Source organism: Bos javanicus, chromosome X (assembly GCF_032452875.1).
Source record: "Bos javanicus breed banteng chromosome X, ARS-OSU_banteng_1.0, whole genome shotgun sequence".
Lineage (NCBI taxonomy): Eukaryota > Metazoa > Chordata > Mammalia > Artiodactyla > Bovidae > Bos > Bos javanicus.
The window spans coordinates 51,837,034-51,909,122 of NC_083897.1; the positions used below are offsets into that span (position 1 = coordinate 51,837,034).

General features: G+C 43.2%; 1 protein-coding gene across 1 annotated transcript; it reads left to right on the top strand.

Annotated features, from left to right (window-relative positions):
• Positions 1 to 30,633: 30,633 nt before the first annotated feature.
• On the top strand, positions 30,634 to 51,634 carry LOC133242939 (nuclear RNA export factor 2-like). Its single transcript, XM_061409179.1, has 22 exons — positions 30,634 to 30,767; positions 32,175 to 32,272; positions 39,375 to 39,558; positions 39,995 to 40,148; positions 40,755 to 40,838; positions 40,951 to 41,055; positions 41,167 to 41,247; positions 41,388 to 41,457; positions 41,605 to 41,693; positions 41,813 to 41,920; positions 42,106 to 42,215; positions 44,832 to 44,868; positions 45,246 to 45,314; positions 45,400 to 45,455; positions 45,580 to 45,687; positions 45,806 to 45,864; positions 45,970 to 46,085; positions 46,218 to 46,260; positions 46,861 to 46,933; positions 47,475 to 47,657; positions 51,185 to 51,245; positions 51,379 to 51,634. Exons 2-22 carry the CDS (start codon positions 32,203 to 32,205, stop codon positions 51,421 to 51,423), a joined length of 1,905 nt encoding a protein of 634 aa, XP_061265163.1. The 5' UTR covers positions 30,634 to 30,767; positions 32,175 to 32,202; the 3' UTR covers positions 51,424 to 51,634.
• Positions 51,635 to 72,089: the final 20,455 nt, after the last annotated feature.

Consider the following 72,089-nt stretch of genomic DNA (forward strand, 5'->3'; position numbering starts at 1 on the left):
CTGGGTTCGAGCCCTGGAGAGAACACCAAGTATATAATTAGACAGTTGCTCCATTAGACTATGGATATGATTCATGGTCTAATCAGCCGTCTCAGCAGAAGCCAGGAATAGAGATGGGGTTATACCATCAGAAACGTTGCCAGCTTTGACTGAAGAGAAGAGGGATGAGACAAAGTGAAGGAAGACTGTCAGATGTCTGGGATTCTATAGGACAGGATAATAGACATATCCAACTGTGAACACATGTTATCCTTCAAGAAAAAGTAGAAACAACCCCAAAGCTGGGACTATCTCCTCCTTGGCTTCAACGAGTCAGGCCTGGGACCTCAGGAGTGGGGCTGCTACCCCAAACAAATCCAGAAGGTAGAGCTTCCATCCCTGTGAGCCTGGAGGACAGAGCATTGAACCAAACAGAATTATTCTTAATCTTTGAAATCTAATGGAATTTTTTGTCTAGGTTTTAGACTTGCTTATGACCTTTGACAGCTCAGTGGTAAAGAATCTCTCTGCCAATGCAGGAGATGCCAGTTCGATCCCTGGGTCGGGGAGATCCTCTGGAGTAGGAAATGGCAGCCCACTCCAGTATTCTTACCTGGAGAATCCCATGGACAGAGGAGCCAGGTGGGCTACAGTCCACAGGGTCACAAAGAGTTGGACGTGACTGACCAACTGAACAACAACAATGACCCTCGGCACCTTTCCTCTTTCCAATTTCTTCCATCTGAACTAGGACTGTCTATGCTATGCCTGTCTTACTATTATATTTGGTAAGCAGATAACTTATCTTGTTTCACAGTTTGACCGCTGGAAAGGAATTTTGCCTCAAGATCAAGCATCTCTTGAGTCTTCCCTATACTTGATTTAGATACTATTTAGACATGGGACTTAGAGTTGAGCTGTGGTGGGTTAAGACTTTAGGCTGTTGAGATAGAGGTAAAAGTAATATGCATGTGAGATGGACATGAAATTTGGGTATCTCAAGGGTGGAGTGTTATGAACCGAGTCGTGGCACCTCAAAATTCAGATGTGGAAGTCCTAACATCCCCTGCTTTGGAATGTGACTGTACATGGACATATGGTCTTTAAAGAGGTGATTAAGTTAAAATGTGTTACTTAGGATGGGCCCTAAACCCATCTGACTGGTATCAGTATAAGACGATATTTGGACACACAAAGAGACACCAAGGATATGTTCACACAGAGGAAAGGCTATGTGAGGACAGTGTAAGGAGAGAACTATCTGCAGGCCGAGAAGACAGGCCTCAGGAGAAACCAAGCCTGCTGACACTTTGATTTTGGACTTCTAGCTTCCAAAACTGTGAAAAAATTAATTCCTGTTATATAAGCCACCCAGTCTGTGGTATTTTGCTATGAAAGTCCTAGTAAAACAATATAACATTCAAAGGTAAAAGTATCGACTGCTGTTGTTGTTTTTCAGCTGCTAAGTCATGTCCAACTCTTTGTGACTTCATGGACTGCAGCATGCCAGGCTCTGTCCTCCACTGTCTCCCAGAGTTTGCTCAAATTTATGTCCATTGAGTTGGTGATGCTATCTAACCATCTCAACCTCTGCCATCCCCTTCTCCTTTTGCCTTCAATCTTTCCTAGAATCAGTCTTTTCCAGTGAGTCAGCTCTTCACATTAGGTGTCCAAAGTATGGGAGCTTCAGAATTAATCCTTCCAATGGATATTCAGGATTGATTTCCTTTAGGGTTGAGTGGTTTGATCTCCTTGCTGTTCAAGGGACTCTCAAAAGTCTTCTCTAGCACCAGCATGTGAATGCATCAGTTCTTTGGTGCTCAGTCTTCACTCACATTCATACATGACTACAGGAAAAATCAGCTTTGATTACAGGAAAAATCAGCTTTGACTATATAGACCTTTGGTGGCAAGTGATGTCTCTGCTTTTTAATGCACTGTCTAGAGTTTGATGACTCTACACATGGACATCTCCACATGGTCAATACTGAAATCAGACCAATTATATTCTTTGCAGCCAAAGATGGAGAAGCTCCATACAGTCAGCAAAAATAAGACCTGGAGCTGACTGTGGCTCAGATCATGAGCTCCTTATTGCAAGATTCAGGCTTAAATTGAAGAAAATAGGGAAAAACACTGGGCCATTCAGGTATGACCTAAATCAAATACCTTATGACTATGCAGCAGAGTTCAAGAATAAATTAAAAGTATTAGATCTGGTAGACAGAGTGGCTAAAGAACTATGGATGGAAGTTCATAACATTGTACATGAGGTGATGGCCAAAACCACCCCACAGAAAAAGAAATGCAAGACAAAGTGGTTGTGTAAGGAAGGTTTACAAATAGCTAAGGAAAGAAGAGAAGTGGAAGGCAAGGGAGAAAGGGGAAGATATAACCGACTGAATACAGAGTTCGAGAGAACAGTGAGGAAAGAAGGCCTTCTTAAATAAGCAATGCAACAAAATAGAGGAAAACAATAGAATGGGAAAGACTAGAGAATTCTTCAAGAAAATTGCAGATGTCAAGGGAATAGTTCATGCAAGGATGGGCACAATGAAGGACAGAAAAGGTAAGGACTTAACAGAAGCAGAAAAGATTAAGAAGAAGTGACAAGAATACACAGAAGAACTAGACAAAAAAAAGGTCTTAATGACTGCATGACCACGATAGTGTAGCCACTCACCTAGAGCCAGACATCCTTGAGTGTGAAATCAAGTGGGCCTTAGGAAATATTTACTACAAACAAAGGTAGTGGAGGTGATGGAATTCCAGCTGAGATATTTCAAATCCTAAAAGATGATGCTCTTAAAGTGCTGTACTCAATATGTTAGCAAATTTAGAAAACTCAGCAGTGGCCACAGGACAGGAAAAGGTCATTTTTCATTCCAATCCCAAAGAAAGGCAATGCCAAAGAATGTTCAACCTACTGTACAGTTGCACTCATTTCACATGCTAGCAAGGTCACTTTCAAAATCCTTCAAGCTAGGCTTCAGCAGTATGGAAACTATGAACTTTCAGATGTACAAGCTGGATTTTGAAAAGGCAGAGGAATCAGAGATCAAATTGCCAACATTAATTGGACCATGGAGAAAGCAAGGGACTTCCAGAAAAACAGCTACTTCTACTTCATTGACTATGCTAAAGCTTTTGACTGTGTGGATTACAACAAACTGTAGAAAATCTTAAAGAGATGGGAATACCAGACTACTTTACCTGTCTCCTGAGAAACCTGTAAGCAGATCAAGAAGCAACAGTTAGGATAGGACATGGAACAACAGACTTGTTCAAAACTGGGAAAGGAGTGCCACATTTTGTTTAGCTGTTCCCCTGTTGAAGGATATCTGGGTTATTTCCACTTTTTAACTGTTAGGAGTAAAACTGTTATGAACATTCCTGTAAATGTTTTGGTGTGAACATAAATTTTCATTTCTCTGGGTAAATTGCCCAGAGTGTCATTGCTGTATCTATCATATGGTAATTGCATGTTTAGTTTTGAAAAACTGCCAAATTGTTTTCCAGACTGCCTGTACAATTTTGCATTCCCATTGGCAACGTATGAGTGACTCAGTTTATCTAGTCTTGCCTGAATTTGTTTTTTTAATTAATTTATTTATTTTAATTGGGAGATAATTACAATATTGTGATGGGTTTTGCCACACATCAATATGAATTGGCCACAGGCATACATGTGTCCCCCTCCTCTGCCACCGCCACCTCCCTCCTCTATTCCTCTGGGTGGTCCCAGAGCACTGGCTTTGGATGCCCTGCTCCATGCATCAAACTTGCACTGGCCATCTATTTTACATATGGTAATGTACATGGTTTTTCATTTATCTGGCTGCATTGGGTCTTAGTTGTGACATACGGGATCTTCACTGCATCATGTGGGTTCTTTCATTGAAGCCCGTGGACTATCTAGTTGTGCACTTGGACTCAGGAGTTGTGACACGCGGGCTCTCTAGTTGTGGCACACAGGCTCCAGAGCACATGGGCTCAGTAGTTGCAGCGCATGGACTTAGTTGCTCTGTGATATGTGAGATCTTAGTTCCCATACCAGGGATAGAACTCACATCCCCTCCATTGCAAGGCAGATTTTTAACCACTGGACCACACAGGAAGTCACTGCATTTGGTTTTGTCACTGTTTTCTTCAGCCATTCTGACAGGTGGAGTTAATATTTCATTGTGCTTTTAAATTTTAATTTGCATTTCCATGATGGCTGAAGATGTTGAATATCTTTTCCTGTGCCTATTTGTCCTCTGTTCATGCCTTTTATCCATTTTATAATTGGATTAAGAGGCATGAAGTTACCTCTAGAGAGCTGCCCTGGCTCAGGCTAACAGACAGAATAAGAGAACGTGAGGCTCCTTGAGACTCACTTTTCTTGACAGGGAGAGCAGAAATGGAGCTAAAGCTGTCAAATGTGCCTCAAATTAGAAGTGAACTTGGATATGGAACAGGATTAAGAAGTGGGGCAATCTCTGGGTCCATCTGTGGAGATCCGGATAAGGCAAAAAATGAAGGGAGATGCGGGGAAGAGAAAAATAATGGAAGGAGAGAAATACAGGGGGATGCCTTCTACATGATTCAACACTCTTAGCCTGCTCAATGGAATGCAAAAAACTATTCTCCTAGACCTGTGGTTTTCAACTCTGGATATCCACTAGAATCCTTTCTAATGTTTAGAATCAACCAACTGAATTAGAATCTCTAGGGGTAAGTCCAGTCATCAGTTTTCCTTAGTTGATTCTAATGAGCTATGAAAATTGAAAACTTTATCAGATGATGTATTAGTTTGTTATGGCTGCCATAACAAGATACCACAGACTGAGTAGCTTAAACAACAGAAATTTAATTTTAAAGGTTGGAAGTCCAAGATCCATGTGCCCACAGGTTTGGTTCCTTCTGAGGCCTCTATCCTTGGCTTGCAAATGGCTGTCTCCTTACTCCTTCTTCACATGGTTGTCCCACTGTACATAGACACCCTGGTATTTCTCTGTGCGTCCTAAACTCCTCTTATAAAGAAATAATATTGGGTTAGGGTCCACCCTAACAGCCTCATTTTAACTTAATCACCTCTTTAAAAGCCCTATCTTCAAACACAGTTGCAATCTGAGGTACCAAAGGTTAAAGCTTCAGTATATGAATTTGGGTAGGACATAGTTCAGTCCAAAACAGATGGTATGAGAAATACCATGGTCTGAGAAATTCATCTCCCTTTTAGCTACCTTCCTGGAACTATTACACAACACTTCTGCAATCACATCATTAGGTAGAAGTTGGTCATGTGGCCATGTTTGGCTGCAAAGGGAGCTATAAATGTGGTCTTTTCCTAGAAACATTACTGTACAAAATAAATTAGGGATTTGTTTATTAAGAAATAATTTGATATAAAAATTGATATAGATTATATGCTACCACTTTTATACCCAAAGCAGGAAGAAGCACGGCCTCAATTATCATGTCTTTCTACTCAATTTTCCAACCACAGTTTTCATGGGTTCAAACAAAAGTGCTGCTTCAAAGACACCTGAGCTTACTCTCCCATCTTCCAAAATCCCCTGCCCCAGACTATGCCTGAGTCATCATAATTTAGCACGTTTAATCTATGTCATGCATTCACTCATTCATTCATTCAATAAATATGTTTTGGTTACCAATGATATGAGAGGCTCTGTGAAAGGTACTAGAGATACATCAGAGAGCTTGACAGACATGGTCATGGTTTCCATGGAGTTTATGTTCTAGAGGGGTTGATACACTCAAGAATTAAGAGCTATTAAGAAAATAATACGGGGAAATGTGACAGAGAATGACTAAGGTTGGGAAGGCAAGGAAGGATTTTCTGAAGATGTGACTTTGGTCTAATCAAATAGCAAGATGTAGTCAGCAGTGGGAATATATAGGAGCTGAGCACTTGAGGCAGGGGAACAGCAAGAAGAAAGGCCCTTAGATGTAGGCAAGCTTGTCACTTTTAGGAAACAGCTTGTGTGCCAGTGTATATTGGGAGGACAGTGTCAGAAAATGAAGTTAGAATGATAGAAGGGGCCCAATAACAAAAGGTCTAGTGGGCCATGGTAAGGACTTTGAGTTTATTCTTATTATGATGGAGCCACTGGGTGCTTTTTAAAAGGAAGGGATAATATTATTAAAATCTACTTTATTAAAGCTTACTCTAAATGTTCTTTGGAGAAAAGACTGAAATAGAGCAACTGTATGATCAAGGAGACAAGTTTAGGAGGCTATTGCAGACAGAGTGAGAGGTTACAGTCTTGTAGACAAAGTCTTAGCAATGGAAGGGATGAGAAGGGGTTTGAAATGAGATATATCTTAGAAGTACGTGTTATTTGTGAAGCCTATGAAAAATCTGGTGGGGGTAGCATGTGGTTGGATGTATAAGCCAGGAGATCCTGAGAATATTCTTGCATGTGTGCGTGTTCCGTCACTCAGTCATGTCCGACTCTTTGTGACTTCATGGCCTAGAGCCCACCAGGCTCCTCCATCCATGGGATCTCCCAGACAAGAATAGTTGAGTGGCTTGCCATTTCCTTCTTCACTGGGTCTTCTCAACACAGAGATCGAACCTGCATCTCCTGTGTCTCCAGCATTGGCAGGTGGATTCTTTACCACTGAGCCACCTGGGAAGCCCCTGAGAATATTCTTGGCAATGACACAAAACAAAATAAATAAGCAAACACACAAAACCCAACTGTACAGCTTCACACTCTAATTCAATTGGAAAACACATGTCGATTCCATATATGAGCATGACACAACTCTAGATTCGGGAAGGGATACAAAGACATTAAAAACCAACATCACTATGGCTGATTCATGTTGCTATATGGCAGAAACCAACACAATATTGTAAAACAATTATGCTGCAATTAAAAAGAAATAAATTTAAAACAATCAACTTCACTGAGCTATAATTTATGTTCAGCATAATACATCCATTTGTTTTTGGTTGTGCTGCATGGCTCATAGAATCTTAGCTCCCTAACCAGGGATCAAACCCAGGCTCCTGGCAGTGAGATCACCGAGTCCTAACCACTTGGCCACTATGGAATTCCCAAATGCATCCACTTTAGGTATATAATTCAATAAATTTAGATATGTGCATTCACATATATAACCACTGCAATCAACATATAGAACATTGACATGAAGGCTTTTGAGAGCTCTATCACTTTCTTCATGAAGCTCATCATGTTTTTAGAGAGAAAGAAACACATACAAGTAAGTTGGAGAAAGGAAAAGGATAAATTTCAATTATTGAAACAGTTCTTAATGGTTGTGGCTTTGGAGAGAATATCCACTGGGAAATGCCTGGTTATAATGCAAATATATTTGGGGCAAGAGGCTTACCATCAACATAGAAGGTCAAGGGAGAAGTCAGGCTAAGGTACCACATGACTTTCTTGTCCCAAAATATCTCACGAAACTGAAATACCCATAATTATTCACTACTTTGGCTTAAAATATTTAGAATTATCTTTGGATTATGAGTAGTAAAATGCACATAAATTTCCCAAGAGAGATGTCTTTAGGATATGTAGAAAGCCAACACTCCACTAACATATGTATGTTAAGTCATTTATAGGATTTGCTGGCTACCACCTTATTAGAGGATAGTGATCTCTAGGACAAATAAGGAACTACAAAACAAGTACAATAGTCTCTCATCTTCTCTGTTTTTTTTTATCTTTCAAGAGAAAGCTTTCCTGCTTTTAGGATATCTTAAATCACTTTGTGGTGGCAAGCCCCATTAGGAAGCATATGACATTTGTTTTTAATCCAGAGACAATGAGAATTTTGGGGGCGAGCATGAGTTAGTTCATCTAGGTATTGGAGGAAGCCCTAGCAACTGGTGTGTGTGGGGAGCATATACACAAAGTCCAGGGCTAATTAAAGTCTAATAACTATGTTTATCCATATTGATGAGAACACGTCCAAAGTGGCCATGGTGGGAATGATGGAGGCTGTGCCTGGGCTTAACAGTCTGGGCCTTAACTTACCTAAGTGGATATAGCTTTGCTATTGTTTGACGTCCAACCTTTCTGCCTTATGACCCAGCAATCCCACTGCTGGGCATACACACTGAGGAAACCAGAATTGAAAGAGACACATGTACCCCAATATTCATCGCAGCACTGTTTATAATAGCCAGGACATGAAAGCAACCTAGATGTCCATCAGCAGATGAATGGATAAGAAAGCTGTGGTACATATACACAATGGAGTATTACTCAGCCATTAAAAAGAATACATTTGGATCAGTTCTAATGAGGTGGATGAAACTGGAGCCTATTATACAGAGTGAAGTAAGCCAGAAAGAAAAACACCAATACAGTATACTAACACATATATATGGAATTTAGAAAGATGGTAACAATAACCCTGTATATGAGACAGCAAAAGAGACACAGATGTATAGAACAGTCTTATGGACTCTGTGGGAGAGGGAGAGGGTGGGATGATTTGGGAGAATGGCATTGAAACATGTATAATATCATATATGAAACGAGTCACCAGTCCAGGTTCGATGCATGATACTGGATGCTTGGGGCTGGTGCACTGGGACGACCCAGAGGGATGGTACGGGGAGCGAGGAGGGAGGAGGGTTCAGGATGGGGAACACATGTATACCTGTGGCAGATTCATGTTGATATATGGCAAAACCAATACAATATTGTAAAGTTAAAAAATAAAATAAATAGAAACTAATGTTGAGCCTCAAATATGGGGACTGTTTGAATAAATTGGGCCTTTTCACCTTGAAAAGAATACTGAGTCTTTTGAAAGGAAAATATCTATACTCTAGATTGTTGTTTGCCTTCAAAGTTTCAGCCATCACCTCTGTCTGAGAGCATACAGAGTGTTAGATCCACTATCTGTCATGGGATTCCCAGAAAACATGATAACAGATGAGGAGACCCATTTTACAACAACAATGTGTGGAAATGAACCCGTGAATAGAGAATCCATTAGTCATACAGCATTCTATACCATTCAGAAGCTTCTGCCTAATAGAGGCCTGCTGAAGGCCCAAAGTTCTTTTTGGAGGCAATGGTTTAGTAGCATTGGGAATCATCCGCTAGGACTTGGTATACACCGTGAATAAATGACTTTTGTATGATTCTGGTCCTCAAAAGGAATAATGCATTGATCTGGGAAAAAAAGGGTATATACTGGAGTGACCTCACTTGCCATCATTCCAATCGATTCTCATTGGAGAAATTTGGGTGCTTGGTTCCTAGAACTCTGGGCTATTGAATTATACCCTACAAATGCCACTTGTGCACTTTATTCTCCTTGTGTCTATAAGCCATAATGCAGAAAAAGGAGTCATCATTCTGGCAGAGGTAATTGATTCTGATCACAGGATAAAGATATTATTACACATTGAGAGTAGGGAGAAATATTCTTGGCTCCCAAGTGATCTGTTGAGTGCTTCTTGGTACTCCCCTGCCAAATTTTGACAGTAAAAAAAAAAAAAGACAAAGGAGAAATTTAAGCAGCGAAAAGAGTTAAGTGACCAGGGATGAGGGTTTGGATAATGTCACTTGTAACCTATTAACATCATCAGAGGTAAGTTGAAGATGAAGGGAATCTAGAATGTATAGTGGAAGATGAATATTAGTTGTGGCCACAAGACTAGTTGCAGAGATATGGGCTGGCAGTTATTTTTTTTAATTTTTAAATTTTTATTTATTTATTCTTGGCTGTGCTGGGTCTTCATTACTGCACGAGGGCTTTCTCTAGTTGTGGCAAGTGGTGAATACTCTCTAGTTGCAATGCATGTGCTTCTTATTGTGCTGGCTTCTCTTGTTGTGGAGGATGGGCTCTAGGATTGTGTGCTTCAGCAGTTGCAGCAATGGGCTCAGTAGTTGCGGTGCGTGGATTTAGTTGCCCCATAGCATGTGGGATCTTCTCAGACCAGGGATCAAACCAGTGTCCCCTCCATTGCAAGATGAATTCTCAACCACTGGACCACCAAGGAAGCCCCTGGGCTGGTAATTATCTCCTAAGCTTCCCTCAGTAATACAGATCCAATGGGTCCCAGAGAAACTGCTCCCTGGACATAAATGAAGAAATAGATCCAATCAGAGCAAGGGGTAGATTGTGATGAACACAGAATCATGCTCCCTCTATTTCCCCTTAAAGGAGGGACTTGTTGCCCACTTTGTTGGCATTAACATCAGATAGCATTCGGCTGTCAGTGGTTTCAAGGATAACCTCTGCTGCAGAGAGCTATCTTGCCCATACGTGCACACAAGCTAAGTCGCTTCAGTCATGTCCAACTCTTTGCCCATAGTCATGCCCTTACTATGGCATTCCTCATTGATTGAGGAAGAATATAAAGGCCCAGCCATTTAGGCCTAATATTCGACAAATCTGGGAGGACATTTTAGCTCCATAACTCCATACAGGGTGGGCAAAAGCTATTAGTAGTCCTGCATCATAAGACTAATTTTTTCCTTGTCTCAGTCCTACTTCCTCCTCCATTCTAGAAGTGTTCATCCCTATAGGACTCTGTAATAAGCATCCAGAATACTAAATATAATCTCAGAGATTGCATTCTAGAGACCACCTTGGGACCACCTCCAGCTCTTCTAAATGAGAACCTACATATTTGTCTGCTTTGTTCAATGCTTTATTCCTAAGTATCTAGAATAAGGCTTAGAAGAGAGTAGAACCTCAATGATTACTGATTGAGTGGGAATATAAAATGGTACAAACACATTGAAGAACAGTTTGGACGTTTTTTAAAAGTTAAACTTAGACCTATCATTTAATCTATCCATTTTACCTCTAGATAATTACCCAAGATAAATGATAACATATGTCTATCCAAAGACTTGTACTCCAGTTTCATAACAGCTATATTCATAATATCTCAAAACTAAGAAACAGCTGAAACATATACCAATTAAAGTGAAAGTTGCTCAGTCGTGTCCAACTCTTTGCAACCCCATGGACTATACAGTCCATGGAATTCTCCATGTAGAATAGAGGCCAGAATACTGGAGTGGGTAACCTTTCCCTTCTCCAGGGGATCTTCCCAACCCAGGGATTGAACCCAGGTCTCCCACATTGCAGGCGGATGGATTCTTGACCAGCTGAGCCACAAGGGAAACTCAAGAATACTGGAGTGGTTACCCTATCCCTTCTCCAAGGGATCGTCCCAACCCTGGAATTGAACCAAGCTCTCCTGCACTGCAGGCAATTCTTCACCAACTGAGCTATTAAGAAAGCCCCATACCAATTAATGAATGGAAAAGTAAATTGTGGAGTGCTACTTATCAGCAAAAGGAACAAACTATTGATCCATTTAACAACATGAATGAATCTCAAAACAGTTATGCAAAATCAAAGAATCTGAGAGAAAGTTGGGATGAACTATATTCTTCCATTTATATAAAACTCTAGAATATACAAACTAGTTGTCTGGGCATGGGGGATGGTGATGGGGATGAAGGAGGGAGTGAAGAGGAGTTACAAAGAAGCATGAGAAATTGGGGGGTTAATTAATATGTTCATTATTTTATAGTGGTTATGATATCATAGGTGCATGCATATGTCAAAACTTAAGTTGTAAAATTTAAATATATACAGTTGATTACATGTCAATTATACATTAGAAAATCTGTTAAAATAATTATCAGTTGGATAAAATAATGAATATATAACCCAGGACTGTCATTCCCCAGAAATCTACCTCAAATGCACTTTCTCTGCTCCTTGTTTCACAATGCAGAAACTAGGCCTTTGACTCTCTGGGTCTTAGGAATGGGCTTAAGAAACATGGCTGCACCCTCTACCTTTATCTTTTTTGTGGAAAAACACAGCTCCACCCTAAACCTTAATAAAAATTGATGTGAAATAAAATGCTTTTTAGACAAGCAGCTCTTATTTTGCCAAGACCAGGCAGCAATGAACATCCTTGCTGTTTCATGGACAAAAAAAGAGGGACTTGCTAGAATTGTTGGCTCAAGGCAGGAACCACAGCTGTATAATCTGTTGAAAAGAGACACTGTGGTCCATGACTGAAAATTCTTGTGATGAGGAGGAGCTATATTGGGAGTTATTAGAAAGAAATACAAAAATCAATATGAGAGTGCAAAAAACATTTATTATATAAAACTCTCCCATGTTTAAGAGAGGAGGGATATAAAGAAGAATCCTCAGTATGCTGAACAGGATGATATATGTGAGGATTCCATTGTGAGAAACTGAGAGAGGTAAATGGCTCCACTTAGGACAGATTTGGAGAGAAGGAAATTATTCAAGAAGGGCAGGAGCTAATGCTTGTTCATCTCATTTGGCTGTAGGGAAAGGAGGCAGGGTTGTCTAATGAAAGAAGTTTGATGAGGTTTTGCTGCACAGTGTGCCAGGGTACCTCTTCTTTGTTTCCCTGAAGATGTCAATAAAAGGTACCTTGCATGGTTTCGTGGTTAGATTTATCATTGGTTGCAGGGTGGGCAATGGATTTCAGCATAGAGAAGAGAAAGGAAGGGACAGAGGCAGACCAGCTCATTGCCAATCCCTTCTCTTCCCTTCCCTTCCCCTCAATATAACTTAGAACCTGTGGAAATACACATGGACCTTTCTGTAGGTGGTTTATTTGATTTCTTACAGTCAGCTGTCTGAGTTTCTTTCTTATATATTTCAGAAATTTGAGGAGAACCAAGGCTTCCGTGTGTCTGCTATAGGATACTAGTCATCAACCACATGCTATTCTATGGCCTTGAGGAGATATTTGGAAAGCTGGAGCTGGAATCCTTCCAAGAGGTGAGCCTACATCACTGAATAAGGTTTCACTTCCAGTTCTTTACTTGAGTAGTGGAAATGAGCAACCAAGTTAACCTCATGATGACCCATATTCCCAGGACTTTCAATTTTGACTGCTTTGCCCTATTGAATAAGCTAGATCACCATCAGAAGTTTCATTTGATCTTTAGCTATCTCTCAAACCAACTACATAAGATGCTCAAGGAGTGTGTATAGAAGTTATCTGAAGATACAAATGCCAAGATTTCCAGAATGTCCCTGCAAAGGCTCATCAAGTTAGAGGTAAGTCTAGGCTTCCCTTTTCCAAATTTCTGATGAATCACTTAAAAGCACTGGCTGCGAGGCTAAGGTTCTGGTCTGCCAGGGGCTATTAACTGTTAGAGAAGAAAGATATATGTCTAGAATATAACTTTCATTCATTCATTTACTTATTCATTCATTCACGCACCTCTACATGTCAAGCTTAGTGCCAAAAAGGGAAGATAGGACAATGAAAAAATTCAGACAATGTTCCTTTCTCCCTGAAGGTTAGGAATCTATATAGAGAACTGCAAGGAGCTCTGGTTGCTAAATAGTAATGGAGGTATTTGGTGAGATACTTGGGCCCACAAAAGGTCTAACCCCAGTTCAAAGATTCTACTCTTCCCCTCCTGTATGTTTCATAGGCATGCAGAATGGCATGACCATTCTGTAAATACTAGCTGAGTAACCAACCTTCTAAACCTTGCAAACAGCCCTTATTATATACAAAAATATATGTAAATTTCATTTAATTCTTACAATTGGAGTTATATGACTAATGATCTTGTCTCTGTATCTAATTCAAGAAGCTGAGGTTAAGAAAGGTCAAGTATCTTGGAAAAAAATAGCAGACCTATTAATAATAGGAAAGTGTTAGATTCTAGGTGGTGTACTAGTAACCAGTATGGAATACTAGTTCCCATCCTTTAGGTACAGGCTAAGGTAGTAGCAATGCAAATTTCTCAGTCAGTCGTCTGGGATTCATTGGAAAATAGAGAATTTTATGAACTGAAGAAGCCATAGAATAATGAAAGCCTAACATACCATCTTCCTGCCTGCTCTGCATCATTGTTCCTGCCTCTGCTCTCTTGTCTTCTATGATAATGTCATCTTAACATTAGGTTTTGTTATTGACTGAACTGTGTTCTCCCAAAATTCATATACTGAAGCCTTGATTACATGGGCTTCCCTGATGGCTCACTGGTAAAGAATCTGTTTGCAATGCAGGAGAAGTGGGTTCGATCCCTGGATTGGGAAGATTTCCCTGGAGAAGGGAATGGCAACTGATTCCAGTATTCTTGCCTGGGAAATCCCTTGGACAGAGGAGCCTGGTGGGCTACTGTCCATAGGGTCTCGAAGAGTCAGACACAACTGAAGCAACTTAACACTACCACTCCATGGAAAAATTGAACAACAACAACAGAATGTGACTGGATTTGGAGACAGGGCCTTTAAAGGGTGATTAAGTTAAATTAAGGCTGTGAAGGTATACGTTAATCCAATCTGACCAGTGTCTTTATAAGAAGAGTTTAGAACACACAGAGAGACGGCAGAAGTGTATACACACAGAGAGACAACCATAGGAAAAGCAGCAAGGAGATGGTCATCTTCAAGCCAAGGAGAGAAGCCTTAGGCAAAAACAAACCTATTCCTACCTTGATCTTCTACTTCAAGCCTCCAGAACCGTGAGAAACAAATTTCTGTTGTTAAGCTACTTTGTCTGTGGCATTTTTGTTGTGGCAGTCTGAACAATCTAATATAGGCATTATGAACGTGTTTTAGCCGGCCATGAAACAGGTACAATCGACTGTCAGAAAGGATGAAAATAAAATGATGATTAAAAAAAAATAACCAGTAAACTGACCAATTAAACCTAAAGGTGGTTAATTTGTATTAATATTAGGCAAAATAGACATCAAGCAATTGCAATAAAGAAAGCTATTATCTAATCATAAAATGTATTAAAAAGATAAAAATCCTGAACTTATATTCACCTGATAACATACCTTCAAAAACATATATAGCAGTAATTAATGAAGTTATAAGTTGTTGTTATTATTCAGTCACTAAGTTGTGTCTAACTCTTCGTGACCTCCTGGACTGCAGCACATCAGGCTTCCCTGTCCTTCACTATCTTCCTGAGTTTGCTCAGATTCAAATTCATTAAGTTGGTGATGCTATCTAACAATCTCATCCTCTGCTGCCCTCTTCTTTTGCTTTCAATCTTTCCCAGCATCAGGGTCTTTTCCAATTAGTCCACTCTGCATCAGGTGGCCAAAGTATTGGAGTTTCAGCTTTAGCATCAGTCCTTCCAATGAATATTCAGGGTTGATTTCCTTTAGAATTGACTGGTTTGATCTCCTTGCAGTCCAAGGGACTCTAAAGAATTTTCTCCAAGACCACAGTTCGAAGGCATCAATTCTTTGATGCCCAGCCTTTATGTTCCAACTTTCATATCTGTACATGATTATTGGAAAAACCATAGCTTTGACTAGATGGACCTTTGTTGGCAAAGTGATGTCTTTGCTTTCTAATATGCTGTCTAGGTTTGTCATTGATAGGGCCCACATGGGGTCTCATTGATAAGATGGCTTGTTATGTCGTCGACTATCCTTTCAGAGAATTTTTCATTGGTGAGGTATAAGAAGGACTCCATTAGAAAGAGAGGACGCTAGTTCTCCTTAAGAGCCAGTCACCCTCTCTTTTCCCTCTAATAAATTTCCCTTTTCTTGCCTGACTGCCTGGCTTGATCTCTTTTTCTCTACACTCACCTTACATTCTGGTGCTGAAACCTGGGAGGGAAGATCCACCGCAAGTGGTGGGCTCCTCTCACAGGCCCACCTCTGGTGGTCCCCTCCCTTGGATCTTGCTGAGAAACTGACATGAGATCCAGGACGGGACTCTCCACTTGCCTTGCCGGACTGACATCTACACACCGGCCCACATTTCATTGGTGAGTTACAACGGTGAGTGAAATCCCATTCTCTTGGATCCCCTCTCTCTTGCCTCATTTCCAAGTCCTAGGCTCAAGGATCCCCACACTCCTCGGCCCCAGCCTTGTGCCCCATCTGACTTTGAAATAGGGGACGCCCATTTCAAAGCAGACTATTATTACTCTCTGAGAAAGACCTGAGAATGGGGAGGCCTTTTCTCTTGGACCTTTCTCCTCGCTTTCTCTCGCCCTTGTCTAACCTCCCTATTCAGCCACAATGGGAAATTCTCAATCCCAGCCCTCAAAATCTATCTCTCTAGGATGCCTTCTCCAAAACCTAAACGCTTTGGGCTTCCAAGGGGATATAAGACCAAAAAGACTTATTTACTCTTCTAACACTGTCTGGCCGCAATACAGACTTGATAACAGCTCCTGATGGCCTAAAACGGAACTCTTCTGTTTTTTTTGGAACTCTTGATTATAATACTCTACTGGACCTCGATAACTTCTGCCGCCAAATGGTAAGTGGTTAGAAATCCCTTAAGTTCAGGTTTTCTTCACTCTCTGCTCTTGACCCTCTCTCTGTGAATCCTGTTCTACTTCTCAAATACTCTTAGCCCACTCTGGGCCACAACCTCCTAATACAATGTCTCCTGATCCCTGTTCAGACTTTTCTTCTTCCTTCAACCCTTTCTACCGCAGCCCACCCCCTATCGCTTCCAATCCATTTGCAGCCACCCCAGATACAGTTCCAAAACTTCCACCTTATGTCCCCTCCTCTCTCCCTCCTTCTCAAGCACAGGATGACTCTGAAGCTCCCACCCGCCCCTCCCCAGCCAGTGTCTGAGAGAAGCTCTGAGACCTCAGCCCCACCCTATACCCTGAGGGTCCCAAGGCTTTATCCTGACCTCCCTAGATCCTCACCCCAAACCTGGTCCCAAACAAATTTAAAACAGGAAACTTCACCGCAGACCCCACTCCTTCCCCTGCTCCACTCCTCCCTTTAAGGGAAGTAGATGGAGCAGAAGACATTGTTTGGGTTCCTGTCCCATCCTCCTTCCCTCACCAATCTATCTCAGATTAAAAAGCATCTTGGCTCCTTCTCCTCAGACCTTGATAATTATCTAAAAGAATTCAAGTATATCACCCAGTCTTAGGACTTAACCTGGCATGATATTTACATCATCCTTTCCTCCACTCTTCTCCCAGAAGAGAAGGAACAAGTATGACAAGACTCTCAGGCGCATGCTGATGAGATACACAGGACAGACGAGACTAAGCCTGTAGGGGCTGTCCCCCGAGATGATCCCAACTGGGATTATCAGTCAGGGAGACCTGGATGAGCAGCCCGTAATCATACTATTGCTTGCCTCATTCTGGGCCTTCAAAAGGCAGGGCATAAAGCCATCACCTTTGATAAGCTCCAGGAAATAACTCAAAGACTAGATGAAAACCCCAGCACAATTTCTAGCCCTACAAAACAAAAGCCCTACAAAAATATACAAAAGGCCTAACAGAAGCCCTACAAAAATATATAAAATTAGACCCCACTTCAGCAGAGGGTACTCTTGTCCTTAAAATGCATTTTATCTCCCAGTCATTCCCAGATAGCCGAAAGAAACTAAAAAAGGCAGAAGAAGGCCCTCAAACCCCTCAATGAGACCTTTTAAATTTAACTTTTAAGATTTAAAAAAACCAGGAAGAACAGTCAAAACTAGAGAAGGCCCAATGAGATTAGGCCAAATACCAGCTTTTAGCCACTGACCTACATGGCTCCAAGCCTCTATCAACCAACAAAGAAAGGAAGCTACCTGGGCCCTGCTTCAAACACAGCAAAGAAGGCCACTGGGCCCACTCATGCCTAAAGCGAAGGCCCCCTCGAGGTCCATGTCCCAGCTGTGTTATAAAAGGGACATTGAAAGGTCAACTGACCAAATCCTGCTCTAGGGATCCGGACATCTCCTTCTGGTGTCAAGCAGGAGTCTGCCAACCCAGCTCTGCCCAGCCTTCTGGGACTCGCCACTGAAGACTGAAGGTGCCCAGGGCCCCAGGCCCCAACTCTCATCACCTGTACGGAGCCCAGGATAACTCTTACAGTGGCAGGTAAGCTGATCTCCTTTCTCATTGACACAGGGGCCGTTTACTCTGCTATGTCTGCCTACTCCAAAAAAACCAAGGTCTCTCAGAGAGAGGGTTGACGGTTTTATATCTACATCACGAATAACTGAGCCTCTACCTTGCACATTTCAAGATACCCCATTTTCCTATTCTTTTCTCATACAATTTCTCCCAAAATGCCCCACTCCTATTCTTGGGAGAGACCTTCTCTCAAAATTCAAAGCCTCTGTTACTATCCCAAGCCCAGCCTCTGATCTAGCCTGGCTACTGCTCCTCAACCCCACCTCCTCTTCCCCCACCGCATTGCCCTCCTTGTCCATAAACCCCATAGTTTGGGATACAGATAACCCATCTGTTGCCTCTTACCATGCTCCAATTCGTATCTGTCTCAAAGACCCCTCTAAATTCCCCAATCAACCACAATACCCCATCTCCCAAAAACATTAACAAGGGTTAAAGCCTATCGTCACTAAACTCCTACATCAGGGCCTCTTGTGCCCAACTCTGTCTCCCTATAACACCCCTATCCTACCTGTCAAAAAGCCAATGGTTCCTATCGCCTGGTCCAGGACCTGAGACTTATCATTGCAGCTGTTATCCTCATATACCCAGTAGTTCCAAATCCCTATACTTCTCTCTCTCATTCCCTCTTCCACTATGCACTTCACTGTTCTAGACCTCAGAAATGCCTTCTTTACTATTCCTTTACACCCAGACTCTCAAGACGTCTTTGCCTTTACCTGTACTGATCCAGACAATCATCACTCCCAATAGCTGACATGGACAGTCCTTCCACAAGGCTTTCATGATAGCCCTCATTTATTTGGCCCAGCTCTAGCATCAGACCTAACCTCTCTTGACCTTACTCCAAGTAGTGTCCTCCAATATGTGGATGATCTCCTCCTTTGTAGTCCTTCACTTACACATTCTTAACAACATACTTAGCTTCAGTCGTGTCCGACTCTGTGTGACCCCATAGACGGCAGCCCGCCAGGCTCCCCATCCCTGGGATTCTCCAGCAAGAACACTGGCGTGGGTTGCCATTTCCTTCTCCAATGCATGGAAGTGAAAAGTGAAAGTGAAATCGCTCAGTCATGTCCGACTCTTAGTGACCCCATGGACTGCAGCCCACCAGGCTCCTCCATCCATGGGATTTTCCAGGCAAGAGTACTGGAGTGGGGTGCCATTGCCTTCTCCAAACAACACACTATACAACTTCTCAATTTTCTAACTGATCGAGGCTATCAAGTATCTCCTACCAAGGTTCAGCTCTCTCTTCCTAGAGTGACCTATCTTGGAGTCCTTTTAACATCAACAAAGAGATATATTACTACCAATAGAAAGTTCCTTATATCCACCGTACCACTCCCTACATCAAAAACAGAGATCCAGTCCTTTTTGGGGTCAGCTGAATATCTACACCTCTGGATTCCTAATTTCATCCTCTTGGCACAACCCCTATATCAAGCTACCCAAGGAGATCTTTCAGAACCCCTAGAGCTAAAATCAAATTCCCTTTCAGCCTTTAACACCCTTAAGCCATTCTTAGCCCCATTCTCTCAGCCCCAGCTTTAACACTTCATGACCTTTCTCGCCCCTTTATACTCTACACTACTGAGAGACACAAAATTGCCCTAGGAGTTTTGAGACAAAATCAGGACCCCTCCTTCACCCTTGTCGTTTATCTATCAAAGCAATTAGATACCACAATTCAAGGATGGCCAGCCTGCCTACTTGCTCTGGCAGAAGTTGCCCTCCTCACTCAGAAAAGTAAAAAACTTACTTTTGGAGCACCCACTGTCATTCGTTCACCACATGACTTTATGGACTTTCTCACAGATCCATGGCCCTCTATCTCCTTCACGCATCCAACTAATTCATGTCACCCTTCTTGAATCTCCCAAGTTCTTTTGAACGCTGTCCTACTCTCAACCCTGCCACCCTTATCCCTAATTCTTCTGAGCCCCCCATCCATACTTGCAAAGAGGCTTTAGAAGACCTGATTCCCCATTTATCCCACATTTCCTCAACCCCTTTAAATAATCCTGACTTTACTTGGTATATTGATGGCAGCTCCTCTATAACATCAGAAGGAAAAAAAGTAGCTGGATGTGCAATTGTCTCTGACACCGAAATTATTGAATCCCAGCCTCTCCCCTCAGGAACCTCTTCCCAAAAGGCAGAATTTGTTGCACTAACTACAGCCCTTACCCTCACAGCTAACAAGAGAGCAAATATATACACTGATTCTAAACATACTTTCCACATCATACACTCACATGCTGCCATCTGGAAGGAACAAGGGCTCCTATCTACTAAAGGCTCTCCCATAACTAACGCCCTGCTTATACTCCACCTTTTAAAAGCAGCTAACATGCAAACTGAAGTAGGCATCATACATTGCCGAGGTCACCAGGTGGCCCTCAGACCCCATTTCATGGAGCAATGATGCCACAGACAGAGAAGCAAAACAAGCCTCACTCCAATCACCAGCTCAACAATTTATAGTAATCCCCAACATAAAGCCCCTTTACCTCCCTGAAGAAAAAACACGATTATTACAAGAGGAAGCACAACCACAAAGAAACTGGTTACAAAAACAGGGCCGCTATGTCCTTCACAAATCTCAGGCCACACAGATTCTTACAGGCATTCATCAGGTCCTACACTTAAGTACTAAACCTCTTTATCATCTCTTGGTGGTGGGTTTAGTTGCTAAGTCATGTCCGATTCTTGCGACCCCATGAACTGTAGCCTGCCGGCTCCTCTGTCCTTGGGATTTTCCAGGCAAGAATGCTGGAGTGGATTGTCATTTCCTTCGCCAGGGGATCTTCCTGACCCAGGAACTGAACCCGGGTCTCCTGCATTGCAGGCAGATGACTGAGCTATGAGGGAAGCTCAATCATCTCTTAAGACCTCTTATCACCTATCCTAACCTTCTTTCACTCCTACAACAAATCACTCACTCTTGCATTATCTGTTCCTCAGTCTCAACACAGGGATCCTTAAAGCCTATTCCCTCATTCCCAACACATCAGGCTTGAGGACATATCCCAGAAGAGGACTGGCAAATTGACTTCACTCACATGCTTCCAACACAAAAAATAAAACTCATGTTCACTCTAGTAGACACTTTTGCAGGGTGGATTGAGGCTCTTCCTATGAGATCAGAAACTGCCTCAGAGGTAACACAGTTTCTCATATGAGAAATCATCCCTCACTTTGGCCTCCCACTCTCTCTCCAATCCAATAATGGGCCAGCTTTGATCTCCCAAATCACTCAACAAGTAGCCCAATCCTGTTACAGAAACCAGTACTGGAGAAACCAAGCACCACACTTGGAGAGTAGGAGAACTCAGGTTTATATGTCAGTGGGCCCAGAGGCGTTAACACTCAAAGCTCTGAGCCCTGAACAAAGGGAATATAGAGTTTTTATAAACAGACTATAGTAGGCAGCACTAGCTGTTAATAAGCTGGTTTAAACTAAGCGGCTTCATGAGCATGGGAACAGCAGTCCAAGATGGGGAGGGGGATGCCTGGCCTGGACAGGCATGATTAAGCAGGTTTGCAGGGGCTGGACAATTGCAAAGAGCAGGACAAGGGTGAGTGAGATAAACTCCAGTTCCTAGTATTGCAAGTCCCCACGTTCTGCGAATACGTGACCTACATGATCTATACTTTGCAAGGGGCAAGCTGAGTTACAGAGGCAGAAGGAGAAGGAGATTATGTAAAATTTTAACTTTTCCTCTTCAATCCCTTGGCATAACCTGGAAACTACCCTTATTTCTAACCTTCTACTTACCCTTATTCTAACTTTTGGTCCATGTTTAATGCGTCTTTTTTCAAATTTCTTCAGGATGGTTTACAAGCCTTCACCAACCGAACTATCCAGGAGCTACTTCTAACTCACTCAGATTATCAAAAACTTCGACTCCACACAAATCCCCTTGACCCACATTCCAGCCTTCTCTTATCTCACCCCCACAACACCCTTGTCCTTCAGGAAGAAGTTACAGAAGATTGACCTTCGACCGTTATCCTAAATCAAAAAAGGCTGGAATGATAGGGCCTACATGGAGTCTCATTGATAAGATGGCTCATTATGTCAACCTCACAAACAAAGAATAAAATCACAGAGATCCTTGAGACTGACCAAATTGCCCAAATTGTATCCTGTTTTCTCACTGGTGCCTATCTTCTCAAAGCTGCGAGACCACCAGATTCAAGACCTCTGGCTACATGACCATCCCTTCAGAGAATTTTTCATTGGTGGGGTATAAGAAGGACTCCGTCAGAAAGAGAGGACGCTGGTTCTCCTTAAGAGCCAGTCACCCTCTCTTTTCCCTCTAATAAATTTCCCTTTTCTCGCCTGACTGCCTGGCTTGATCTCTTTTTCTCTGCACTCGCCTTGCAAGGTTCCTTTAAGGTTCCTGTCTGTTATGTATCTCTCCCAGGCTGTTCGGCCTGTCCTGATGCCTTTAAAATATTTTTCTGTCCTTCCTGGTTATAGAGAGATATTTCTTGCAGCTTTGGTTGTGTAGATCTTCCACGAGTTTCCAGTTTGTTTTCTGTGAGAACTGTCTCACTTGTAGGGGTATTTTTAATGTGTTTGTAGGGGAAATGAGTCCCATGTACTCCTACTCCACCATCTTGATTCTCCCTCTATTAAAGAGATTTTTAATTGTATAAAATTATCACATATAAAAACAGATACTCTAGACTAAATTAAAATTTCAGACTCCAGTTATAGTCAACTATTGCAAGTACCTGTTAGATTTTAGAAAGCACAGGATATGCCACATTTTTTTTTAGATTTTGTAGGGAAAAAAGGTAGAGCATCTTGCACATTTGCAATTATAATTGGACCAAAACAGGCTACATGAAGTAGATAATTAACAAATCATCTGGTGATGTTATGGAAATACAAAGTTCATTGACATAATTTAGTTTTCAATCCTAACTTCATTCTAAAGAAAGCTGGCAAAGGTCACTCTTTTACATCATATGTGAACATATCCACTACAGTAAATGAAAGTGTGACATTATAACAAGAAAACAATGTGGCTGTTTATGTAAAAACTTGTCTCATACTATTTCCAAAGACAATAGTTAGAATTATTTTGGGGGTGGGAAAAATAGTTACAATGAGTAGATAACAAGAGTCAAGCAAAGGCCACTTAAATTCTTAATTTCTAATAATTTTTAAAGTCTTGAACCACACATTTATTTTTTAATGGGCTTCATGGGGATGGGATTTTCAAACTGTGAATCATACCATCACAAATGGCATAGTTTATGAACAAAAACCCTGTAAGGAATCCCAGCCTTCTCACTTTTTCCTATCCACTGATCTCAAAAGACATTTTCACTGTGGATGTGATTTCCTATTTCCATAATGGGGAAGTCCCCAAGAATGAGATCATCACCTAGAGCTGTTAAACTTTACTTTGTGTAGGGAGAAGGGAGCATACGGAGTACTTTGACAGGGAGCACTATCTACAATTGATTCTCTTCTTTCCCATTGTTTGACAGTAAAGTCACTTCTAGTTAATTAATAAATTTCTTAAAGGAACAAACAAAAACATGTTTTGATTACAAATCCTATAAAGGTAGAGCCATATCTGATCAATTCTTTTGAATATTATTACCAGATTGTCAATTTTACTTTCTTAAAGTAAATTCACACAGGATTTCTTCTTTAGTTGTACATATTTGTGTTTGAACCAAAAGCATTTGAGTATTTGTGTGTAGTTTGGCAGTATCACAACTGTCTGTTATTCCCCTTTCCCATTTATCTGTGTTAAATAAAGCCACTAGTGTTAAGGAGTCCAAGCTTGCTCTGCTCGCTGCACGACTGGAGGTGTTGAGGCAAGGAAAATGACTTTATTCGAAAGCAGCTGATCAAGAAGATGGCAGGCTAGCACCTCAAAATAACCATCTTATCGGGGTCTGGATGCCAGATTCTTTTTTAGATCAGAGATGGGGGAGGTGAGGAAGCAAAGTAAAAAGGTCATTAATCTTGCAAACATTTCTAGAATGGCAAGCCTCAGGGAGGGGATGTGTTAATTTCTTCCTTCCTGCCATCTATAGGTGGACAAGGTTCTGAACAAAGGCACTTTAGTTTAACAGTCTGGCAGAGGGGCGGGGTCCTTCTAAGCAAGCCATTATGTATGATTATAATAACAAAAACAATGAAAAGCTTGTCAAAGAAATAGTTCCAACATGGAGTCAGAATTAATTTGCTGCTTCTTTGCAACACTAGCACTGACCTCCAAAATATCCACCTCAAAACAGAAATATAAAAGAAGTAAATATTTCCAGTAAATCTTGCCAAATAATATTTAAGAAGAATGGCTTACCAACCTGCCTCATCTAAATAGACACAACATCTGATAAATGCAATGTCTAAACAGCGTAACTCATATAAGCTGTGTTCATGTAGGTGTTTATCCATAGGCTTAGCCTCCCTTCCACAATGTATACTAGAAAGAGCTGATAGGCACCCATCAGTGTAACTAAATATATTTTCTAATCTCAAAAAAAAAAAAAAAAACCACCTGGTAATCATCTCAGAGAAAAAATAAATGGAATGACCATTAGTTTTGACAGGAGAATATCTGACCCTTCCCAAGAAAAGTTATAATTAGAACTCCAGGGTTTGTTTGTTTGTTTTTTTTAATTTAAATTTTATTTTATTTTTAAACTTTACAATATTGTATTAGTTTTGCCAAATATCAAAATGAATCCGCCACAGGTATACCTGTGTTCCCCATCCTGAACCCTCCTCCCTCCTCCCTCCCCATACCCTCCCTCTGGGTCGTCCCAGTGCACCAGCCCCAAGCATCCAGTATCGTGCATCGAACCTGGACTGGCGACTCGTCTCATACATGATATTATACATGTTTCAATGCTATTCTCCCAAATCTCCCCACCCTCTCCCTCTCCCACAGAGTCCATAAGACTGATCTATACATCAGTGTCTCTTTTGCTGACTCGTACACAGGGTTATTGTTACCATCTTTCTAAATTCCATATATATGCATTAGTATACTGTATTGGTGTTTTTCTTTCTGGCTTAGGTTTGTTTTTTGGTAAGAGAAGTTTACCTCAATAGCCATTAGTGGACTTGTCCATCCGTAGGTAATTACAGAAGGGGCTTCCCTGGTAGCTCAGTCAGTAAAGAATCCACTTGCAATGCAGGAGACCCGGATTTGATCCCTGGGTCGGGAAGATCCCCTGGAGAAGGAAATGGCAACCTCCTCCAGTATTCTTGCCTGGAAAATCCCATGGACAGAGGAACCTGACAGGCTACAGTCCATGTGGTCACAAGAGTTGGACATGACTTGGCAACTAAACCACCACACCACCAGTTAATTACAGAAACTAGAGTTGGGACCAACGTCAGGTTGTGATGTCAGATTCCATCCTGTGATTGTATACGGATGCTTCCTACATCCATCTCAAAGTTTCATAATAGGTTCTACTGTTAATATGTGGCTTCATTTTCATACTCTGCATTTACACGTGTTCCATAAATAATCCAAAATTATCTAAGAAACACCAAGTTGCCCATACATAGTCACTCCAAGAAATCATGACTTCCTTCAAAAAGCTTAGAACTACAAACACACAGTCTGCTGTCTTTACTAGTATATTCAGATTTAACCATGGTGCAAACTTTGGTCTGTAGTATTTTCTTCAGATTATTTATATAGCCATGCCACATTGCAGAGTGCTAGCAAAATAATCCCATTGCTTGTACAGCATTAAGTTTGCCTAAGCCAGCAAGCCAGAAAGACGACATCAAATTTATTTGGGATATACGGACAAAGCTTCAGTTTTCCACACAAATCAGCAAAAACAGTGTTTGTAAAACAGCAACTAAAAAAGAAATAAATATATATGGACCTTCTCCTTTCTCTGTTCTTTCTAGGAAGGTGCAAACTAAATGTAAATTCAGATTCCACTCATTTTTAATTTTTGGAATTCCATCAAGAGCTATAAAGACTGTCATATTTCTCTTTATAGTCTTTAAAAATAAAAGAAGGGGGCTTCCCTGGTGACTCAGTGGCCAATGCAGGAAACACAGGTTCGATTCCTGATCTGGGAAGATTCCACATGCCAAAGAGCAACTAAGCCAGGAAACCACAACTACTGAGACCATGGGCCACAGCTATTAAAGTCTGAGCACTCTAGAGCCCGTGCTTCACAACAAGAGAAGGCAACACAAAGAAAGGCCTGTGCACCACAACCAGAATAGCCCCCACTCACCACAACTAGAGAAAAGCCCATGCAGCAATAAAGATCCAGTACAGCCAAAAATAAATAAAATTATTTTTAAAAATAAAAGAAGGAAATGTTTTAACCTATCATCTAGCATTTTATACCACCTTTTATATACACAAATACTTCATGTATTAAGGATGTTTATATTAAAATGAATTAAATGAATATACATTAAAATGAATCTGAAGGACTTCATTGGTTTCAACTTTGATTAGCTCTAATAGTTTTTCCTGTGGTCATGTATGGATGTGAGAGTTGGACTGTGAAGAAGGCTGAGCACCGAAGAATTGATGCTTTTAAACTGTGGTGTTGAAGACTCTTGAGAGTCCCTTGGACTGCAAGGAGATCCAACCAGTCCATTCTGAAGGAGATCAGCCCTGGGATTTCTTTGGAAGGAATGATGCTAAAGCTGAAACTCCAATACTTTGGCCACCTCATGTGAAGAGTTGACTCGTTGGAAAAGACTCTGATGCTGGGAGGGACTGGGGGCAAGAGGAGAAGGGGACGACAGAGGATGAGATGGCTGGATGGCATCACTGACTCAGTGGACATGTCTGAGTGAACTCCGGGGGTTGGTGATGGACAGGGAGGCCTGGCATGCTGTGATTCATGGGGTTGCAAAGAGTTGGACACGACTGAGCAACTGATCTGATCTGATCTGATCTGAATAATAATAATGGTAGTACTTGAAATTATTTAAATGGTATTTTAAAGAGGTCCTCTATGATCTCAACTTTTCGGTAACTGAGGATGGTTTTCCAGTTAGTCGAATAAAGAAGACTGAGTCATTCTTAATTTTCTTTGGAAAATCTTGTGGGTGTTCAAAATACAATGTCTGGAGTCAGAGTGTCTAGGAGTAACCCCCAACTTGGCACCTATAAATTCAGTTACTTTTTAGGCAAATGACTTCACACATCTGGCTTCACCTTTCTCATCTGTGAAAACTGGAATAATAATAGTTCCAGGGGACCTTCCTAATCCAGGGATTGAACCCAGATCTCCCACAATGTACGCAGATTCTTTACCAGCTGAACCACCAGGGAAGCCCAAGAATACTGGAGTGGGTGAAAAGAAAGTGAAAGTGAAGTAACTCAGTTGTGTCCCACTCTTTGCGACCCCATGGACTGTAGCCTACCAGGCTCCTCAGTCCATGGAATTTTCCAGGCAAGAGTACTGGAGTGGGTAACCTATCCTTTCTCCAGGGGATCTTGCAGACCCAGGAACTGAACCCTGGTCTCCTGCATTGCAGGCGAATTCTTTACTAACTGAGCTGTCTGGGAAGCTGTTTATAGAATTACCACTATTAAATGAGTTAACATAATGTTTTAAAGTGCTTGATACACACATACACAAATAAAATGCTTGACACATTATAATCATTTACACACTTTTTTTTTTCAAATTAACAACTGAAATTCACTTACTGGGTTTGCTTTAATTTTTCTTAGACTTGCATGAAATTAAGTCAACAGAACTTACCTATATCCACCACTTAGGTTTTTTAAGAAGTCCTTACAATATGGCAACAGTTTTGGTTTTAGGGAAGACCATGTAAAGAGTAGGACGTGGCTCAGTAACTGAGCATGCAGCATGCACAGTTCATTGTTATGCGTTAATTTATGTATTAAATTTCATGTGTTATTAGGAAAAACAAAATTAGCACATTAAAGAAATTTACTAGCACATTAAAGGGGTTGGATTAACCAAGGCTTGTGTGCTCAAGAAGATCACCCACAGACACCACCGTCAATGAGAAAACCAGGAATGTGAGCAATCTCAGATCTCCATGTCTCAAGAAGAGAACGGTTTCCTGAAACACGCAGCCACGAGAACCCTACTGTCACCATCACTCAGGAAGCTGATCCAGTTTGTGAGCATCCTGGGTACCTAAGGCTGTGGTTACTTGGATGCTGCCATCTTGTGGGCACTATAGATGCATGGCAGGCCCAGACCTGCAGATCATGTTAGCTGCTACTGCTGCTGCTGCGTCACATCAGTCGTGTCCGACTCTGTGCGACCCCATAGATGGCAGCCCACCAGGCTCCTCTGTCCCTGGGATCCTCCAGGCAAGAACACTGGAGTGGGTTGCCATTTCCTTCTCCAATGCATGAAAGTGAAAAGTGAAAGTGAAGTCGCTCAGTCGTGTCTGACTCGTAGCCACCCCATGGACTGTAGCCTATCAGGCTCCTCCGTCCATGGGGTTCTCCAGGCAAGAGTACTGGAGTATGTTGCCATTAGCATGAGATCTTAAATCCTGAGCTCACGTAGTCTCTCTGGACCGATTGCCATTATGATCATGTCAGAGGTCCAGCTTTTCAAATCACTAAAGTACAGCGGACTCGTAAACCTTGCACATCATGTGGATTCATCCTGTCACGCGGCCCATACTAGCTAGTAACATGTGGAAACCTCAGCCCTCCAAGTCACAAAGATGACCTGCTTCTTAGAATCATATGGATGCTATGGCCCCCCTTGGTCACATAAAAGGCTCAGCCATCTCTATCTTGTAAAGATTGTTGGCTACCCAATCAAGATCCCTGCATCAACAGTGACATGGCTCCTACCATCACATGGCAAGCAAACTGCTTGCAGTCATATGAACAACTGCACCTATCCAGTGGCTCTTGGTCATGTATATTCATTCTATGGTCCATGTGACATGCTGTGGTCACTTGATGGTTAATTTTCAGTTACATGAGGATTGAACGCTCCTGAACCCTGAGGTGACTTGGATCTTTTTATTACGTGGTCCACGTGCGTCAAACCCCGGAAGTTCTGGGTGGGGGGGCGTGGCGCGCCCCACGGTGGCGCGCCCCACGGGAGACGGTGGCGCGCCCCACGGTGGCACGCCCCATGGTGGATGGTGGCGCGCGCCCCACGGTGGCGCGCCCCATGGTGGACGGTGGCGCGCCCCACGGTGGACGGTGGCACGCCCCACGGTGGATGGTGGCGCACGCCCCATGGTGGCGCGCCCCACGGTGGACGGTGGCACGCCCCACAGTGGCACGCCCCACGGTGGATGGTGGCGCACGCCCCACGGTGGCGCGCCCCACGGTGGACGGTAGCACGCCCCATGGTGGCACGCCCCACGGTGGATGGTGGCGCACGCCCCACGGTGGCGTGCCCCACGGTGGACGGTGGCACGCCCCACGGTGGCACGCCCCACGGTGGATGGTGGCGCGCGCCCCACGGTGGCGCGCCCCGTGGTGGACGGTGGCGCGCCCCACGGTGGACGGTGGCACGCCCCACGGTGGATGGTGGCGCACGCCCCATGGTGGCGCGCCCCACGGTGGACGGTGGCACGCCCCACAGTGGCACGCCCCACGGTGGATGGTGGCGCACGCCCCACGGTGGCGCGCCCCACGGTGGACGGTAGCACGCCCCACGGTGGCACGCCCCACGGTGGATGGTGGCGCACGCCCCACGGTGGCGTGCCCCACGGTGGACGGTGGCACGCCCCACGGTGGCACGCCCCACGGTGGATGGTGGCGCGCGCCCCACGGTGGCGCGCCCCACGGTGGACGGTGGCACGCCCCACGGTGGCACGCCCCACGGTGGATGGTGGCGCGCGCCCCACGGTGGCGCGCCCCACGGTGGACGGTAGCACGCCCCACGGTGGCACGCCCCACGGTGGATGGTGGCGCACGCCCCACGGTGGCGCGCCCCACGGTGGACGGTAGCACGCCCCATGGTGGCACGCCCCACGGTGGATGGTGGCGCACGCCCCATGGTGGCACGCCCCACGGTGGATGGTGGCGCACGCCCCACAGTGGCACGCCCCACGGTGGATGGTGGCGCACGCCCCACGGTGGCGCGCCCCACGGTGGACGGTAGCACGCCCCATGGTGGCACGCCCCATGGTGGATGGTGGCGCACGCCCCACGGTGGCGTGCCCCACGGTGGACGGTGGCACGCCCCACGGTGGCACGCCCCACGGTGGATGGTGGCGCGCGCCCCACGGTGGCGCGCCCCACGGTGGACGGTAGCACGCCCCACGGTGGCACGCCCCACGGTGGATGGTGGCGCGCGCCCCACGGTGGCGCGCCCCACGGTGGACGGTAGCACGCCCCCTGGTGGCACGCCCCACGGTGGATGGTGGCGCGCGCCCCACGGTGGCGCGCCCCACGGTGGACGGTGGCACGCCCCACAGTGGCACGCCCCACGGTGGATGGTGGCGCGCGCCCCACGGTGGCGCGCCCCATGGTGGACGGTGGCGCACCCCACGGTGGACGGTGGCACGCCCCACAGTGGCATGCCCCATGGTGGATGGTGGCGCGCGCCCCACGGTGGCGCGCCCCACGGTGGACGGTGGCACGCCCCACAGTGGCACGCCCCACGGTGGATGGTGGCGCGCGCCCCACGGTGGCGCGCCCCACGGTGGACGGTGGCACGCCCCACGGTGGATGGTGGCGCGCGCCCCACGGTGGCGCGCCCCATGGTGGACGGTGGCGCGCCCCATGGTGGCACGCCCCATGGTGGCGCCACTATGCGAATCTCGCAGTCACGTGACGCTCCATGTTCGCGCGATAAGGGGGCACCGTTTAAACGGTCGGAGAGCCTTCTGAATGGCTCTCGGTAGGTCGGCTTAGTTTTCTGGGGAGTCGGACCACTCCGTGAGGAAAGCCTTAGAATTAAGGTATGTGTCCTGACTCGGGAAACTTTGAGGAGACTCTGGCTCGGATTCCAACTTTTCCACTAACTTTTATATCCAGCTGCGGGAGGTTTTAGTTGGGTAGGATGGACGCCCACCGGTACCAGGTTTACTCAGAACTGGTGGAGCAGCAGGTGGCGCAGAGACAGGGATTGAGGGACTTCTTTCAGCGTCCCTTGGGAAAAGACAGGGACTTTTCTCAAATCTGAGGGACTTCTCAGGCTTGGGAAACTGGGTTGACTTCCCCTGCTTCTCTTTCTTCTTGCCTACTGCTACTGCTAAGTCACTTCAGTCGTGTCCGACTCTGTGCGACCCCATAGACGGCAGCCCACCAGGCTCCCCCGTCCCTGGGATTCTCCAGGCAAGAACACTGGAGTAGGTTGCCTTTTCCTTCTCCAGTGCATGAAAGTGAAAAGTGAAAGTGCCCCCATATTAAAGCCGTACTTTTTGCTTATCTCCACTCGGTATTCACTTTCTGCCACGTGGTGGTGTCCGTTGCACTCCTCTGACCACGTTTTTATCAATACCCGAGAACTAGATGCCAATTTATATAGATAATTTTAGATCTGATCTTAATTTCTGTCTCTTAATTGGTTCCATATATCGATAGGGGACTATTTTTTAAGAATTTGATATTTTTTCAATAAAAGTGTGAAACTAGCCATTACATGAAGATTCAGAATTTGTTTTTTGTATTTGCTTTGCCGATCAGTAGTTTTTCAAAGTGTGTGGGGGATGGAGGAGCCTGGCAGGCTTCCTTCAATCTGTAGGGTCTTGAAGAGTTGGACACAACTGAAGCAACTTAGCATGTACTCATGGGGGATGGGATGCCATAGTCTTTTTCTGCTTGGAACCTCTAAATGGCTTAGGGAAAATCCCATGGATGGAGGAGCCTGGTAGGCTGCAGTCCATGGAGTCACTAAGAGTGGGACACAACTGAGCGACTTCACTTTCACTTTTCACTTTCTTGCATTGGAGAAGGAAATTGGAAACCCACTCCAGCGTTCTTGCCTGGAGAATCCCAGGGACGGGGGAGCCTGGTGGGCTGCCGTCTATGGGGTCACAGAGTCGGACACGACTGAAGCGACTTAGCAGCATTAGCAGCAACCAGACACTGCTAGCTTCTGATTCTCCTCACCATTGCTTATTCCACTTCTTGAAAACTACCCCATTCCGTCATGTGGAAAAAATAGTGAATTTATTTAAGGAAAACATATTAAGTAAAATTATAGGTGATGCATTTCATAAGAATCACATAGATGGTACTTAAGGAGTAAAATTCAGCAAATAAGAGATTGTGTTTACCTTTGTGAGGGATTTAAATATTGTTTGAGAGATGTTTATAGGGGTGGTATTTTTATTATATAATAGCTGTTTTTTCTCTCGTTTCAGCACTTTAAGATTTGTTCTACAGAACACTATGTCTGAGAGAAAGCACCAACGAAAAAATACTCATCCAACAAAGAACAATGGGACATACAAAAATGAAGGTAAAAGGATTCTTATAATGTCTTACTTTAAAGATAAAGTATGCTAGTATGCAACTTGACTATCAGAGAAAGGGGTAGTGACTTAATTTGTTCAGGCTGCTATGTAGAACACTGTGGACTGGGTGGCTTATAAACAACAGAAATTTATTTTTCACAGTTCTGGAAGTTGTGAAGTCCAAAATCAAGACACCAGCAGGTTCAGTGTCTGGTGAGATCTGCTACCTGCTTCATAAAGGGCTGTCTTCATGTTGTATTTTCACAGGGCAGGAAGGGCAAGGGAGCTCTCTGGGTTCTTTATAAGGGCACAAATCCCATTCATGAGGGAACCTCTTTCATGACCTAATCACCTTTCAAAGACTCTACCTCCAAGTACCCTCACCTTGGAGATTAGGTTGGAACATAAACATTCAGTCTGTAGCAGTTAATTTCCTCAATTGCTATGGGAATGGAACATTTTCCCACAGACCATTTGAAGTACCAGTGTTCTTCAGAAAACATTTTGGGAGAACCTGTTCAAACTAAATCTCTTCTAACATGTTAATACCTTGTACCTTTGTTTACTACGAACAATGTATGTTTACTGATAATTATAATCTATTCTCATTAAGAAACTACTTATTGCTTATTCATTTTATCTTATTTCATTAGTGATTCTTTTACTTAGCCTTTCCATTTTTTCATTTTTTATATATAACCTCAATTTATGTTTCTGATATCATGATGGCAAGAAATAAGTGCATAAGTGCTAGTCATTAGGAAATCTTATAAGCAAAATAAAATGCCCCACTCTGGAGAAGATGATGCAACTTAATTGTAAGGATGAGCAGATGAACTGTCTCACATTTTATATCAATTTCCACACTTTCTCAAAACTAATTAGTTATTATTTAATAATTAGAGCTGCCATTTTTGGGGGGGTCATCCCAGTGCACCAACTCAGAGCACCCTGTATCATGCATCAAACCTAGACTGGCGATTCATTTCACATATGATAATTTACACGTTTCAATGCCATTCTCCCATATCATTCCGCCCTTGCCCTCTCCCACAGAGTCCAAGAGACTGTTCTATACATCTGTGTCTCTTTTGCTGTCTCGCATACAGGGTTATTGTTACCATCTTTCTAAATTCCATATATATGTGTTAGTATACTGTACTGGTGTTTTTCTTTCTGGCTTACTTCACTTTGTATAATAGGCTCCAGTTTCATCCACCTTATTAGACTGATTCAAATGTATTCCTTTTAATGCTGAGTAGTATTCCATTGTGTATATGTATCACAGCTTTCTTATCCATTCTTCTGCTCATGGACATTTAGGTTGCTTCCATGTCCTGGCTATTATAAACAGTGCTGTGATGAACATTGGGGTACATGTGTCTCTTTCAATTCTGGTTTCCTCAGTGTGTATGCCCAGCAGTGGAATTGCTGGGTCATATGGCAGTTCTATTTCCAGTTTTTTAAGGAATCTCCACACTGTTCTCCATAGTGGCTGTACTAGTTTGCATTCCCACCAACAGTGTAAGAGGGTTCCCCTTTCTCCACACTCTCTCTAGCATTTATTGTTTGTGGACTTTTGGATAGCAGCCATTCTGACTGGCATGAAATGGTACCGCATTGTGGTTTTGATTTGCATTTCTCTGTTAGTGAATGATGCTGAGCATCTTTTCATGTGTTTGTTAGCCATCTATATGTCTTCTTTGCAGAAATGTCTGTTTAGTTCTTTGGCCCACTTTTTGAATGGGTCGTTTATTTTCCTGGAATTGAGCTGCAGGAGTTGCTTGTATATTTTTGAGATTAATTCTTTGTCAGTTGTTTTGTTTGCTATTATTTTCTCCCATTCTGAAGGCTGTCTTTTCACCTTGCTTATAGTTTCCTTTGTTGTGCAGAAGCTTTTAATTTTAATTAGGTACCATTTGTTTATTTTTGCTTTTATTTCCAATATATTCCAATATCAACTGGTTTGATCTCTTTGCAGTCCAAGGGACTCTCAAGAGCCTTCTCCAACACCACAGTTCGAAAGCATCAATTCTTAGACACTCAGCCTTCTTTATGGTCCAGCTCTCACATCTGTACATGACTACTGGAAAAACCATAGCTTTGACTATACGAACCCTTGTTGGCAAAGTAATGTCTCTGCTTTTTAATACACTGTCTAGGTTTGTCAGAGCTTTTCTTCCAAGGAGAAGAGCTGGCTTGGTGGTGGTGAATTCTCTCAGCTTTTGCTTGTCTGTAAAGCTTTGCTTTCTCCTTCAAATCTTAATGAGATCCTTATTGGGTAGAGTAATCTTGGTTGTAGGTTTTTCCCTTTCATCACTTTAAGTATATCCTGCCATTCCCTTCTGGCCTGAAGAGTTACTTTTGAAAAATCAGCTGTTATCCTTATAGCGATCCTCTTGTATGTTATTTGTTTCTTTTCCCTTGCTGCTTTTGATATTTGTTCTTTGTGTTTAGTTTTTGTTAGTTTGATTAATATCTGTCTTGGTGTGTTTCACCTTGAGTTTATCCTATATAGGACTCTCTGGGCTTCTTGGACTTGGGTGGATATTTCCTTCCCCATTTTAGGAAAGTTTTCAACTTTTATCTCCTCAAATATTTTCTCATGCCCTTTCCTTTTGTTTCCTTCTTCTGGGACACCTATGTTCAAATGTTGGAGCGTTTAACATTGTCCCAGAAGTCTCTGAGGCTGTCCTCCTTTATTTTTATTCTTTTTTCCACTCTGCTTCATTTATTTCCACTATTCTATCTTCTAGCTCACTTGTCCTCTCTTCTGTCTCAGTTCCTCTACTGTTGGTTCACTGCAGAGTGTTTTAAATCTCACATATTGCATTGTTCATTACTAATTGACTATTTATTTCTTCTAGTTCCTTCTTAAACATTTCTTGCATTTTCTCAACCCGTGTCTCTAATCTATATATCCATAACTCTATTTTGTTTTCAAGATTTTGCATTATCTTTACTATCATTATTCTGAATTCTTTTTCAGGTAGACTCCCTATCTCCTCCTCTTTGGTTTGGTTTGGTAGGTTCTTATCATATTCCTTCACCTGCTGGATATTTCTTTGCCTTTTCATTTTGTTTAGTTTGCTGTGTTTGGTGTCTCCCTTCTGCAGGCTGGAAGGTCATAGTCCCTCTTAACTGTGAAGTCTGTTCCCTGTGGGTGGGGTTGAATCACTGCCTTGTGAGGGTTTCTTGATTGGGGGGATTTGTGTCTGTGTTCTGGTGGATGGAGCTGGCTCTCATCTCTCTGGAGGGTAATGCAGTGTCTAGTAATGAGTTTGGGGGTGTCTCTGGATTTGGTATGACTTCAGGAAGCCTGTTTTTAATGTTCAAGATTGTGTTCCTATTTTGCTGGAGGATTAGCATGGGGTGTCTTGCACTGGAACTTGCTGGCTCTTGGGTGGAGTTTGATTTCAGTGTAGATATGAAGGCTTTTGGGTGGGCTTTTATCTATTAATGTTCCCTGGGGTTAGGAGTTCTATGATTGTCCAAAGTTCTGAAGGTGAGCCTTCTGCCTTAGGGTTTTTGTCCCCCTTTTAGACTAACATCAAGACTCATTTCGAAGAGATTGGTTTGCCTTTCTGGATATCTGGGGTCCTCCACCAGCGTTTAGAAGTTGTTGTGTGGAAGTTGCTCCACATGCAGGTTATCTTTTGATGTATTTGTAGGGGAGAAAGTGGTCTCCCCATCCTATTCCTCTGCCATCTTGGGACTGACCTGCACTATTGTTTCTTGACTGCTTTCCCTTTGTTTCTGCATTCCCTCACCTCCCTAATTAGTAACTGCTTGAGTCTGTTCTTTGGAACTCAGGGAAGACTGAGGGGCCCAAAGCCTTTTTCTACAAACAAGAAACAGGGAAGACAGAGGGGCTTTTGTCCTCAGGAGGGCCCTGCATGTTTCTATTCAGTTTCAAACCCCCCTTTTCTGGTATACTTCTCAGTCCTGAGGAGATCATGAGTGGGACAAGAGAGGGAATGAAGTTTTGGATAGAGAAGTTAGTCATAAACTTGACAAATGAATTTTGATTTTAGAGGGACTCAGGTTCAAGAGTTTTGGAGAAGGCAATGGCACCCCACTCCAGTACTCTTGCCTCGAAAATCCCATGGGTGGAGGAGCCTGGTGGGCTGCAGTCCATGGGGTCGCTAAGAGTCAGACACGACTGAGCGACTTCACTTTCACTTTTTCACTGTCATGCATTGGAGAATGAAATGGCAACCCACTCCAGTGTTCTTGCCTGTAGAATCCCAGGAACGGGGGAGCCTGGTGGGCTGATGTCTATGGGGTCACACAGAGTCGGACACGACTGAAGTGACTTAGCAGCAGCAGCAGCAGCAGGCTCAAGAGTTATCACCTGAAATCACTTGAATTGAAATACCTTTGAAATCAATGTGTCAGTGGACCAAGCACCTGCTATTTGGAACTCAGAGGTCAATCCTTTCCCCATAGCATTGAGAAACATATTAGTGAGGGGGGCATCTTCATCTTTGAAGTGTTCTGAAGTAGCTGACTTGTGTAATACACAGATGAGATGGTAGACCCTGCCATTGACATGGTCACCCTCATTTCAGTGGGTATGATGGGGTCCTGGAATTGTAGGCCCAGGAGGAGCACTTAACTGCCTGCCTCAAGGTGAGTGCAGTTCATCTGATAAACAGCAAGACTGGAAGGGGAGTCACATTGGTTTGACCACCAGATAGTTCAGTTGGTAAAGAATCCGCCTACAATGCAGGAGACCCCAGTTCAATTCTTGGTTTGGGAAGATCTGCTGGAGAAGGGATAGGCTACTCACTCTAGTATTCTTGGGCTTCCCTTGTGGCTCAGGTGGTAAAGAATCCGCCCACAATGCAGGAGACCTGGGTTTGATCCCTGGGTTGGGAAGATCCCCTAGAGAAGGGAAAGGCTACCAACTCCAGTATTCTGGCCTAGAGAATTCCATGGACTATACCCATGGGGTCACATAGAGTCAGACATGACTGAGCGACTTTCACTTTCAGTCTCTAAATGTAGCTAAGTGATCAATAGATCCCTTGGATCTTGAAATATCTCAACATACCCTTAAGTTGCATTTGATCCATGTATAAATAAATAAAATTTGAATAAATATTTATTTATAATAAGATATAGAATAACATAAAAATAAGTAAATCAAGCTCTAGATCTGGTGATTTGAGCTGTCTTGTTGGTGAATGGTAATCCCTTACTCAGTTCTCACATTTACCCAGAATACCATGAATGAGTGAACTACTGAGGAAGGGACCCTACAGTGAAGTCACAAGGAACCATAGTAAATCTTTTTCCCAGGCTTAGCCAAAGGGATCATCAGCCATTTACCACAGTTATTGTGCATTTGCTTTAAAGACACTCGCTCTGAGCCAGAGCTCAGCAAACTTTTCCTGGAAAGGGCCAGATCACAAATATTTGAGGCCTTGAGGACCATTTTATCTGTTTTGTAACTATTTAACTCTGCTGTTGTAGGGTGGAAGCCTCCAGAGACAAGTATGGCTATGTTCCAATAAAACCTTGTATATGGACATTGATGTGTGGATTTCAAATAATTTTTGCATGTCAAGAATTATTACTTTTTTAACCATTCAAATATGTAAAAACAATTCTTAGCTTGCAGGCCCTAGAAGAACAGGCCAAAGATCAGGTTTGGCCTATGGATTATAGTTTCTCAATCTCTTATTTAAGCTAATGGAATCACCAGGTCCCTAAAACAACAGAGTGGAAAGCTAGCAAAATGAGGTGGCATCCATTTCTAGGATCTCTGGCAAATATGTTGTGTCCAACTCTTTGTGACCTCATGGACTGTAGCCCACCAGACTCCTCTGTCCATGGAATTTTCCAGGCAAACATACTGGAATGGGTTGCCAGTGCCTTCTCCAGGGGATCTTCTTGACCCAAGGATTGAACCTGTGTCTCTGCATTGCATGCAGATTCTTTATAGTCTGAGCCACTAGGAAAGACCATAAGCCCAAAGCTGATACTTTTAACACAGTGACTTTTAACTGTGGTTATACACTGCAGTCACATGGAGAATTTAGAAAATGTGGGTGCCTTTAATTATTTTGAGTATAGCTTGGTGCTGGTGATATTCTCAATCTCCCCAAGTACCTCTACTGTGTAAACAAGGTTGAGAGCTACAACCCATACAGTGGGGTATTACACAGCAATGAAAAAGGAAAGACCATAACTGGATTTCAGAAACATTATGCTGAATTTAAAAAGCCAGATGGAAAGGTATACAGTATGTATGATTCCATTTACAAGAAATTCTACTTCTAGGATTTTTGGCAAGCAAAACTACTATATAGAAACTGTGAGCAGATAAAGGTTTATATGGAGCTGGGAGATGAAAAGATTAACTGGGAACAATTTGGAGTGTAGTATATGCTTTATATCTTGATTGTGGTGGTATTTAGCTTTAATCCTTGACTTTTACATATTATAAGTAATTTGAGATCAGGAGAAGTTTCGTGAATTGTCCAAAGTAATGTAGTTTAAGAATCAGAGAGAAGACAGGTGGATCTAATTATCAATAATTGTTTCTATTATGTTAGGTAACGAGTCAATAGTAATAGTGCTTCCCCTCAAGAACCTGGTAAAACTCTGACCTAACTTTTTTATACAAGTAAAGCATGGACATGAAAGTATAACTATTGTGTATTCCAAACACCTGCATTCCAAACCTCTCCTCTTCCTCATCCTGCTTCTCCTCGATTTCTCCCATGATAGTGCCATCTCTCAGATAATGCTTCCCTGAGGGCTCAGCAGATAAAGAAACTGCCTGCAATGCAGGAGACACAGGTTTGATCTCTGGGTCAGGAAGATCCACTGGAGGAGGAAGTGGCATCCGTTTCAGTATTCTTACCTGAGAAATCCCATGGACAGAGGAGCCTGGTGGGCTGCTAGGTCATAAAGAGTCAGACAGGACTGAGGGACTGAGTATGTGTCTGAACTGACAGAAGAGTTTCCTTTTGGGGTGTGTGGGATTGAACCCTTAGGCCAGGTTGGCATTTTGCTTGCCTGTTAGCCTAAGACATTGTACATGGTGAGTAGGCCACTGATGTGTGTTCAAACTTGTATTTTTGTTCCACTTTTCAGAATACAGAGGTGGTGATAGTTCACCTGAAGGAAGAAATGAAGGTTGGAGTTCTTTCCAAGATGATTTTGACAAGAGGAGCCCTCGTTATGAAGATAATGAATATGAGACTCAGCCTTCACACCACTCTGATGATGATGGAAGTATGGTGATGAGGAATGTCCATGAGGGCCCCAAAGAAAGACAGTAAGTGACCAGGCAGCAGGGTTTGCACACAGCAGCCCCTGGGACAGTCCAGCTCTCCCTGTGGACTTCTTTTCCTTCTCTCACTGTAAAACTGAAGTATGCTAGAAGTGGAATAATGGTTGTGCAACCCTAATTGAGTTTTCCCTGGTGATCAGTGGTAAAGAATCCACCTGCCAATGCAGGAGATGAGGGTAAAATCACTGGGTCAGGAAGATCCCCTGGAGAAGGAAATGACAACCCACTCCGTTATTCTTCCCTGGGAAATCCCATGAACAGAGGAGCCTGGTGGGCTACAGTCCATGGGGTTGCAAAGAGTGAGACACAACTTAGTGACTAAACAATGATCCAAACTGTAGTGCTGGTGTCAAAGAGACGAGTGTGTACAGAAGACTCTCTTAGCACTTATGGCCACTCACTCTTCTTCTCTCCATGTCAGCTTTCCCTATTCCTTCCGAGGCAACGGGAGGAGAGTGAGATGGCGCAGAGAAGGCAATATCTGTGTTACTGTGTGGGGAAATGGAAAACCTGTGATGAGAAAAATGAGGGAGAACACACAAGATGGTGCCCAAGGGAGCTGGTTTAAGGTCACAGTGAGTATCCTGAAAAAAGTATGGAATGCGAAGGAGAGAAAAATCAGGAGGAGTTATGTTGTTCTCATGTTGAGATGCTAGTTTATTCTGCTGGGGACAGTTTGTAATCTGACCATTTTATTGCTTAGTTAACAGTCTTGTTCATCTAAGGAAAAATTCAGAGAAGCAATATAAAGGGAACAGACCGACTGTAAGGAGAACATTGGAGACTATCTCAAGGCAAAGACATAAACTACTGATTAGGATATGGAGCAGCTCTGCACTAGAGATCTCAGTTTGGCTAGCTGAGTGTGGGACATGGGGGGCCGAGTCTCTGGAGACCTTGTCTGAGGGGCAAGCAGTATCTGCACTAGGTAGGATCTCCTGGAACTTTATTAAAGAAAGATCATCTCTAACACCTTGATTAATTGGCAGAGAGCTTTGACTGGAGAGGAGTATTTTGGAAATCCATATTATGCACAAACATAAGAAATCATACCAGTGGTCCCTTCTTTAGATGCCCTTTCAAGCTCAGTAGAAGATTGGAAAAGAATAGGAAAAGGTTTGTTCTCCAGGCTAAATTCCCTGTCATCTGTCCTCTGTCCTAACCCCTCTTTTCATCCTTAGATTCCTCATGGGAAAAAGTATGACAAGATGTGGCTAATGAACTCAATCCAGAGCCTTTGCAGTGTCTGCTTTACTCCAGTGGATGTAAGAGAGGATGCTGAAGCCAGATGAGTGGGCACAGGGAAGGGGGAGAGATCTGGTATAGCAGGGTCTGTTGGCCTCTGGATACTATTGCTGTTGCATTTAATCCCTATAGTTCCACTATGTGAAAAATGGGGCTCGATTCTTCGTGCAGAAAGCTAGCACTGCCTCCGCCTTGATGGATGTAAGCTACAAGATCTATGATGAAGAGAACCAAAAGGTGTGTGTCCAGATCATTGCCTATAATGCATCCTGGGACAGGAGGACAGGCCTGGGGCTAGTCGTCTTCTTGAACTAGAGTTGCTGCTTACCCCACCTCTTCTTCCTGCAGATACCTATCTTTGTCAACCCCTCTGCTGTTCCCTACTCTGTGCGTAATAAGTTGAGACCAGAAAAAATGGAGAAGTTAAAGGTAATGCCAACTCAAGGCATCCTGTATGCCAACACTCACCTCTGTCTCTTCTTCCCCCAGCCCCCCATCCCTCTCACCCCCGATTTCCCTGCCACCACCACAGTCTCAGAGTGGCTCTCTCCCTCTCTCTGTCTCTGCAGCTGGCCTTTAACAAACGATTTGATGTCTCCCAGCAATCTCTTGACCTCCAGAAGCTCCGCTTTGACCCAAGTATGGCTGACAGTAGTAATTTGAGGGTGGGTGTGGGCAGAGGGGGTCTTCCTAGAGGGAGTCTTGGGGATGGTAATGTGGTGAGGGGCTGATTATGGGCCTGGACCCCACTTGGTGTTCTGATTCCCTCCCCTCTCCTTCCTGAAGACTTGATGGGCCATGATATTGAGATAATTCTGAATCGAAGAAACTGTATGGCTGCTGCCCTCCAGATCATCAAGAAGAACTTCCCTGAGGTGAGGCTGAAGGCCCAGCTCTGATATTATGGTAGGGGGTGGAAGAGATGGGGTGGAGGACAGATTTGTCTCCAAGATCCAGAATAGTAACCTTCACTCTAACTCTTCTTCACCCAAAGCTATTGTCCTTGAACCTGAGCTGCAACAAACTGTACCACCTGGACGGCCTGTCTGACATTGTGCACATGGTCCCCACAATCAAGATACTGAACCTCTCCAACAATGAGGTAAGAAGAGGGAGTCAGATCAAAGTTGGGATGAGAGTAGGGGGGTTGGTTGTGGTCATCAGAGTGATGACAGGAGGCAGATGAGGGCACCTGAGGGGTGAGTGGGGTGGAGGCTGGGCTGCAGGGGCCTGGTTGTTTCTCTTGCCCTGGGATTCCTTTTCCAATTTCTTCTCCATATTTCTCAGCTGAACTCTATGTGGGAGTTGAACAAGATGAAGGGGCTGAAGCTTGAAGAGCTGTGGCTGCGAGGGAACCCACTGTGTGACAGATTTCCAGACCAGTCCACCTACTTAAGGTTTGTGTGAGACCATCCTGTCACCCTTCTTGGTGACCTTTACCCATGGAGGCCTAAACTATTACTGACAGTACCTCTTTGCCAAAGGTGGCAGCCATGATCTTCTGGGAGGATCATAGGCTCTGCCTTCTCTTTTCTGTGTTCCTTCAGTTCAGTTCAGTTCAGTTCAGTCACTCAGTTGTGTCCGACTCTTTGCAACCCCATGGACTGCAGCACGCCAGGCCTCCCTGTCCATCACCAACTCCCAGAGTTTACTCAAACTCATGTCCATTGAGTCGCTGATGCCATCCAACCTCTGTCATCCCCTTCTGATGCCTCATCCTCTGTCATCCCCTTCTCCTCTCGCCTTCACTCTTTCCCAGCATCAGGGTCTTTTCAAATGAGTCAGCTCTTCGCATCAGGTGATCAAAGTATTGGAGTTTCAGTTTCAGCATCAGTCCTTCCAGTGAATATTCAGGACTCATCTCCTTTAGGATGGACTGGTTGGATCTCCTTGCAGTCCAAGAGACTCTCAAGAGTCTTCTCCAACATCACAGTTCAAAAGCATCAATTCTTCGGTGCTCAGCTTTCTTCACAGTCCAACTCTCACATCCACACATGACTATTGGAAAAACCATAGCCTTGACTAGATGGACCTTTGTTAGCAAAGTAATGTCTCTGCTTTTTAACATGCTGTCAAGGTTGGTCATAACTTTTCTTTCAAGGAGTAAGCCTATTTTTATTTCATGGCTGCAGTCACCATCTGCAGTGATTTTGGAGCCCCCCCAAATAAAGTCTGCCCCTGTTTCCACTGTTTCCCCATCTATTTGCCATGAAGTGATGGGACCGGATGCCATGATCTTAGTTTTCTGAATGTTGAGCTTTAAGCCAATTTTTTCACTCTACTCTTTCACTTCCATCAAGAGGCTCTTTAGTTCTCCTTCACTTTCTGCCATAAGGGTGGTGTCATCTGCATATCTGAGGTTATTGTGTCCCTTACCCGTGAGGAATTTCCTTCCTCTGACCTGCTTACCTCTTCAGGTCTCAGAAATCTGCTTCTGGTTCTCTGCCCCTAGCATTCTCCACCAGGGCCTCCCAAGAGCATGGTTCAGGAATCAGGGCTCCTCTCCCTCACCGAGACCAGGAGTGACCAGACTTGACCCTACTGCTGGGCCTTGGACTGAGAAGGGTCCTCCAAGTCCGGGCCTCATGCTGAGATGGGCCTTCCTTCTCCATGCTGAGATGGGGCTTCCTTCCTCCATTCAGAGAGGGTCCTTCTCCCTCTACCTCCAAAAGTGTTCCCCTCCTCTTCCATGTTTACACAGGGGCTTTCCTGCCCAGTGCTGGGGGCTGAGGTCCTGGGTGGCTGCTGTCATGACATCCATTCCCTTGGCCCAAAGCCAGGGGCTGGATCCTTCTTAGGAAAAAGCAGGGTTCCTTGAGTCAAGGGGCCAGAAGTTGGCCACTGCCAGTGTGCAGAGAGCTTCCTGCGGCAGGACAGGAAGGCAGGGGGCAGAGGAGTTAGAGGAGACTGCAGGACAGGCCTCTCGGGGGACACCGCCTCTCCCTCCCTGCACACGTCACATCATCCTGCCTGTCCTCCAGAGGAACCCCCGGTAGCCTGAGACACGTGTGATTCCTCAGAGAAAGATCCAACTCAGACAGGTGCAGAGGCCATCAGGACAGAAAGTGGTGATCATGAGGGCGGGCCAAAGACCCTCAGCTCCACACTGAACCGGGACCTGGCCCTTTAAGATCTACCCCCATGGCTACTCTGTTTCCCATGCCCAGGTCTGACCGAGCTCACACAGGTGTCAAAGCTTCAAGAAGCATCTAGTGGCTGGCCCCCAGCCCAACATGTGCATAGTTTCCATTCCTACCTGGGGTGCCTGGGGTGTTCCAGGGCAGGGGAAGGAGAGGGCTGCAGCAGGGGCACTACTTCCTCTTTCTTCTGTCTTCTCCCCTGAGCCCCACCATGGTAGAGTTTCCTTCCCTTCCCTTCCCTTTGCTTTCTCTCTCTCCCTTGTCTCTGAGCCCCTATGTCTCCCTTGTTTCTCCCCTCCTCCCTCCACTCTCCTTCTGTCTTCATCCTTCCTGAGCCCCACCTCACTCACCTCCCTGCCACAGCCTCCTGGGCCATCCCTAAGGTGTGACCTGACTTGGCAGAGTGCTGGATGCCCAGTGAGGTAGCAAAGCCCCAGGCTCCCATCCTCCCATTCCCTCTTCTCTCCACAGCCTTCACTGGGCCCTAGAGGAAGGAAGGCAGGGAGGAGAGGAAGGCCTGCAGACTGGATTTGAAGTGCTCGTCCTTGAGGCACAGGAGAAGGGAGTCAGGACAGTCTAGGTGGGAGCTACCCAGGGGAAAGGAGCGGGAGAATGAGAGGAGGAAGGAATATTAAACTTAAGGTACTCAGAGAGATGAGGAGATGGTGCCTTTCAGTCAGATGAGAGATACTCAGTGTTCAACAGGGAAGTCAACCCAAAACCCTCAAAATCAGAAGTTGAGGTGGGTACAAGGGGCTGCTGAATGGGCAAGAACACCCCAATCTGTGTTTATCATGTTAATGTTTTAATTCAAATTAGGCATTACAACCTTGAACTATCAATCATCTCTTCTCTATTTTTGGTTTTGGACAGTGCTGTCATAGAATGTTTCCCAAAGTTACTGCGCCTGGTAAGTTCTTATGTAAATCATTGTATCTTACTAACATTTCAGACCTCCTACACTCAAGCCCTTTGGGTCTTGCCTAGATTATGTGTTGGCATCAGACCCTTGACCACTTTAGGGGATATGGAGTCTTGAAAATGACATGGATATGCTCACTGGAAAAATATCCATAAACACATACACAGACACATAAAAGCTGCATATAATACTAGAGACCTCTAAGACATCATGATGAAGACACCCACTGTAAGCTTGCCTATGGACTTTCTAGGACCCTTTTACAACTTACCTCCTATCCTCTGTGTCCTGGGATCATCCTTTTCCCTGATCATCCGGGGTCACCCCTCTGGTCTCCACTCCTGACTTCCTCTTCCATTCTACAGGATGGCCAGGAGTTACCCTCAACAGTTGTCACTGACAGTCACCCTCCCTGTGCAACAAAGCCCAGCAAGGTGAGGAAGAGGATCAGAGAATATTTGGGGCTATTGCAGGTATGGGTTTATCCACTACATAGTCTCAAATGCCTTTTGATTCCAGGAAAACAATAAAGAACCTGACACACTGAAGAATATGATCCTTCAATTCCTGAAGCAGTAAGTTCACTTAGACTTGGCACCATGAGGAATAGAAAGGGCTGAGTCTGGGTCAGGCCACCAAACCGCAGGTCTCCTTTGGGGTTTGGATCACTGACAGCCTGTCCTCGTTGCTGTTCCACAGATATTACTTGATCTATGACTCTGGAAACCGATATGGCCTTCTCAGTGCTTACCACCACAAGGCCTGCTTCTCCTTGACCATTCCATTCCACTCTGAGGATCCAGGCCTGTGAGTATCACTGCCCAGACTCCTCCCTCAGGCTGTGTGGTTCCCCATCAGACACAGGCCAGCTCTTGCTAACATCCCTGCTGGCTGGACCACCACCCATTGTTCCTCTGTCTCCTAGAAGCAGCTTATGTGCGTACTTCAAGGACAGCAGGAATATGAAGAAGGTCAAGGACCCCAGTGAGTGTGTGGTGGGAAGGCTGGGCAGGAAGAGTGGTGAGGGAGCCAATCATAGGGTCCAGGGCGTGGCAGCCCTGACTTTTGCTTTCTTCCCCTCCCATACAGACCTGCGTGTCCAGCAGTTGAAGCACACAAATAGTGACATTGTGCGTGCCCTCTGTATGTTGCCCAAAACTCAGCATGACCTCAGCTCCTTCCTGGTGGACATGTGGTTCCAGACAGTGAGCGTTTGTTTCTTCCCTTGGTGGGGCGGCAGTGACGGGGTGGGGAGCCTGTAGGGGGATGGTCAGGCAGGAAGCCACAGGTGGGGAAGAGGTTGAGGGGGTGACATTACCTGGGCTCTTCCTTTTCAGGGTACGATGCTCTGTTTCTCTGTCAACGGGATGTTCAAGGAAGGTAAGTGTGTGTAGCCCTCTTTGCCCAGATGCCCCACTGTTTCCTCCTCTGGCTAGGCTCCCAGCTCAAGAGCCCTTCCAGCTTCTCTCCCCTCCCCTCGACTCCCCTCCCCTCCCCTTTCATTATGTCCCCTCCCCTGGACTCCCCTCCCCTTCACTGCCCTTCCCTTCCCCTCCCTTCCCCTCTGTGTCTTCCAGCCCTCAGTCTTCCCATAGACAACCCAGATCTGAACTGCGTCCATGTCTGCCTTCCTGCCCTGGGCATTATGGACATAGGCTGTGGAGTTTGGTGGTTCCCATCTCAGATCTTTACACTGAGAACTTGGGCCATTACTTAACCCCACAGTTTCCTCATTTGCAAAATGGGGTCATAATGTCCACCTCTTGGGCAGCTATGAAAAATGCATCCCATGAACTTGTGAAGTGGTTGTCATGGGGACACGTACACCAGGAGCAGACAGCTCCTACAGTTGCCCTCCCCATTCCTGACACCGTGGCTCCCCAAATGAATAGCTGTCCCCTCAGCATGACTGGGGTCCACCATGGGAGCCTGTAAACATGTAGGGCTCTAAGAGGTATTGTTTGTTGTTTGTTGTTGAAGTGGAAGGAGGGTCTCAGGAGTGTGTGCGTGCCTTCACCCGGACCTTCATCATTACCCCTACCAGCTCTTCAAGGTGAGAGCCGTGTTGTGGGCAGAATGACCCATCCAGCATGGTTTCAGGGTCCTGGACATGTGGTGGGGCAGACCTTACGTTTACTCAGTATTGTGGAAAGCCAGCAGGGAGCTCCAAGGAACAATCTAGTCTAGTGGTTAGGAAGAGCATGGACTCTGGAATTGGCACATGGGTTCTCTCCCTGACCCAACACTCTCTGTGTGACCTTGGTCAAGTCACATGACCTCTCCATGACTCAGTGTCTTCTGAAAATGGGGATCAGACTGTACACTCCTGTACTGTAGTGTACTGGGCTGCTGTTCAGGGTAAATGTGAAGTTGTCTGTGGGTTGGGGATCAACCTATCCATTGAGTGAAGCTGGTAGACAATCTCTCTGAAGGTGGGCTCTGTGTGAGGGGCAGAAGAACCAGTCAGGGAGCCTGGGGACAGACACAGGAGGGGGATGGAAGGAATCTGGTTGCTGAGTGGCAGTGGCAGCAGTCAGGATTGGGGGTGCTGGTTGTCCATCCATCACTTGTCTAAATGTGTATTTTTCCTCCAGTCTTTGTATAGTGAATGATGAGCTATTTGTGATGGAAGCCAGGCCTAAAAACACCCAGAGTGCAGTCTCCATCCCAGTGCCCACACCGTCCACCAGCTCCGTGGCCACTTTGTCCGAGGAACAGCAGCAAATGGTACAAGCCTTCTCTACTCAGTCTGGGATGAACTGTCAGTGGTCTCAGAAGTGAGTATTATGTGTGCATGAAGATAAGGGGGAGCTGGGAGAATGATGGAATTAATAATGGCAACACACAGGAAATTTGGAAAAATAAGTATTTGGATATTTTTCTTGCAAAAAAGTAAGCTCGTGAAAAAGATAAACAAATTTTATGATTATATATGTAAAGCATTCTAAAAACAGTACATGCTCATATGACATGATATTTTATATGGAAAATGCTAAGAAATTCACTAAGAAACTGTAAAAATACATAAATAAGTTCAGTAAAATTTCAAGATATAAGGTCAGTGTACAAAAATCATTTATATTTCTATACACTTAAAATGAAAAAATCCTAAATTGAAATTAAGAAAACAATTTGATTTATAGTAGTATCAGAAAGAATAAATATTTAGAGCAAAATGTAACTAAAGAAGTAAAAAAACTGTACCTTAAAATCTTCAAAACATTGTTGGAGTAAATTAAAGAAAATCTAAAAACAAACACAGAAGGATATTCTGTGTTCATGTTGAAAGACTTAATATTATTAAGATTGTAGTGCTATTCAAAGTGATCTACAGAGTCTATACCATAGCAAAAAATCCCTGTTGGCTCCTTTCCAGAAATTGATTAAATGATCCTCAATTTTCACATGGAAGTGCATGGACTCAGAATAGTCAGAAAAATATTGAAAGTGAATAATGTTGAGGACTCACAAGTCCTGGACCTCACAATTTCTAAACTTACTACAAAGATACTATAATCAAGGCTGCATGGCACTGACATTTGATAGATCAGTGCAATAGAATTGAGAGTTCTGATGTAAACCCTGACATTTGTAGCTTATTAATTTTTAGTGGGTGCCAAATTAATTAATGGAGGAAAAACAAATAATCTTTTTGACAGATGGTGCTGGGACACATGAGTATTCACATACCAAAAAAAAAAAAAAAAAGAATTGTGTCCCCTATCACAGACCATATACAAATATTGATTCAAAATGGATCAAAGACCTAATATAAAATCTACAAGTGTAAAAACTCTTGCTGACTTTCACTTAGTATGATAACCTCTAGGTCCATCCATGTTGCTGCAAATGGTACTATTTCATTCTTTTTTATGACTGAGTAATATTCCATTGTATATATGTACCATATCTTCTTTACCCATTTCTCTGACAATGGACATTTATGTTGCTTCCATAGCTTATCTAATGTGAATAGTGCTGCTATGTACATTGGGGTGTGTGTATCTCTTTGAATTATGGTTTTCCCTGGATATGCCCAGGAATAGGATTGCTGAATCATATGATAGTTCTATATTTAGTTTTCTAAGGCACCTTCTTGAAAAGTGAAAGTGAAAGTCACTCAGTCATGTCCAATTCTTTGCGACCCCATGGACTATACAGTCCATGGAATTCTCTAGGCCAGAATACTGGAGTGAGTAGCCTTTCCCTTCTCCAGGGGATCTTCCCAACCCAGGGATCAAACCTAGGTCTCCTGCATTACAGGCAGATTCTTTACCAGCTGAGCCACAAGTGAAGGCTGTACTGTTGTCCATATTGGTTGTACCAATTTACATTTCCACCAACAGTGTAGGAGGGTTCCCTTTTCTCCACACCCTCTCTAGCATTTATTGTTCATAGATTTTTTTAATGCTAGCCATTCTGGCTGGTGTGAGGTGATACCTCATTGTCATTCTGATTTGCATTTCTCTAATAATTAGTGATGTTGAGCATCTTTTCATGTGTTTTTTGGCTTTCTCTATATAATCTTTGGGGAAATGTCTATTTAGATCCTCTTCCCATTTTTTGGTTGGGTAAGTAAAGTAAGTCAGACAGAGAAAGACAAATATCATATGATATCACTTACATGTGAAATTAATAAAAATGATACAAATGAACTTATTTACAAAACAGAAATAGACACAGATCTTGAAATAAATTTATGGTTACCAAAGGGAAAGTGTGGGGAGAAGTGATAAATTAGGAGATTGGGATTAATATCTACACACTGCTATATATAAAATATATAACTAATAAAGACCTACTGTATAGCACAGGGAACTATACTCAATGTTCTGTAATAACCTATGTGGGAAAATAATCTGAAAAAATATATATATATAAACTCACTTTGTTATATACCTGAAACTAACATAACATTGTAAGTCAATTATACTCCAATAAAAATTTTTAAAAGCACTTAGAAGAAAACATAGGTGTATATCTTCATGACCTTGAATCAGGCACTGGTTTCTTATATGTGACACCAAAAACACAAGCAGCCAAAGAGACAAATAAATTGCACTTCATCAAAAATAAAAACTTTTGTGCATCAAAGGACACAATCATGAAAGTGAACATACCACCCACAAAATGGGAGAAAATATTTGCAAATCTCATATCTGATAAGCTCCACTGTCTAGAATATTGTAGGATTTTACAAGTCAACAATCAAAACATAAATACCAATTTAAAAATGGAGAAAGGATTTGAATAGATATTTCTCTAAATATGGTATACAAATGACCGACAAGCCCATGAAAACATGCTCAACATCATTAATCATTAGGAAAATACAAATCAAAACAACCACTCACATCACATCCACTAAGATGGCTTTAATCAATGAAACAAAAGATAAGCATAGGGGAAGGTGTGGAGAAGTTAGAATGCTCATATATTAGAGGTACATGGAACACTCACTTCGGGAAAACATTTGGAAGTTCCTCAAAATATTAAAATGGAGTTACCATATCACCCGGTAATCCCACTCCTAAGTATCCACCAGGAAAAATGAAAGCATATGTTCACTCTAAAACTTATTCAGGAATAGCATTATTCATAATAGCCAAAATATGGAAACAACTGATGAATGGATGAATAAAACTGGTACATCCATAGAGTAGAATATTATTCAGTCATAAAAAAGAATACAGTTCTGATATATGTCATGACATGGATGAACCTTGAAAACATGATGCTAAGTGAAAGAAGCCAGTCACAAGAAGTCAGATATTGTAGGAAATGTCCATAATTGTCAAATCCACAGGGACCAAAAGATATTAGTGGTTGCCAGGGGAAGGGGAGGAATAGAGAGGGATCATTAATGGTTAAGGAGTTTCTTTTTGAGGTGTTAAAATGATTCTGGAATTAGATAGATGTTATAGGTGCACAATCTTTTGACTAATAAAAAGCACTGATTTTTATGTGTGATTGTATGATGTGTGATTATATCTCAATAAAAGACAGTTGGAAACTAGTACTTTATAATTTTTCATTTGTCATTTTCTTGAATATCTTGATCAGTATATATTGAATTCCCTGTTCTTTTGCACAACTCTATTTTTCTGTTTTAAACTCCAGTGGGCATGAATGCTAGTGACAGATGATTTGGTTTTCACTGGTCTTTCTTCATCATTACACATAGTGTTCACACTGGTCCATGTGTCCCAGCAAGAAAGTGGCATGGATTTAGTGGTGGCATTGCAATGTCAACGTGTCTGTATTGTGGTACTAATGGAGAGCACCTGTTCTTCTCCCACCACAGGTGCCTTCAGGACAATGACTGGAACTACACCAGAGCTGGTCAAGTCTTCTGTATGTTCAAGGTGAGGTCTGGGAATCAAGTAGATTAAAGATAAACGTTCCTGAGCCTTTGGGGAGGCCAAGAAAGTGGAGGCGGATGGCCTGGGAATGGAACTTGGGGACTGGCTTTTTAACACCCCAACTCCTTCCCTCCAGACTGAGGGCAAGATCCCAGAAGAAGCCTTCAAAGAAATCCCCTAAAAGGATCCCTTGGATGTCGTCTTTGGCTTCATCCACATCGTCTTTTTCTCTCTAGCCTCAGGCCACGCCAGTGACTGGGGTTGGAGACTGACCAAGAAGTCAGTTACATTATATGCCAGTTAACATATCCTGAGAGTCAGTTGTTCTGCATATTTCTCTCACTCATTGTTGTTGTGTTTGTTTTCATAATAAAGAGTGATGATGAATGTTATATGTTATGTGTCCTGCATTGCTCTTCCCTGCCCCAATCATGAGCCAGTGGGTCCAGGCCTGAAAAGTCCTGCCCTCCTCCCTGACTCACATTCCCCTTGGTAGTCCCTGGCAGATACATCAAGCTTGATGTCAATAAATTATGATGAGAGGAGACATGATATGCTTCCAGGGATTGGTTTTTGGAGGTGGTGTGACCCAGATGCTCTTCCTAGAGATTCTCAGAAGCAGGCATGTGACCTGGAACAACAGAGGCTTTGCAAGGGATGCCGACTGGCTAGTGAGGGCAGTGGAAAGAAGGAAAGAAGATGAGGACGTACATGTTTTACTTCTTATTCCTAATTACTTCCAAAGACCATACTATGAACGTTTCAAGATTGTCATACAGATGAATGAGAAATCCTGGAGGAAGGCATAGTAACCCACTCTAGTATTCTTCCCTGGAAAATCCCATGGACAGAGGAACCTGGCAGGCCACAGTTCAAAGGTTCACACAGAGTTGGACACAACTGAAGTGATGTGAACATGCATGCACGAGTGAGAAATGGGCCTTTTCACACTTCTCACCATGCTTCCATAGGGATTCTCATTCATCCCCTGTACTGCCCTCTCCCCCTTTCTGAAGGTGCATTGTAGGAGGGATCTCACTTCAGTACCTTAGAGTAGGGGAGAGTCAGCCTGTCTACCCATGCATCTCTCAGAGAGCGGACATCGGGTGCTTGAGGGGGTTGAGCCATTTCATTTCACTTCCAAACAAATAACACGAAATCTAACATTATGGTCAAGTCTGTGTGACCTTTCTCACTGACACAATTAGCAGTACAGAATTGCAAGCAAGAGTTGAAAGGTACACAACTTATTTTCTGCACTTCTGTAATGTCTACCCTTCAGACAACAAGCAGGCATGATTTTTGAAATGAGAATAATAGCAATATCACATTTTAAGCTACATGATGATACAGATGTGGTACCACCCATTTACAAATTATGCCTCCATTTTGGGGTCTTGCATAAGTTATTTTCTACCACATGCAACTTTTCAGTTCTTTATGTACATGAAGGATCCATATATTGGCTTGTGAACTCTTTAAAAATATGAACTAAGGGGATGATTGCCATTACATTAGGAATTTTGCTGTTCAGTTGCTAAATTGTGTCCAACTCTTTGAAGCCCCATGGACTGCAACACACCAGGCTTCCCTTCCTTCACTGTCTCCAAGAGTTTGCTCAGATGCATGTCCATTGAGTCGGTGATCCTATCTAACTATTTCATCCCCTGCCACCCTCTTCTCCTGCTGTCATTCTTTTCCAGCATCAGGGGTCTTTTCTAATGAGTTGGTACTTCACATTATGTGGCCAAAGTACTGCAGCATCAGTCCTTCCAATGAATATTCAGGGTTGATTTCCTTTAGGATTGACTTGTTTGATCTCCTTGCTGTCCAAGGGACTCTCAGGAGTCTTCTCCAACACCGCAGTTCAAAAGCATCAATTCTTCGGCGCTCAGCCTTCTTTATGGTCCAACTCTCACATTTATTCCTACACAACTACAGGAAAAACCATAACTCTGACTACACAGACCTTTGTTGTCAAAGTAATATCTCTGCTTTTTAATACACTATCTAGGCTTGCCATAGCTTTCTTTCCAAGGAGCAAGTGTCTTTTAATTTCATGGCTGCAGTCACCATCTGCAGTGATTTTGGAGCCCAGGAAAATAAAATCTGTCACTGCTTCCACTTTTTCCCCTTCTATTTGCCATGAAGACATGGGACCAGAGGCCATGATCTTAGTTTTTTAAATGTTGAGTTTTAAGCCAGCTTTTTCACTGTCCTCATTCACCCTCATCAAGAGGCTCTTTAATCCCTCTTCATTTCATTCAGTTCAATCGCTCAGTCATGTCCGACTCTTTGCAACCCCATGAACTGCAGCACGCACGCCAGGCCTCCCTGTCCACCAAACTCCCGGAGTCCACCCAAACCATGTCCATTGAGTTGGTGATGTCATCCAGCCATCTCATCCTCTGTCGTCCCCTTCTCTTCCCACCTTCAATCTTTCCCAGCATCAGGGTCTTCATATGTGGCAGTTCTTCGCATCAGGTGGTCAAAGAATTGGAGTTTCAGCTTCAGCATCAGTCCTTCCAATGGATATTCAGGACTGATTTCCTTTAGGATGGACTGGATGGATCTCCTTGAAGTCCAAGGGACTCTCAAGAGTCTTCTCCAACATCACGGTTCAAAAGCATCAATTCTTCGGTGCTCAGCTTCCTTTATAGTCCAACTCTCACATCCATACACGACTACTGGAAAAACCATAGCTTTGATTAGATGACTTCCCTGGTGGCTCAGACAGTAAAGCGTCTGTCTACAATGCGGGAGACCCAGGATCGAGCCCTGGGTTGGGAGATCCCCTGGAGAAGGAAATGGCAATCCATTCCAGTATTATTGCCTGGAAAATCCCATGGACAGAGGAGCCTGGTAGGCTACAGTCTATGGTGTAGCAAAGAGTCGGACACGACTGAGCGACTTCACTTTCACTTTCTTTCACTTTGACTAGATGGACCTTTGTTGGCAAAATAATGCCTCTGCTTTTTAATAAGCTGTCTATGTTGGTCATAACTTTTCTTCCAAGGAGCAAGCATCTTTTAATTTCATGGCTGCAATCACCATCTGCAGTGATTTTGGAGCCCCCCAAAATAAAGTCTGTCATTGTATCCATTGTTTCCCCATCTCTTTGCCATGAAGTGATGGGACCGGATGCCATGATCTTAGTTTTTCTGAATGTTGAGTTTTAAGCCAACTTTTTCACTCTCCTCTTTCACTTTGATCAAGAGGTTCTTTAGTTCTTCACTTTCTGCCATAAAGGTGGAGTCATCTGCATATCTGAGGGTGTTGTTATTTCTCCAAATCTTGATTCCAGCTTGTGCTTCATCCAGCCCAGAATTTCGCATGATGTACTCTGCATATAAGTTAAATAAGCAGGATGACAATACACGGCCTTGACGTACTCCTTTCCCAGTTTTGAACCAGTCAGTTGTTCCACTTAATGTTCTAACTGTTGCCTCTTGACCTGCATACAGGTTTCTCAGGAGACAGGTATGATGGTCTAGTATTCCCATCTTTTTAAGAATTTTCCACAGTTTGTTGTGATCCACTCAGTCAAAGGCTTTTGTGTAGTCAATGAAGCAGAAGTAGATGTTTTTCTGGAATTCCCTTGCTTTCTCTATGATCCAACGAATGTCGGCAATTAATGTTATTCCATGTAATGCCTCAATTATCACAGACCAGACTTGACATTCTCAGCTAGAGAACAGAGATCACAGTGTACACGTATCAGTCACATGTGAGGAATAGAGGCAGACTCCAGTGTAAACCAACAATTGCACTGCCTGGCTCAACTTAGGCTCTTTGAGATCCCTTGTGGACAGGGAACATGGAACTCATTACATGGACCTTCTACATCCTCGCTCTACATCATCAGGCTTCCACATCCTTGACCTCCTTCTTTAGCCAGCTCAGATGCTACCTTGGTCTTCCATTCACTTGTTCTCCTGCAGATTCCTTGCTTTCAGTTCTTTTGCTTTGATGATTCTGGGCAAATGTTAACGCTGCAGCCTGTCTCTCTGAATCTCTTTCTGCCCTTCATTTCCAACTAACTTGTGTACCTTCCCTCAGAATTGCTCTGGCTCCTGTGTGGTACTTTCTACTCCCAACACTTTGTCCCAGAACTTTTGTCTGAACTGATCCCTTACCCTTGGGATCTCCGCCTGTAGCCCCCATCCCCAGCCCTACTACTACTGCTTATATTCAAAAATATGGATTATATTTATCCTATTTACCTGCTCATACGTTTGTTTTTATTGCTGATCTTCATTTTCTACTTAAATATAGATCACTTCATGGGAAATAGAAGGGAAAACAGTGGAAACAGTGTCAGACTTTATTTTTGGGGGCTCCAAAATCACTGCAGATGGTGATTGCAGCCGTGAAATCAAAAGACGCTTACTCCTTGGAAGGAAAGTTATGACCAACCTAGATAGCACATTCAAAAGCAGAGACATTACTTTGCCAACAAAGGTTTGTCTAGTCAAGGCTATAGTTTTTCTAGTAGTCATGTATGGATGTGAGAGTTGGACTGTGAAGAAAGCTGAGTGCTGAAGAATTGATGCTTTTGAACCGTGGTGTTGGAGAAGACTCTTGAGGGTCCCATGGACTGCAAGGAGATCCAACCAGTCCATTCTAAAAGAGATCAGTCCTGGGTGTTCTTTGGAAGGAATGATGCTAAAGCTGAAATTCCAGTACTTTGGCCACCTCATGCGAAGAGTTGACTCATTGGAAAAGACTCTGATGCTGGGAGGGATTGGGGGCAGGAGGAAAAGGGGACGACAGAGGATGAGATGGCTGGATGGCATCATTGACTCGATGGACATGAGTTTGAGTGAACTCTGGGAGTTGGTGATGGACAGGGAGGCCTGGCGTGCTGTGGTTCATGGGGTCGCAAAGTCGGACACGACTGAGCGACTGAACTGAACTGAACTGAGTAATTTTTTAAAAGAGTAAACAAAAAAATTTACAGTAAACATTTCACATAAACATGCATGTCTTCAATTGGTCTTGTCATCCAACCTACTGGTTAAGGCCTGAGTTTCATGAATCCTACCTTCCTTGCCAAATGGAAACATTCAATTTGGCTGTAGAGCCTGGTGGGCTGCCATCTATGGGGTCGCACAGAGTCTGACACGACTGAAGTGACTTAGCATCAGCAGCAGCAGCAGCAATGTACATCCACATAACAGAAATCAACAGAGGAGGAGTCCATGAAGGTGGCACACCCACAGAGCCCCTGAGTAGGGCTGGACGAGGGCAGCTGACAAGGCACAAAGGCAAGAAGAACAAGTCCAGTTTGACTGGCAGGAGGGCACATGTGAGAAGTAGTTTATGAGGCCAGATTCTTCATTTCCATAAAGAAAAGTTTCCTTACTCTGCTGGGTAAAACTGGAGGGTTTGCAGAGGGAACCGCCAAAGGCTTGTACAGAGAACAAAACAGGCTGTGCTAGCAGATGTTACAACCCTGCAGGGCCAGGCACAGTGGATGACAAGGAGATGCGTTGAGCTCAGAGAGCCTGACTCACCAAGCCCACTGACACCTGTGAGTGCACATGCTAAGTTGCTTCAGTCGCATCCAACTCTTTGAGACCTTATGGACTGTAGCCCACCAGGCTCCTCTGTTCATGGGATTCTCCAAGCAAGTATACTGGAGTGGGTTGCCCTTTCCTCCTCCAGGGGATCTTCTTGATCCAGGGATTGAACCCGTGTCTCTTGAGTCTCCTGAATTGGCAGGGGGGTTCTTTACCACTAGCACCACCTGGAAAGCCCCAACTGACACCTGCAAGCACTTCCTATAGAAACAAATAACTTGACCCAACAGGCCCCAAACCACGGTTCTGTCTACATACATCAAGACTTTGGGAAGAAAAAAAAAGAGAGACAAATATTTTTAGTTCAAATTCCTAGAACCTGCTCCAGCTTGATCCAGTTAAGAGCAGTGAAATGATTCCCACATCCAGTAACAATTCGTTTCCCAACCATGACCTTCAGCTTCCCTGAGCTGTCATTACCAAATAATTTAAAAAGCAACAATCAATTCATTATAAATAAGTTTCTACCTGCTATGAAATCCACTGAAGCTCCACAAAAGGCTGAGAACCCAGCACAGGCCATTGGCGTGTAAACCCTGAATGACACTGGTGGAGTGGCATGAACATGTTGTCAGGCCCCCTCTCCAGCTCACCATGTGGCTGGAACAGGTGACTCAAATCAAAGCCCCCGACACGAATCATCTAACTTCTTTCTAGGTCCAGACTGCTTCCCTCTACTAGCTGGGGAGGGAGAGGCCACCCCAAGGGAGAAAAATCAGTCTTCATGTTCTCAGTAACTAAACCGAAACAGACAGGAATTTCTCAGGAATAGTCATTCAAATGACAGAAATGGGCGACTCCATACCCTGGTGGCTCAGACAGTAAAGAATCTACAGGAGATCTGAATTTTATCCTGGTTTGGGAAGGTTCCCCTGGAGCAAGGCATGGCCTGGAGAATCCAATGGACAGAAGAGCCTGGCAGGCTACAGTCCATGAGATCACAAAGAGTTGGACACAACTGAGGTTCCAACACACTATACTAATTATGGGATGAGCTATCATACATCTGCTGCATAAGAAACATTTACTAGTGACCAGTTTCCCTCAATGGCAGATTCATCTGGAAACTGCACACTGCAGAAGGCAATCCCATGACTTTCTTCTAGTTGTACATACAAAATCTGAGTCAGTTTGGGAGTCAGGAACAAACAGTGGTACAAAAGCATGAACAGAGGAACCTTACCAACACGTGTTGGTTTCACACTGCACACCTCTTAATGAGATTCTGGTTTAGAAACTGGCTGCTGGCTCATTTGCTCAGAGGCTTCTTCACCTCATGTCTCTTCCACTCCTAGACCCCACTGAAACCCACTGAAAGAAGCACACTCATTATGGATCTGCTGCTGCTACTGCTAAGTCACTTCAGTCATATCCGACTCTGTGTGACCCCATAGACAGCAGCCCACCAGGCTACCCCGTTCCTGGGATTCTCCAGGCAAGAACACTGGAGTGGGTTGCCATTTCCTTCTCCAATGCATGAAAGTGAAAAGTGAAAGTGAAGTCGCTCAGTCATGTCCGACTCTTAGCGACCCCATGGACTGCAGCCTACCAGGCTCCTCCATCCATGGGATTCTCCAGGCAAGAGCACTGGAGTGGGGTGCCATTGCCTTCTCCACATTATGGATCTACATAGAACTAAAAGCCTCAATTTAATCAAATCACATGCATCAGCACAGTGGCTGCTGATTTAATCTTTTCCCCCAGCATCATTAGGGACTGCTGTATTCAGGGACTGTTTAGATCTAAATTGGGCTTCCCGCACAGCTCAGTCGTTAAAGAATCCACCTGCAATGCAGGAGACCCCAGTTCAATTCCTGGGTCGGGAAGATTCCCTGAAGAAGGGATAGGCAGCCCACTCCAGTATTCCTGGGCTTCCCTTGTGGCTCAGTTGGTAAGGAATCCGCCTGCAATGTGGGAGACCTGGGTTCGATCCCTGGGTTAGGAAGATTCCCTGGAGAAGGCAAAGATTACCCACTCCAGTATTCTGGCCTGGAGAATCCCATGGACTGTATAGTCCTTGGGGTCACAAAGAGTCAGACACGACTGAGTGACTCACTCCTTTTTGAATCTAAATTGGAGTTAGAAGTAGTTCTGTCTTTTGGAAGCTCTCCCAAAGTTCTCCTTCATCGCAAGCGTCTATAGACCCGGGCTTAAAGTCATAGCGGATGCTGTGCAAGGAGGCCCGTGCTCCTTGCGGTCAGGCTGCAAGTAATGTGCAGGCAGTGCTCCTTGCGGTCCAGCAGGAGGTTGGCAGTCTATTTCAAGGCTGCGCACAGGCACCTTGGTGAGCCTGCGGCCCAAACTCCGGCTCAAGAGTCCAGAGGAGCTGCGCTCCTGGGCCAGTGCTCCCGGGGTGAGCCGCGAGCCAAGCCTGCACCCACCCGCGGCCAGAAACAAGTATTCAAGGTTTTAATGGTATCGTTCCCTTAATGAGCACAGAATTACCCTCCAAGCACTGTTCCTGTGGTGTGTGTGTGTGTGTGTGTGTGTGACTCAGTCGTGTCCAACTCTTTGTGACCACATGGACCGTAGTTCCCACCAGGCTCCTCTGGCCATGGTTTTCTTCAAGCAAGATTAATGGAGTGGGTTGCCATTCCCTTCTCCAAGGGATGTTCCCGACCCAGAAATTGAACCTGGGTCTTTACAGTCTGAGCCACCAGGAAAGCCTCTTATGAGTCTACCACCCTGTAACCCCTGTGCTGGAGAGACAGTAGTTAGATGTGAGCATTTCATTCCTTCCGTGACCAGTATCCTATGGCAGAAACCTCAGACCCATGTCATGCAAGATGAGACATTGTACCTCACCCCCACCAAAGTAATCTAAAGCAGGAAGAATTAATGTTCAGCTGTTCTTAGCACCCTAACATGCATCAAAGAAAGGTGATGAAGTACTGGTAGGAGGGCAAATTTTCTGGGGGTTGAGGCGGGTGAGTGTTTGTGGCAGGGCCTGAAATTCTGCAGTTGTTACAGGATCCCAGGTGTGGTGGTTAATTTTATGTGTCAAATTGTCCAGACTGTGATACCCAGATATTTGGTCAAACATTATTATGGATATTTCTGTGAAGGCATTTTGGGGATGATCTTAATATTTATTTATTTAAAATATTTATTTACTTATTTGGCTGCATGGGGTCTTAGTTGCAGCATGTGGGATCGTTCATGGCAGCACACTGGCTTCTCTCTAGTTGTGGCATGCAGGTTCTAGAGCACCCAGGTCCAGTAGTTGTTGCACGTGGACTCTCTAGTCGTGGCACACAGGCTTAGTTTCCCTGTGGCATGTGGGATCTTAGTTCCCCAACCAGTGATTGAACCCACATCCCCTGCACTGGACAGTCAATTATTAACCACTGGATCACCAGGGAAGTCCTGAAATTAAGGACTTAAGATTAAGTCCTGAGTAGGTTCTGAGTAATGCATATGACTCTTTATAATGTAGGTGGGCCTCATCTAATCAGTTGAAGGTTTGAATAGACTGACTTCCCCAGAGAGAGAGAGGGAATTCTGCCAGCAGACTGCATTCAGACTCTAACTACAGCTCTTCCCTAGGTCTCTAGCCTGCCAACCTACCCTGCAGATTTTAGACTTGCCAGGTTCCACAGTTGCATAAGCCAATTTCTTTTAAAAAATTAACAACTAGATACCAACAAATTGGACAACCTACAAGAAATGGGAAATTCTTAGAAACATACAACCTACAAAGATTTAATCAAGAGGAATAGAAAATCTGAATAGACTAATCACTAGTAAGGAGATTGAATTAGTCATCAAAAATCTCTCAATGAAAAAAAAGCTGAAGACCAGATGGCTTCACTGGTGAATTTCACCAAACATTTAAAGAATTAATGCCAATCCTTCTCAAATTCTTCCAAATAATTGAAGAAGAGGGAACATTCCCAAACCATTTTATGAAGTCAGCATTATTACCCTGATACCAAAACCAGAAAAGGACACTACAAGAAAAGAAAACTACAGGCCAGTATCCCTGATGCTAAAACTCTCAACAAAATACCACCAAACTGAATTCAGCAACATGTTTAAATGATCATTCTTGGGTCCAGAGGTGGGCCCCCAACTCAGCCCTCCCATCTCCCCAGGGGGTTCCATCTGGACAAGGCTCCCCCAGCCTTGTAGACCAGCCCCACTCAACCCCAACCCCAGTCCAACCTGCCCTGGCAACAAGGGTAGCCCCCAGCAGCAGGGCCCTCAGGACCAGGGTTTCTCCCATCTTCAGGATCAACCCACTCACTCCATGGGCCTTGTGGGGATGGCAGTGAGTCTTGGTCAACTGCCTCTCCTAGGTTGCTCAGGAAGCCCCTTCCCCACTGGAAGTTAAGGTCCCCTAGCAGACCAGCTGCCCAGGCCAAGCACCCCAGATCCCAGGCCTTTGGCTTCAGCCTTCCAGCCTCAGCTTGCCCTCTGTGTCCCCCTTCACACCCTAGGCTCCAAGGACACAGACCTGGGGTGGGAGACAGACCCTTCTGGTGAAAGGCTGGCTATTGCCTAGCTCTTGGGAGTGCTGGCCAGATACAGGTGTGTTCCTGCAGGCCTCTGCCCACCATGGGCCTAGTGTCTCCTAAGGCCTATACTCCCCCCAACCCTGTGCTGCCTGCCTGCCTCTCCCAGGGAGCCTCAGCCCCCTTTTTGGGCCCTGGGCAGTCCGTGCTGACCAAGGCAGCCCATTTGGTGCCACTGGCTCCTGTTCCATCAGCCCTGGGCCCTGGCAACTCCACCCCTGCCTCCACCCTCTGACTGAGCTCTGCATGTTCCACTAACCCAGGTGGGTGGTGGGTGAAGGTGCCTGGCTTTAGCTGCCTCCAAGGGCAGAACACTAATCTGACCATAGAGCACCTGCTGCACTCATCCCAAAAAAAGCAATTCCATTCTTGTCTTTTTGACTAGTCATTCTGACAGGTGTGAGGTGCGATCTCATTGAGGGTTGGATTTGCATTTCCCTGATGACTAGTGATGTTGACCATATTTTTTCATGTGCCTGTTGGTGAAGATGTGGAGAAAAGAGAGCATTCATTCACTGTTAGTGGGGATGCAAATTAGTGTAGCCACTAGGGTATGGAGGTGCCTCAAAATGTTAAAAATTGAAACATGTAAAATATCATGTATGAAACGAGATGCCAATCCAGGTTCAATGCACGATACTGGATGCTTGGGGCTAGTGCACTGGGCCGACCCAGAGGGATGGTATGGGGAGGGAGGAGGGAGGAGGGTTCAGGATGGGGAGCACATGTATACCTGTGATGGATTCATTTTGATATTTGGCAAAACTAATACAATTATGTAAAGTTTAAAAATAAAATAAAATTTTAAAAAAAATGTTAAAAATAGAATTGCCAAATAATCCAGCAATTTTACTGGGTATTTATCCTAAGAAAATGAAAACACTAATTCAAAAAGCTATATGCACCTTAATGTTCATAACAGCATTATTTTACAGTAACCAATTTATGGGAGCAACTTAAGTGCCCATTGACAGACAAATGGACAAAAACAATGTGTTATACACACACACACAATGGAATATTGCTGCTGCTGCTGCTGCTAAGTCGCTTCAGTCGTGTCCGACTCTGTGCGACCCCATAGACGGCAGCCCATCAGGCTCCCCCGTCCCTGGGATTCTCCAGGCAAGAACACTGGAGTGGGTTGCCATTTCCTTCTCCAGTGCATGAAAGTGAAAAGTGAAAGTGAAGTCGCTCAGTCGTATCTGACTCTTAGCGACCCCATGGACGGCAGCCCACCAGGCTCCTCCGTCCATGAGATTTTCCAAGCAAGAGTACTGGAGTGGGGTGCCATTGCCTTCTCCCAATGGAATATTACTCAGCAATAAAAAAGAACAAAATCTTGCCATCTGTGACAATGTGGATGAATGTGGAGGTACTATGTCTAGTGATATAAGTCAGACAAAGAAAGGCAAATACTGTATGTTTTCACTTATATGTGGAATCTGAAAAACAGAACAAATGAGTAAATATAAAACAGAAGCTGACTCACAGATACAAAGAACAAACAAGTGGTTGCCAGAGGGGAGAGAGATGGGGGATGGGCAAAGTAGATAAAGGGATTCAAAAGATACAAACTACCAATTATAAAATAAATTACAGGGATGTAATGTACAGTACAGCAAGTATAGTCAATATTTTATAATAATTTTGTATGGTGTGTAATCTATAAAATATTGAATCACTATGTTGTACACCTAAAACTAATATAATATTGTGAGTCAACTATACTTCAATAAAACATTCAAATAAAAATAAATAAAGGATCATTTGCTATGATCAAGTGTGATTGATCCCTCAGATACAAGCACGGTTCAATATGTGCAAATCAATAAATGTGATTCATCTCACTAAAAGAATGAAAAAATATTACATAATGTCAATGGACACAGAAAAAAATGTTTGACAAAATTCAACATCCATTTATTATTAAAAACTCTCAACAAATTAGGTGTAGAAAGAATGTATCTTAACATAATAAAGGCCATATATGACAAGCCCACAGCTAACATCATTCTCAAATGGTGAAAGGTTGAGAGCTTTTTCTCAAAAGTTAGGAATAAAAGAGTGCCCACTCTCATCACTCTTATTCAACATAGTACTGGAAGTCCTTGCCAGAGCAATTAGGTGTTAAAAAGAAATAAAATGCATCAGAACTGGAAAGGAAGAAGTAAAATTGTCTTTATTTGCAGATGACAGGATTTTATATAAAGAAAATCCTAAAGTCTGCCCCAAAACTGTTAGAGCTAGTCAACAAATTTAGTGAAGTGGCAGAGCACAAAATTAACGTACAAAAATCATTTGCATTTCTTTACACAACAATGAATTATCTGAAAAGGGAAATAAAGAAAATAATCCATTTACATTAGCATCAAAAACAATAAAGCACTTAGAAATAAATTTAATTAAGGAGGTAAAATATATCTCTACACTGAAAACTACAAAACATTGATGAAATAAATCAAAAAAGACATAAATAATTAGAAAGATCTCTAATGTTCATGGATTAGAATAATTAATATTGTTAAAATGTCCACACTACATGAAGCTTTTTATAGATTCAGTGCAACCCCTATCAAACTTCCAATGACATTTTTTACAGAAGTACAAAAAATAACCTTAAAATTTATATGGAACCACAAAAAACCCTGAATAATCAAAACAGTCCCGAGAGAGAAGAATAAAGCAGGGGCATCACACGTCCTGATTTCAAGCTATGTTATAAAGCTATAGTAATTAAAACAGTATAGTACTGGCATAAAAACAAACAGAAGATCAATGGAACAAAATGGAGAAGCCAGAAATAAACCCAAGCATATATGATCAACTAATATTTGACAGAAGAATCAAGAATACTCAATGAAAAACCATCTCTTCAATAAATGGTACTGGGAAAATTGGATATACACATGTAAAAGAATGAAATTAGACCCCTATCTTCCACCATTAACAAAAATTAGCTTGAAACGGATTAAGGACTTAAATGTAAGACCAAGACAGAATATTAGAAAGCAGAGACATCACTTTGCTGGCAAAGGTCCATCTAGTCAAAGCTATGATTCTTCCAGTAGTCATGTATGGTCATGAGAGCTGGATCATAAAGAAGGCTAAGTGCCAAAGAGTTGATGCTTTTGAACTGTGGTGCTGGAGAAGACTTTTGATACTCCCTTGGATAGCAAGGAGATCAAACAAGTCAATCTTAAAGGAAATCAGTCATGAATATTCATTGGAAAGACTGATGCTGAAGCTGAAGCTCCAATACTTTGGTTATCTAATGTGAAGAGCTGACTCATTGGAAAAGACTCTGTTGGCAGGAAAGATTGAGGGCAGGAGGAGAAGGGGGCGACAGAGGATGAGATGGTTGGATCGCATCAATGACTCAATGGGGATGAGTTTGAGCAAACTCCAGGAGATGGTAAAGGAAGCCTGGCATGCTGCAGTCCATGGGGTCGCAAAGAATCAGACACAACTGAGCAACTGAACAACAACAACAAACCATAAAACTCCTAGGAGAAAACATAGGGGGAAAAAAACTCCTAGAGATGAGTCTTGGCAATAATTTTTTGAATATGACAACTAAAGAACAAACAATAATATGAAAAACAAGTGGAGCTACATCAAACTAAAAAGCTTCTTCACAGCAAAAGAAATTATCAACAAAATGAAAAGGCAGCCTATGGAATGGGGGAGATTTTTGCAAATCATATATGTAATAAGAGGTTAATATTCAAAATATAAAGAACTCATACAACTCAACAACAAAAAGCAATCCAGTTAAAAATATGCAGAGGAATGGCTGCAATCCAAAAGTCTACAAGTAATAAATGCTGGAGAGGATGTGGAGACAAGGGAACCCTCTTACACTGTTGGTGGGAATGCAAACTAGTACAGCCACTATGGAGAACAGTGTGGAGATTCCTTAAAAAACTGGAAATAGAACTGCCTTATGATACAGCAATCCCACTACTGGGCATACACACTGAGGAAACCAGAATTGAAAGAGACACATGTACCCCAATGTTCATCACAGCACTGTTTATGATAGCCAGGACATGGAAGCAACCTAGATGTCCATCAGCAGATGAATGGATAAGAAAGCTATGGTACATATACACAATGGAGTATTACTCAGCCATTAAAAAGAATATATTTGAATCAGTTCTAATGAGGTGGATGAAACTGGAGCCTATTATACAGAGTGAAGTAAGCCAGAAAGAAAAACACCAATACAATATACTAACGCATATATATGGAATTTAGAAAGATGGTAACAATAACCCTGTACACGAGACAGCAAAAGAGACACTGATGTATAGAACAGTCTTTTGGACTCTGTGGGAGAGGGAGAGGGTAGGATGATTTGGGAGAATGGCATTGAAATATGTATAATATCATATATGAAACAAGTCGCCAGTCCAGATTCAATGCACGATACTGGATGCTTGGGGCTGGTGCACTGGGACGACCCAGAGGGATGGTATGGGGAGGGAGGAGGGAGGAGTGTTCAGGATGGGGAACACATGTATACCTGTGGCGGATTCATTTCGATATATGGCAGAACCAATACAATATTGTAAAATTTAAAAATAAAATAAAATTTAAAAAAAAAGAAAAGACAAAAAAAAAATATGCAGAGGACCTTATTTAGACTTTTTTCCAAAGAAGTCACAAACGGTCAAGAGGTACATGAAAAGGTATTCAACATCACTAATCATTTGGGAAATGAAAATCAAAACCACAATGAGGTATTGCTTTATGCCTATTAGAATGGCTGTGATCAAAAAGATGAGATAAATGCTAGTGAGTATGTAGAGTAAAGGGAACCCCTGTACACTGTTGATGGGATTGTAAATTGACACAGCCACTGTGGAAAATAGTATGGAGGTTCCTCGAAATTAAAAATAGAACTACCATATGACCTAGCAATTCCACTTCTGAGAATGTATCTATAGGAACCAAAATCACTATGTCCAAGGGATATCTGCATCTCCATATTCCCTGCAGCATTATTTACAATAGCCAAGTCATGGAAACAACCCAAGTGTATATCGGCAGGTGAATAAGAAAATGTATACAATGGAATAACATTCTGCCTTTAAGGCAACTGCTATTTGCTATAACATGAATGTGCACTGAGGGCATTATGCTAAGTGAAATAAGTCAGACAGAGAAAGATAAATACTGTATGATATCTTTTATATGTGGAATCTAAGAAAACTAATAAAGAAACCAGATTTGTGTTTACCAGACATGAGACTTGAAGGGTGAGGGGATTGGATGAAGGTGGTCAAAATGTATGAACTTCCAGTTATAAGATTAATAAATATTGAGGATATCATGTACAACATGATGACTGTAGTTAAAACTGCTTTATGGTATATTGGAAAGCTATGAAGACAGTATATTCTAAAAGTTCTCATTGCAAGGGGAAAAAAACTTTTTTTCTTTTCTAACATCTATATGATATTATATGATATCACCACTTACTGTGGTGATCTTTTTGCAATATATGTAAATGGTCATTTCCAAATATATTGTGCATGTGTGCATGCTCAGTCACTCAGTCCTGTCTGACTCTTTCAATCCGAACTGTAGCCCGCCAGGTTCCTCTGTCCATGGGATTCTCCAGGCAAAAATACTGGAGTGAGTTCCCACGCCCTCCTCCAGGGGATCTTCCTGATCCAAGGATCAAACCTGTGTCTCTTATGTCTCCTGCATTGGCAGGCAGATTCTTTCCCACTAGCACCACCTGGGAAGTTCCCCCACCCCATTATCAATATCATGCTAGAGTTGTACATTTGTTACCATTAATGAACTGGACATCATAATCATCCCCTAATCCACAGTTTACAGATGAATAATGGCATGCATCCATCATTTTCACTTCAATTTTTATTGAATTTTTATAACTATACCTGTGCAATTTCCTAAGCCATGCATCTTAATCCACACCTTTGGAAATGCCACACCTATTTCATATTAAATAAGTATATATTCAGTCCTGTTCATGAGTTTTCTACAGTTTTCCTTTAATCTGTATGTCAATCAGTCTGCTCCCAATGGTGATGAAAGTACAGCACCACAGAATAATTGTTTCCTGGCTATGCAAATCCCACTCACAGGACTGTCCTTTTGGATGGCTGGAGAAGTAATGGTAATTACAATGAATACTGCAAGCATGTATTCAGCACTGTAGGTGCTGCACATTGCTCTGAGGGCTTTCAATATAGTATTTGATTTAATGTTCACTGTAACCTTAGGGAGCAGATACTGCCTTGATTCCCACTTAACACCAGAGAAAAGGTGAGACTTAGAGAAAGGAAACTGTTACTAAAGATCATGCATTTTGCAAGTAAAGGGACCTAAGTTCAAACCCATGCCCTGATCCACTGTTTAAGTACTGTGTTAAAACTGAGGTCAGCACAGAGTAAGGAATTCAGCCAAGCTCGCGGCTTGACATGGGCACAGGCCTCCTGAACCAAGTCTCCTGTCCAGCAGACCTTTCATTGTTTTTTCCCATATGTTGTTGTTGTTCTTTAGTCACCAAGTCATGTCCGACTCTTTGTGACCCCATGGACACAGGTAGCACGCTGGGCTTCCCTGTCCCTACCATCTCCTGGAGTTTGCCCAAGTTCATGTCCATTGAATCAGTGATGCCATCCAACTATCTCATCCTCTGTCACTCCCTTCTCCTTCTGCCTTCAATCTTTCCCAGCATCAGGGTCTTTTGCAATGAGTTGGCTCTTCACATCAGGCGGCCAAAGTGTTGGAGCTTCAGCTTCAGCATCAGTCCTTCCAATGAATATTCAGGGCTGATTTCCTTTAGGATTGACTGGTTTGATTTTCTTGCTGTCCAGGGGAATCTCAAGAGTCTTCTCCAGCACCACAGTTTGAAAGCATCAATCTTCAGTGCTCAGCCTTCTTTATGGTCCAACTCTCACATCCTTACATGACTACTGAAAAAACCATAGCTTTGACTACATGGACCTTTGTCAGCAAAGTGATGTCTTTGCTTTTAAATACACTGCCTAAGTTTGTCATAGCTTTTCTTCCAAGAAGCAATTGTCTTCTAATTTCATGACTGCAGTCACCATCTGCAGTGACTTTAGAGCCCAACAAGAGGAGAATCTGTCACTGCTTCCACCTTTCCCCTTCTATTTGCCATGAAGCGATGGGACTGGATGCCATGATTAGTTGTCTTTTTTTTTTTTTTTAATATTGAGTTTTAAGCCAGCTTTTTCACTCTTCTCCTTCACCCTCATCAAGAGGTTCTTTAGCTCCTCTTCATTTTCTGCCATTAGAGTGATATCCTCCGCATATCTGAGGTTGTTGGTATTTCTCCCAGCAATCTTGATTCCAGCCCGTAATTCATCCAGCCCAGCATTTCGCATGATGTGCTCTGTGTATAAGTTAAATGAAGAGGGTGACAATAAACAGCCTTGTATTCCTTTCTCAATCCTGAACCAGTCAGTTGTTCCATACAGAGTTCTAACTGTTGCTTCTTGACCCGCATATACGCTTTTCCAATAGTTTGAACATTCTTTAGGACTGCCCTTCTTGGGAACTGGGATGAAGATTGATGTTTTCCAGTCCTGTGGCCACTGCTGGGTTTTCCAAATTTGCTGACATATTGAGTGCAGCTCTTTAATAGCATGATCTTTCAGGATTTTAAATAGCTCTGCTGGAATTCTACCACCTCTACTAGCTTTATTGGCAGCAGTGCTTGCTAAGGCCCACCTGACTTCACACTCCAGAATGTCTGGCTCTAGGTGAGTGACCACACCGTAGTGGTTATCTGGGTCATTAAGATCTTTTTTGTACAGTTCTTATGTATATTCTTGCCACCTCTTCTTAATCTCTTCTTCTGTTAGATCCATACCATTTCTGTCCTTTATTGTGCCTGTCTTTGCATGAAATGTTCCCTTGGTATCTCTAATTTTCTTGAAGAGATCTCTAGTCTTTCCCATTCTATTGTTTTCCTCTATTTCTTTGCATTGTTCTTTGAAGAAGGCTTTCTTGTCTCTCCTTGCTATTCTCTGCAACTCTGCATTCAGTTGGATATATCTTTCTCTTTCTCTGTTGATTTTCACTTCTCTTTTCCCATATATGCTTTTTTAAATCTGAGGCTCAGTTGGAAAGTGCTGCTCCAATAGCAAATCAGAAGGTGGAAAAGGGGACAGGAAATCACCTAGAATAAAAGCAGAGTATTTTATTTTTTTTCTCAAAATTCTCATGCAATTCATCTCACAACACAGAAATGACACCAAAAGCTCATGCATCAGGTAAATATCTGTATGTTTTTCTTCCTTGACTACATTTCCAGATGCTTTCTATAACAGATACGCTCATTGGTTTATTTAAAAGTCATCTCTTTCATGGGATGGAGGGATGGGCTGGGCAGTACTCTTTGTCCTAGTCCTACAATGTGCGAGACATTTCTATAGGTTTTCTCCTTTTTTCCCCCCAGAGACCTGTGAGGAAGGTATCATTATTCCCATTTTATGAATGATCAAGTATAGGCCCACAAAGCACGGTACTCTTACAGGGTTACACATCGATTCAGAAACAGAATCTTTCCTTCTCCACTATATACCCATTAGCTTCCTTTTTAAGGATGGGCTTCCAAAGCTTAAAGGACTGACTGTTTTAAACTCTCCTGGAGTTTTGCTCATGGGTACTTACTCAACACAGTGCTGATTACAAGATGAAACCTTGTACCAGGATGGTCACTCTAGTTCCTGAAGTGTTAAGCAAGACTGACATGAAAGCAGAGCTGTTGCTTTCTCTCTGGAGAATGACTTGAGAAAAGGTTACTGACATTTACACAAGGACTTTAATCAATAGGTACTTCATACTTTATTTAATTTAATCCTTATAGCTATTCAAGTTACTGTTCATTGTTGACATTATTCAGATCAGGATACAGGACTTATAAGAAGTTAGGCAAATCTCCTCAAGGATAAAAACTTCAAAAAAAGTGCTCAGGAACTCAAAATCTGGAATTTAAGAGTGCCATTATTTTTCTGCTCTGTTATGTGAGCAGGCACTCACTGAAGCTAAGTGCATTGTCTAGGGTTTCTCTTTAACAATGAGCTTTACTGCTTTTATATCTGAAGTCATAGTCAATAAATATATATGTGAGATATATATATATATCTGTGTGTACTGTATATACATAAAACACCATCTGTATAGCAAAATTTTAAAGTACCAAATATATAAAGGACAGAAGAAAATTCTGCAACTTGTATTGCAGATATGGAGTTAGTATCTCTGGGTCTTAACCAACAGAGAAATAAGCCAAAGATTAGAACAGAGAATGTGCATTAAAAACTATGACACACTTGAAAATGAAGCACAATGAAACACTTGAAAACATGACAGAACATATAACTGATGAAATGCCAAAAAAAGCTCTCATTCTAAGCGAAACAGGTAAATATCAACACAGCATGTAGAGAGTGATCACAATTTGCTAAAAGAATATTCTTTTTTAAAAATTTTTTTAAATTTTATTTTATTTTTTAACTTTACAATATTGTATTGGTTTTGCCATATATCGAAATGAATCCGCCACAGGTATACATGTGTTCCCCATCCTGAACCCTCCTCCCTCCCCATATCATCCCTTTATATTTGGATAAATATCTGTATATTTTATTAAGATATATACTGGAAAAAGGGCTTCCCAGGTGGCCCAGCGGTAAAGAACCCACCTGCCAATGCAGGAGACAATAAGAGACACAAGTTTGATCCTTGGGTTGGGAAGATCCCCTGGAGGAGGGCATGGCAACCCACTATAGTATTCTTGCTTGGGAAATCCCATGGACAGAGGAGCCTGGTGGGCTGTAGTTCATGGGGTCATATTAATTTGACAAAATGTATAAAATCCTCAAAATATTATTTTCAAATACTGGTTATAGAACACTTTTCACTAAAATAATGATTATCCTTATTCTGAAATGACTATTTTTCTGTCCTCTTCCTTATTTTAAAATGCATAATTCAAATTAAGAGCTACCATATTTAAATAGCTACAGCTCTGTGCTGAGAAGCCAGTGGACAAAACTTCATAGGCAAAGTAGCTTCAATGTGCACAGATGTAATGCCCCTAGAGAAGTGGCCTGGATCCCAGAAGTAAGCAATAGGTGCCAGTAAATGTCACCTCCCTGAAGTCAGAAGGGACCTATTGCAGTTAAGTAGTGGTAAGTCCACCGTGGGTGCCAGACCACCCCTTCCCAGGAGAATACCCTTCAAGTATCTGTGCATGAGGAAAGGAGGCCGATATAGGATCAGTGCAGTGGGTTGGGGGAGGTGTCTACGCTGAACATGACACATTTGCAACATAATTTACAGACTTAATTAATATGCTTGATCTATAAGGAAATCTGACTAGTTGAAAGAGTCATGTTCACATGTACCAACAGGTAATTCAAAGAAGAAAAATGAATTGCAATCAAATATAAGTAAAATTGCTCAACCACACCAAAGATGAAAGAAATGTAATAACAAGATACAGAACTTAACGTACAATATGATCTAAATTTTGAAGAATATATATTGTCATAAGAACATACATGTGTAATTTTATTTTTTTATTTTTTAAATGTATCCTTTATTTTTTTTTTCAACTTTTTTTTCCCTGCGTTGCGGCACGTGGGATCTTAGTTTCCTGACCAGGGATTGAACCCACACCCCCTGCATTGGCAGCATGGAGTCTTAACTACTGCAGTGCTAGAGAAGTCTTCATACGT

Bases quoted from the DNA above. Each gene is read 5' to 3' on its own strand.
- LOC133242939 (XM_061409179.1), top strand. From the start codon at position 32,203: ATGTCTGAGAGAAAGCACCAACGAAAAAATACTCATCCAACAAAGAAC. The intron at 45,688-45,805 runs GTGAGTATCACT...TCTGTCTCCTAG, and splicing joins CACTCTGAGGATCCAGGCCT to AAGCAGCTTATGTGCGTACT. The intron at 47,658-51,184 runs GTGAGTATTATG...CTCCCACCACAG, and splicing joins AACTGTCAGTGGTCTCAGAA to GTGCCTTCAGGACAATGACT.